This window comes from Hemitrygon akajei, chromosome 7 (assembly GCF_048418815.1).
Source record: "Hemitrygon akajei chromosome 7, sHemAka1.3, whole genome shotgun sequence".
Taxonomy (NCBI): domain Eukaryota; kingdom Metazoa; phylum Chordata; class Chondrichthyes; order Myliobatiformes; family Dasyatidae; genus Hemitrygon; species Hemitrygon akajei.
This window is the reverse complement of record NC_133130.1, coordinates 59,125,899-59,197,987: the sequence shown is the minus strand read 5'-3', so window position 1 is coordinate 59,197,987 and position 72,089 is coordinate 59,125,899. Positions and strand designations below refer to the sequence as shown.

Sequence of the window (72,089 nt, the reverse complement as noted above, 5' to 3'; positions counted from 1 at the left end):
CGGATTTCTTGCGGGCTCACAGCCTACTAGTCGACCTGCCCAGGAAGAGACTGGTTCACGCCGAGACCTTTCAGACGTTCTCCCTGGGTGCAGCCCAGTTGCCAGCCCCTCACCTCGGCTCCATCACGCTGTCCGACAACGACTTCACCAGGGTCCTGGCGGATTTCCCATCGGTTCTGGCACTGCAGTTCGCGGCAGCCATGCCCCGACACGGCGTACAGCACCACATCCTGACCCAGGGACCATCCCTCCATGCCCGCGCTCGGCGGCTTCTCCCGGACAAGCTCCGACTGGCGAAAGAGGAGTTCAAGAGGATGGAGGAATTGGGGATCATTCGGCGGTCCAACAGCCCATGGGCCTCCCCCCTGCACATGGTGCCCAAAGCAACAGGGGGCTGGAGACCGTGCGGCGACTACCGCAGGCTGAACGAGGCTACCACACCGGACCGCTACCCTGTGTCGCACATTCAGGACTTTGCAGCGAACCTGCACAGCGCACGGATCTTCTCCAAGGTAGACCTCATCCGCGGATACCATCAAATCCCGATGCATCCGGACGACGTCCCCAAAACGGCTCTCATCACCCCGTTCGGTCTTTTTGAGTTCCTCCGCATGCAGTTCGGCCTGAAGAATGCCGCACAGACATTCCAGCGGTTGATGGACGCGGTGGGACGCGACCTGGACTTCGCATTCATCTATTTGGACGACATCCTCATAGCCAGCAGCAGTCGTCAGGAGCATCTGTCCCACCTCTGACAACTCTATGCCCGGCTGAGTGACTACGGTCTAATGATCAACCTGGCCAAATGCCAGTTTGGGCTCGAAACCATTGACTTCCTGGGCCACAGGATTACCATAGACGGGGCAACCCCTCTGCCCGCTAAGGTAGATGCGGTCCGCCATTTCCCCCGACCCACCACGATCAAAGGCCTCCAGGAATTCGTAGGTATGGTCAATTTCTACCACCGCTTCCTCCCTTCAGCTGCCCGGATCATGCGCCCCTGTTCGCCTTGCTGTCCGGTCCGGGCAAGGACATTACCTAGGACGAGGTGTCCGCCGCCGCTTTCATTCAAACGAAGGATGCCTTGGCGAACGCCACGATGCTAGTGCACCCCAGAATGGACGTCCCTATCGCCCTCACAGTGGACGCATCTAATATGGCAGTCGGTGGGGTACTGGAGCAGCTCATCGCGGGCCGCTGGCAACCCCTGGCGTTTTTCAGCAAACACCAGCGGCCACCCGAGCTCAAATACAGTGCTTTCGATCGGGAGCTGTTGGCGCTATACCTGGCAATCCGGCATTTCAGGTACTTCTTAGAAGGTAGGCCCTTCAACGCGTTCACGGACCACAAACCGCTTACCTTTACATTCACAAAGGTGTCCGATCCCTGGTCGTCCCGCCAGCAGCGCCATTTGTCCTACATCTCTGAATACACGACGGACGTCCGGCACGTCTCGGGTAAGGACAATGTCGTGGCGGATGCGCTCTCTCGCCCTAACATTCACGCCCTTTCCCAAGGGGTAGACTTTGAGGCACTGGCAGATGCACAGCTGGCAGATGAGGAGATCCCATGTTACAGGACCGCAGTCTCCGGTTTGCAGCTCCAGGACCTCCCCGTAGGCCCAGGTGAGAGGACCCTACTCTGTGACGTCGCCACCGGCCAGCCCCGTCCCGTCGTCCCAGCACCTTGGTGACGACGTGCTTTCGACTCCATTCATAACTTGGCCCACCCCTCCATCCGCACTACCGTCCGGATGGTCTCCAGCAGGTTCGTTTGGCACGGACTCCGCAAGCAGGTCCGTGACTGGGCCAGAACGTGCCTGCACTGCCAGACGGCCAAGGTGCAGTGACACACCAAGGCCCCGCCGCAGCAGTTCCACCCCACCCACCGGCGTTTCGACCACATTCATGTGGATATCGTGGGCCCCCTGCCAGTGTCGCGCGGGGCGCGGCACCTCCTGACTATCGTGGACCGGTTCACAAGATGGCCAGAGGCGGTCCCACTCACCGACACCACCTCTGAATCTTGCGCCCGGGCACTGATCGCCACCTGGGTGTCCCGCTTTGGTGTACTGGCCCACATTATCTCCGACAGAGGCATCCAGTTCACCTCCAGCCTGTGGTCAGCGATGGCCAGCCTGTTGGGGACTCAGCTGCACCACACAACTGCCTACCACCCAGAACGGCCTAGTGGAGCGTTTCCACCGTCACCTGAAGTTGGCTCTCATGGCACGCCTGCGAGGAGCTAACTGGGCGGACGAGCTTCCCTGGGTCCTACTCGGCATCCGCACGGCGCCCAAAGACGATCTGCACGCTTCGTCGGCCGAGTTGGAGTACGGTGCACCCCTGGTCATTCCCGGGGAGTTCATACCAGCCCCAAGGGGGCGAGAGGAAGAACCCGCAGCAGTCCTGGGCAGACTACGCGAGAGGCTCGGTGCCCTGGCCCCCATACCCACTTCGCAGCATGGGCAGCACCCGACCTGCGTACCCAAAGACCTGCAGAACTGTAAGTTTGTGTTTGTACGTCGGGGCGGGCATCGGCCACCGCTGCAATGGCCCTACGAGGGGCCGTTTACGGTGATCAGAAACGACGGGTCTACATTCGTGCTGGACGTTGGGGGGAGAGAGGAGGTTTTCACGGTGGACCGACTCAAACCGGCCCATGTGGACTTGGCGCAACCGGTCGAGTTTCCGGCACAGCGGCGCAGAGGCCGACCTCCCAAACAGGGCCTGGCCCAGACTGTGGACATTGGGGGGTGTACCGCCGGTTCTGGGGGGGGGGGGTTATGTGGCGACCCAATTACTAGCACACTCGAACTAGCTGACAATTAGCCAGAGTGCAGGCACAAAGGAAGATAGCCTCAAGGGGTTTCAGTACGTGCCTCTCGAGGTATCGGGTGGGGGAGACAGGCTTTAAAGCAAGACTGTGAATTTGAAATAAACTTATTCTTTGGCTGCAGTTTATCAACTCTGTGTCGTTATTTCAGTGCTGCGTGTAGCACACCGCTACAATCCATTCTTTTAGGGCTCTTCTGTTTTTCGTGGATGTCTGTGAAGACTATTATTTCAGGTTATATATTGTATACCTTCTCTGATAATAAACTGAACCATTTTAACCCTTTAACCCCCCCCCCACATCTGCCCTCCCATGCACAGGCAGCAGCAAAACAACAACCCTCCTTCTCTCACACTTACTTCAGCATAGAAAGCAACGGCACCTCCACCCACCAAGCAAACAATAGCAAAGCCCCCAAGAGAGACTATGATCTGCAGGACAACGAGAACTAACTGTTCACCTGACAATTTGAAATACCACAGACTCTCTCTCCCTCTCCCTCCCTAGTAAAGGGTCAAAGAGGAGACCCCCTTTCACAGTGAGAGAGAAGACCACAAAAGACAGCCAACTCACTGATAACGATGTTAAAGTCTTGCTGCGTCGTTTTTTTCCCTGAGTTCTCAAACTCAAGAATCAGCAACAAACTCTCCCCTATCAATGAGAGAAAGAGAAAGAGCGTGTGATTCACTGAGTACAGAGTCCCCGATAGCTGATCCGTTGTTCCCAATATTCCATTTTCTCCGGAGATACTTCAGTCAGTGGCACCAGCATAGAATTGGCTCACCCCAGGGCTGCGATGCCTTGCAACCCTGAAGGCGCATCGTTTTCTGGGCTGTGTACTTGAGGTATCAAACAACGGCAGGCCATGAGCCCCTGGGAGTGGGTCCCAACACTGCAAAGAACTGAAATTTGAGTGTAACTCTAGGTCAGGGTCTTTGGCAGAACCCCATCCACCTTGAAAAGGAAAAAGAGAGATGTTAGAATTAGAAATTAAGCAGTTTCCGCAGATGAGCTCAAAGGAGTTGTTGTTGAGCTCCATTGTAGCTCTGCCCAATCTATAACCTATTGAGAGTTATAAATGTAAACTGAATTGTGACATGTCATAAGGCATCTTTTATATGGCTGATAAAATTATTTAATTTTATCTGGATTAAATAATTTATCTGAAAGTAGTTATGATGGCAACCATTCAGTACTGCAGTAGAATTCAGGATCTTTGAAAGACTGCTTAATAATCGAGGCAATTTTGTTTGGGTTTGTGCACCTGAATAGTGTTTGTGCCATGTTGGGGATACACCACTATCATCTGTGCATGTCACAGTCATGTCTTGGTATTCTTGTGATGACTGATAACCTGGGCCATTTAGGGAAACATTTTTATTAATCTTACACGTGCGACTTATGAGAGTTTATGTGTGTGTCATTGGTGGATCCTTGGCCTTTGGTGTTTTCAGCTCATGTAGAGTTATTGAATTAACAGACAGACAGACATACTTTATTGATCCCGAGGGAAATTGAGTTTTGTCAGTCGCACCAACCAAGAATAATGTAGAAATATAGCAATATAAAACCATAAATAATTAAATAATGATAAGTAAAACATTCCAAGTGGAAATAAGTCCAGGACCAGCCTATTGGCTCAGGGTGTCTGACACTCCGAGGGAGGAGTTGTAAAGTTTGATGGCCACAGGCAGGAATGACTTCCTATGATGCTCAGTGTTGCATCTCGGTGGAATGAGTCTCTGGTCGAATGTACTCCTGTGCCTAACCAGTACATTATGAAGTGGATGGGAGACATTGTCCAAGATGGCATGCAACTTGGACAGCATCCACTTTTCAGACACCACCGTCAGAGAGTCCAGTTCCACCCCCACAACATCATGGGCCTTACGAATGAGTTTATTGATTCTGTTGGTGTCTGCTACCCTCAGCCTGCTGCCCCAGCACACAACAGCAAACATGATAGCACTGGTCACCACAGACTCGTAGAACATCTGTTGAAAGAGGTACAGATGTGTGATAGTCCGGAGAGAAGGTACAAAGATTCTAGTCATGCCTTGCAGCAAGATATCGCTACAACCCAGCATCATTGACCGTTTTGGTGGTTCCTGCTGGCTTGGGTGGTGAGACTGCTTAAGTAAAGTGTTTCGGGCACTGCTTCCATATGCACAATACAGACTGGAGGTGCCAATAATGGTCGTTGGCACTTCTCACTTTGACACTGTGCCTTATAGAGAGTTGTTTCTGAACTTATTTCTTCAAGAGGCTGTTGGTGTAAGAAATGTCCCATTTTAAAGCTTCCTTCATTACGGGCGTATATTTTCCACAAATCAAAAAAAAGCAGCTGTTACAAGGAAGCCAATACAAGAGAAGTATGGCACTATGGTGCACTGCAGGCAAAGTATTGTCACCCTGACATTCCTTCCAGCTCTTAGTTTATTCTTGTTGGTGAAATTACTCTTTCCGCACTTCCCATGGTAAGCTTCTTTGATCCCACATCATGTTGCTCGGTTCATTATTTATCAAGTCATGGGCAACTATTGATATTACCTTGAATGCAGTTTTATGACTTTTCAAGATTGGCTCAATGGATAGTAAGTGCCAAATGAGTTGAATCAGATTCAAAGATAAACAATTACCAGAGGAACTCAGCAGGATGCCCTGATGCAGGGTTTTGACTCAGAAATTCGATGATTGCATTCATCCTACAGGTGCTGATTGGCCTTCAGAATTTCTACAAAGGAAGTTTTTAACATTGTGCACCATCTTTGATCTTATCGTTTAAGAAAAAAGTATTCAGTTTCGCCACATATTTCTTAGAAACAGATATAATTCATACACCTTATTTTTTAAGTGCAATCAGTGTTGTTATGCAGTGTAGAGGCACTCTTACAAATAAATAGCATGTATAAAAAGATCGAATTGCTAGAGGAATTCAGTGACAAAGCGTATCTGTGGAAAGGAGAGGACTTTCCAACATTTTGGGTCAAGAACCTGCATTGGAGGGTTCAGATCCTGTTTAAAATGTCAACAATCCCTCTTTCCCCTCCACAGTTGCTGCTGCACCTGCTTAATTTCTCCAGCCATTTGTTATTTGTTCCATATTTGAGTTTTTGCCATCTCTTCAGTATCTAATTGGTCTGTTTTTAGTGGATTTGCCTAACAGAAGAACATTGAGCATGAAAACTTTGTTTCTCAAATGCTAGCAAGCAAGCTTTGAGATTCACCTAAATAAACATGTTACTTTGATGTGTTATCCAAAGGAAAGACCACAACACAGCAGCATTGCAATGTGGATTCGCATTGGTTTGATGCCTTTCTCTGGGAGAAAAGTCCCTAGATTTTAGGAAAAGTAACCATATAACAATTACAGCACAGAAACAGGCCATCTCGGCCCTTCTAGTCCATGCCGAACGCTTACTCTAACCTAGTCCCACCTACCTGCACTCAGCCCATAACCCTCCATTCCTTTCCTGTCCATATACCTATCCAATTTTTTTAAAATTACAATATCAAACCTGCCTCTACCACTTCTACTGGAAGCTATCACTCTCTGAGTAAAGAAATTCCCCCTCGTGTTACCCCTAAAATTTTGCCCCTTAACTCTCATCTCATGTCCTTTTCTTTGAATCTCCCCTACTCTAAATGGAAAAAGCCTATCCACGTCAACTCTATCTATCCCTCTCCTAATTTTAAATACCTCTATCAAGTCCACCCTCAACCATCTATGCTCCAAAGAATAAAGACCTAACTTGTTCAACCTTTCTCTGTAACTTAGGTGCTGAAACCCTGGTAACATTCCAGTAAATCTCCTCTGTACTCTCTCTATTTTGTTGACATCTTTCCAATAATTTGGTGACCAGAACTGTACACAATACTCCAAATTTGGCCTCACCAATGCCTTGTACAATTTTAACATTACATCCCAACTCCTATACTCAATGCTCTGATTTATAAAGGCCAGCATACCAAAAGCTTTCTTCACCACCCTATCCACATGAGATTCCACCTTCAGGGAACTGTGCACCATTATTCCTAGATCACTCTGTTCTACTGCATTCCTCAATGCCCTACCATTTACCATGTATGTCCTATTTTGATTAGTCCTACCATAATGTAGCAGGTCACACTTATCAGCATTAAACTCCATCTGCCATCTTTCAGCCCACTCTTCTAACTGGCCTAAATCTCTCTGCAAGTTTTGAAAACCTACTTCATTATCCACAACGCCACTTATCTTAGTATCATCTGCATACTTACTAGTCCAATTTACCACCCCATCATTCAGATCCTTAATGTATATGACAAACAATATTGGACCCAGTACAGATCCCTGAGGCACACCACCAGTCATTGGCCTCCAACCTGACAAACAGTTATCAACCATTACTCTCTGGCATCTCCCATCCAGCCACTGTTGAATCCATTTTACTACTTCAATATTAATACCTAACGATTGAACCTTCCTAACTAACCTTCCGTGTGGAACCTTGTCAAAGGCCTTACTGAAGTCCATATAGACAACGTTCACTGCTTTACCCTCGTCAACTTTCCTAGTAACCTCTTCAAAAAATTCAATAAGATTTGTCAAACATGACCTTCCATGCACAAATCCATATTGACTGTTCCTAATCAGACCCTGTCTATCCAAATAATTATATATACCATCACTAAGAATACTTTCCATTAATTTACCCACCACTGACGTCAAACTTACAGGCCAAGTAGTGAAGGAAAAGTGCCTGGTGAAATTATGGAAGGGCTTAGAGAGCTGAGAGCCCTGAAGTCTGAAGCACAGCTGCAAACATTCAAGAGAGAGCTGTCTGGTTTGGGAGGATACATTGCGCAGTTGCAGAACTGGAGGGCAGTGAAACACCTTGAAGGAATTGAAAAACAAGTGTGCAGATTCAGGTAATTAGTTCAGTATTATTATGGAATCATATTCTCGTGGTCTTACTTTATCTTGGCCACACATGTGAACTTTCCAGGGTATTTTCACAAAACGAGAAATTTTGTTGATGCTGGGAATCCAAAGCAAAACACACAAGATGCTGGAGGAACTCAGCAGGCCAGGCAGCATCTATGTAAAAGAGGAAGCAGTTGCCATTTTGGGCTGAGACCCTTCTTCAAGACTCCTCAAGGGTCTTGGTCTGAAATATAAACTGTTGACTCTTTTCCATAAATGCTGCCTGGCCTGCTGAGTTCCTCCAGCAGTTTGAGTTTGTTCCAGGGTATTTTGATTGTTAAAAGGATATTGCAAGAATAAATATCTCTAAGTTGTATTATGAAAACCACTGCCTACCTCCAATAAGAGAAAATCTGCAAATGCTGGAAATCCGAGTGTGTCTACCTACCTCTGTCCAATTTGAGAGGTGCAGAACTGTAAATAGCCTTAGTTTTGTTCAAATAATTTACTGTTTTTGAAAGATAGGGAAATGGAACATGATGACATTTATTTCTGTTCAATCTTAACTAATTCTTTAGCTGTAAAAGCAAAAAGTTTTCCTGCAAATTGTTGGAATGTAATTAGAAATTGTTGCTCTTTTCTATTTTTTCCAGCATTATCAAGATGTACCATATGATGATTTAATATTAAGACTTCTAGCTTTTTTGCCCAGCTGTCTGAATTGGGAAAAGCTTTTATCTACAAAGTAAGTTCTTGTGCTGCATATCATCAAATATAGGAACAGAAGATAAGCCCAGAAAAAGCTTATCTAAATCAAAATAGTGAAGAAGAAATGCCCAAGATATGGTGATGACAGGACTTGTTATGCCCCTGATTAGGAATAAGAATAGTTGAGAACATGTAGAACTGATAAGGGAATTGTGATGTTTTTGATTCAAAGGGGATTACTGGCAATCTATTTCTCAACAATGCTCCCCAATCTAAGGTGTTTTAATAAAAAAAAGTCATAACTGGTACCAATATGTAGTTAGATTTGAACCATTGAGCATCTAGTCCAAGGAGATTTCAAATTTACCTAACAGGCATCAGGCACAGAGATGGCAATGTTATCAACTGAACCAAGACATTTGAGCAACAGATTATTGAAATGATTTGACAGCTGAGGAGTAGCTGAACAGATTTATCAAGCATTAAACTCTGTGTTTGTTCAATGGTGAAGACTGCCTCAGAAAATGTCATTAGAGGTAGGATGGCTGTTGCTTATGTGAAACCAAGTGTGGATCCATCCGTCTCTGAGATTTATTACTTTCTGACGGGCTATCATGCGATCGTTACATCATGCCATGTAACACTGGGGTGTATAGGGTGTCAGGGAGGGGTGGCACCTCTAATGGGGCAGGCACATCGTGCTCCCTTGGGAGTAGCTCATCCATCATTGGTCCCCACTTTTCACTCTGCTCTCATCTGTAGCTCCAAGCAGCTGTTTGCTACCTTGGTAAACTGCTTCGACAAATAGGCTAAACCAGCTGAAGGTAACCGATGGGATTTAAACCCTCAGCAAGTTTGGGCTTGCCTACCCAAGCTAGAGAAGACTGAATCCAGCAGATTGCGTGAAGGTAACCTCTAGTTTGGATCAACGGGCAGGAAGGTGGACCTAGCATGGGGCTGTGGAGTGCTTAGAGCATGATAAGGCACAAAGGACATCATGATCATCCACTGCTTCTGACTATCTCCAGCCATCTTGCCACTGATACAGTGAGTGAGGTCGATGCTGTGCAACTCTTCTTCACTTTAAACTAAGTCTTTGCGCAACTTACTCTTGTCATCCATCCTCCTCGTCTCAATCTAACCTCAGTCCTGTGGCGGCAGGCTGGCGACAAAGCGGTAGGTGAGGGTACACTGACAGCCGTAGCCCTAGATATGCACACTGTTGGCTCAGGCCACAGGATCGTTATCCACTGACATGGAGCAGCAGTTACTTTCAGCAGCCATCTGAGCAACTGGGCAATGCACTGCGCACCTTCATTGTACCTTCATGGGGAAGGGGCTAGAACAAAGGTCCTAAACATTACCTGCTTCATTTTTTTCCTGGCCAGTTTACCATGGCTGGCGGTAACTCTACCACGGTTGTTGAAATACATATAAAAAATTAAAGACTATTCCTTTCACCCTTGGTGTGTGGAATGTGCACACACTGTTGGACAGAACTGATGTTGACGGAACTCGGATGAGAACTTCTCTAGTAGAGAGAGAGAGAGCTAGCCCAATAAAATGTCAAAATCATAACCCTGAGTGAGACCCAGATTGCTGGAGAGGGTGAATTTTGTGAAAGGGGCATGGGATACACATTCTTTTGGAGTGGAAGAGGAAATCAAGACCAATGTGAGGGCTGGGGTTGGATTTGCAATGAAGACAGGAAGTGCTGGTAATGGGTGTGAATGATTTGTTCACGACCATGAAACTCTCCCGTCACACGGCAGGAACCATTGTCAGTGCTTATGCCTCAATCATGATCAACCCAGATGATGTCAAGGACAAGTTCTATGAAGAACTGCACTCAGTTATTGCCACTGTTCCCAACGTGGACAAGCTTATCATCCTTGGTGACTCCATCGCAAGAGTAGGCTCTGATGTTACCTGGGATGGGATCAATGGGAAATACAGTGTTGGCTGCTGCAACAGCAACGGTCTTCTACTACTCCAGGCATATGCCTAACATTAATTGTGGATCACCGACACCATCCTCTGCTTTCCCACCTGTAACAGATCTTCGTGGACATATTCCTGCTCCAAGCACTGGCATCTAGTTCACTATGTCATCGTCAGGGAGAGGCAGAATGTAAGGGAGATAAAATTAATGTGCGGTGCTGAATACTGGACAAACCACCATCTCATTGTTTGTAAAGTGAACATCCATATCCAGCACAAGGGACACCCACAAGGAAAGAAATCCCAAAGATGGCTGAAAGTCTCAAAGCTGAAAAGAAGCAACATAGAGCAGTCTTTTGTTGGCACTCTGGAAGACCACTTAAACTCCACCCTCTGGACAATCAGAATGCGGAAACTACTTAGTCAACTCTCTGAGAGCTGATCGAGAGCACTGCTACAGAGATTCTGGAGCCTGCTACCAGACAGCACAAGGACAGGTTTGATGAAAAATATGCCGATATCACACAGTGCTGGATGAGAAACATCGTCTTCACAAAGCTTTCCTCAGCAACCCTAAGCCCATCTTAAAGAAGAATGCCTTCAATAATATATGAAGAACTGTACAACATGAACTGTGCCTGATGCAGGATTCCTGGTTGAGCAATAAAGCTGATGAGATCCAGGCGTATGCAGATAGGTATGATTTAAAGAACTTCTATGCTGCACTAAAAGGAGTCTGTGGCTCTATATCATCAGCATCATCCCCTCTACTTAGAGATGATGGGAACACACTGATCATGAACAAAGAGAAAATTCTTCATAGGTAGGCTGAGTACTTTAACAGTGTTCTGAATCGTCTTCGACTATAAATGATGAGGCCAGTGATCATTAGCCTGAAGTACCTGTCAATGAAGCACTGGTTGTTCCACCAACCTTAGCTGAGACCCAGAAAGAGATACATCAGCTCTCTAATGGCAGAGCACCAGGATTTGATGCAAAACTGCTGAAGCTTACAAGGAAGGTGGTGCAATGCTAACAGAAAAGCTCCATCAGCTTTTCCCACTCATGCGGCAGCAAGAGACAATTCTGCAATGTTTTGTAACTCCATAATATTAAAATAATTCAAAGGAAGCAAGCGAGCTGAGAGATGCGAGTCTCAGATTGTTCTTTACTTTAAGTGAGGCGTGCACATATCAGATGGTGGTGTGATAATGTATGCAATTCACATATTTGTTCATATAACTCATCTTGAATTTATAAACAACAAAGAATATTTAATCAAACAATATATTTGCAAGATTAGAAACATGAGAAAGTCTGCAGATGCTGGAACACAAAGCAACACAAGCAAAATGCTGGAGGAACTCAGCAGGTCAGGCAGCATCCCTGGAAGTGAATAAATAGTCAATGCTTCAGGCCAACACCCTTCTTCAGGACTGAAATGGCAGTGGAAAGATGCCAGAAAAGATGCCAGGTTGGGACTAGCTAGAACGTGATAGGTGAAGCCAAGTGGGTAGGAAAAGTCAAGGGCTAGAGAAGAAAGAATCTGAAAGGAGAGAGAGTGGACCACAGAAGAAAGGGGAGGAGGAGGAGACCCAGGAGGAAATGATAGGCTGGTGAGAAGGGGTAAAAGGCCTGAGTTGGGAATAGAGGAATGCCATTAGGATGGCGGCTACCCAGATGGAATATAAGGTGTTGCTCCTCCAACCTGAGCGTGGCCTCATCTTGGTATGAGAGGAGGCCATGGACTGACACATCGCAATGGGAAATGGGAATCAGAATTACAACGTCTGGCTGACAGGAAGTCCCGCTTGTGGCGGATGTTGCTACAACTTGTGATGGGTCTCACCAATGTAGCAGAGGCCACATCAGGCACATTGGACACAAGAAATGACCCTGGCAGATTCACAGGTGAGGTGTTGCCTCACCTCAAAGGACCGGTTGGAGCCCCGAATGGAAGTATATTTTATTATGCAACTAGTATATGGTCATAGTCAGTTCTTAAATTGTCCCATTCAGCATTGACTTTACAGAGTAAAATATTGTTCCAGTAGCACATGAGACTCAAAGACACAGGTGTTTTGATGCTGCCATCACTACATTGTATGAGAATCGACAACTAACTCAAAGAGAAAGCTATACGCAGATGATCAGCATTTATAACATGCCAAACACAAGTGCATGATCAAAGTTCAAAGTACATTTATTAATAAAGTATGTATACATTATACAACCTTGAGATTTGTCTCCTTACAGGCAGCCATAAAACAAGAAATCTGAAAGAACCCATAAAAAGCCCGAGAAACACCCAATATGCAGAGAGATTTAAAAAAAAATCGTGCAAACAATAAGAGTAAGCAAATCACATTTAGAATGGAAGTGGGTCCTCAGACATGAATCCTGGAGTGATCTACAGTTTCTGCCTCAGTTCAGCATATAGCACAGTAAAAAGTTCAAAGGTTCAAAGATACAATTTAATGTCAGAGAAATGTATACAATATACATTCTGAAATGCTTTTCCTTTGCAACCATCCATGAAAACAGAGGAGTGCCCCAAAGAATGAGCAACAATTAGAACCCCAAAGTCCCCCACCAGCTTCCCCCCTCCCCCGTGCGTAAGTGCAACAAGTGCTACACCTCCTCCCTCACTACCATTCAGGGTCCTAAACAGTTCTTCCAACTCATTCACCTGTGAGTCTGTTGGGGTCATATACTGTGTTCAGTGCTCTGAGTATGGCCTCCTGTATATCAGTGTGGCCAAACGTGTATTGGGAGACCACTTCGCTGAGCACCTACGCTCCGTCTGCCAGAAAAAGTGGGTCTCCCAGTGGCCATCCATTTTAATTCCACTTCTCATTCCCAATCTGATATGTCCATCCATGACATCTTCCACTGTTGTGATGAGACCACACTTAGGTTGGAAGAACAACACCTTTTATTACATTTGGGTAGCCTCCAACCTGATGGGATGAACATCAATTTATCAAACTGCCAGCCATGCCCCTACATCTGCCGTCCTTCAGCATTTCTCATACCCTTTTCTCTCTCTCATCTTATCTCCTTGTCCACCCATCACCTCCCTCTAGTACTCCTCCCCCATTTTCTTTCTTTCATAGCCTTCTGTCTCTTTCACCAATCAGCTTTCCAGCTCTTTACTTTATCCTTCCCTTCAGGTTTCACCTATCACCTTGTGTTTCTCTCCTCTCCCCATCTTTTAAATCTACTCCTCAGCTTTTTTTCTCCAGTCATGCCAAAGGGTTTCAGCCTGAAACGTGGACTGTACTCCTCCTAGATGCTGCCTGGCCTGCTGAGTTCCTTCAGCATTTAGTGTGTGTTGCTTGGGGTTCCAGCATCTGTAGATTTTCTCTTGTTTGGCCTCTTCCTTTTTTTGCTTTAAGATCTTCATTAGAACTTCCTCACCATTCCCTGCTTCTTTTACTGAACTTGAGCCTGTGAGTTGGCCTAGGATGTATGTCATCTTGGAGATGCAGTATACTTGCCTATGAGGTGACTGTTTTTCCTGGCATAGAATGATCATGGAGAGTCAGTTTAAAATGGCACTACTGAAGGCAAGTGGCACCTTACTGGTGGTTCCCAAAGCAAGAAATATAACTAAATATTTTATTAATAAGAATTTTCCTGTAAAAAATATTATGGTAAACGATCACCATAACAATAAAGAGGAATGCAAAGGCAAGGCTGAGTCAAGGGTTGATGCAGGTAGGTGTGAGACCGAGTCAGAAAGAGGTTGCAGCATGTTCAATAAGGAGTTGGAGCAAGGTTGAGACAAGTTTAAGGTGTGTGAAGCAGAGAAAAGGAGGAAAGGCAGATTTGGTGCCCATCCACCCAAAAGGAGAATGTGGTTTTATCGATCTAAGGGTTGGGCTGATTTGGAAAGGTCCGGTACAGTCTGGAGCATGGCAGCGCGCTCCAGGCCCAGAGCATATTGATGCATCAGGGCCCGGGTCCTAGAATGAGGAATGATTGAAATGTCGGGCCAGATAAATTAAAAGGGCAGGGTGTCAGGACCAGAGACAAGAGCCAGGACGGTTTTGCTTGCTGCTTGGCAACATCTCATGAGCTGTGTGCTGCATTGAAGCTCAGGCCAATTCAGCTCTGCCCGCTCCAGGCTCCATGTTTGCAGACTTCACGACTTCAAGTAGGCAGAGCTCGGGAGGGTTAATGGCACCTAATGGTGACTCCTTTTCTTGCATCTACAGAAACAGCATGATTTCCATCCTTAATATCTCTATTTTTCCCTTTCAGAGTTCTTTTGAAGACCCTGACCTGGAGTTACACACTGACTATTGTTCTTTGTGGGAATGGAACCTGCTCTTGGGGTTACACGATCAGCCATTGTTGCTTGGCATGCCAAAGGCTTGGCCTAAGAATTTCCGGCTCAGATTTGGAAGCCTAGGATCTCAAAGCTCTGGAGACGGGAGGACTGAGGGTCAGTGTCATGACAGGAGACCCGTGTGCCATTGGGCGAGTCGGGTTATCTGCGACTGTGTGCCTGGAGATTCGGGATCTTTGCGATCTTCAGGCACCAAGCTCAAAAAAAGCGATGTGACGGACTTCTAACATTGTAAACCAGCGAGTTGTTTGCATGCCTCTTCGTTCGCTGGGAAAATGGAGACACCTCTTCCTCCCTTACCAGGGAGAGAGAGAATCTGTGGTATGTCAAATACCGGGTGAAACGCAAAGTCTTTGGGGTAACTACAAGTCTGTGTCTTTGCTATTGCTTTGCTCACGCTTGAGTGCTCGGTGGCGGGTGCCGATGGTTTTATTGTGCCAGTGAGGGGAGGGGGGATTGTTGTTCACTGCCACTTTCACACGGGGGAGGGGGGAAGCTGGTGGGGACTTTGGGGTTCTAACTGTTGCTCATTCTTTGGGGCACTCCTCTGTTTACATGGATGGTTGCAAAGGAAAAGCATTTCAGGATGTATATTGTATACATTTCTCTGACGTTAACTTGTACCTTTGAACCGTTGAACTTTTTACTGTGCTATATGCTGAACTGAGGCAGAGATATGCTAGCATTGGTGAGGGTCCAGAGCAGGTTTCCGAGAAGGATCCTGGGAATGAAAAGGTTAACATATGAGGAGCATTTGACCACTCTGGGTGTATTATCGCTGGAGTTTAGAAGAATAAGTGGGAAACTCATTGAAACATATTGTATGTTGATAGGCCTAAATAGAGTAGATGTGGAAGAGATGTATCCCATCGTGAGAGAGTCTAGGACCGAAGGGCACAGCCTCATAATACAAGGATGTCCCTTTAGGACAGAGATGAGGAGGAATTTCTTTAGCCAAAGGGTTGTGTATCTGTGGAACCTGGCCTCCACAAATGGCTGGATTTAAAGCAGCGGTTGATAAGTTCTTGACTAGACCATAAGACATAAGAGCAGAATTAGGCCATTCATCCCATCAAGTCTGCTCCACCATTCCATCATGACTTATCCCAGATACCATTCAACCTCATATATCTGCCTTCCCGCCATATTCTTTGATGCCCTGACCAATCAGAAAACTATCAACTTCCACTTTAAATATACCCACGGTCTTGGTCTCCCCCGCAGTCTGTGGTAGAGATTCGTAAGGGTGTCAAATGTTACAGGGAGAAAGGTAGGAGAATGGGGTTGAGTGGGAATCGAAGGGCTGAATAGTCTGATTCTGCTCTGATGTCTTATGGTCTTCTTGTCTTCTCCTATTAGAAGACTTGTTCTAACTGACAAGGGCTTACATCCAAATGATTTAGCTTTTTTCAAAGTAAGGGGCTTCCCTTCCTCCACCACCAACACTGCCCCCAACTGCATCTCTTCCATTTCACACACATCTGCTCTTACCCCATCCTTCCGCCACCCTACCAGAAAGAGGATTCCTCTTGTCCTCACCTACCGCCTCACCAGCCTCCGCATCCAGCACATAATTCTCCAAAACCTTTACCATCTACAAGGGGATCCCACCACCAAGTACATCCTTCATTTACCCCTCCCCCCAACTTTCTGCTTTCCCCAGGGATCAGTCCCTATGCAACTCTCTTGTCCATTCATCCCTCCCCACTGATCTCCCTCCTGACACTTACATAGAAACATAGAAAATAGGTGCAGGAGTAGGCCATTTGGCCCTTTGAGCCTGCACCGCCATTCAGTATGATCATGGCTGATCATCCAACTCAGAACCCCGTACCTGGTTTCTCTCCATACCACCCGATCCCTTTAGCCACAAGAGCCATATCTAACTTCCTCTTAAATATAGCCAATGAACCGGCCTCAACTGTTTCCTGTGGCAGAGAATTCTACAGATTCACCACTCTCTGTGTGAAGAAGTTTTTCCTCATCTCGGTCCTAAAAGGCTTCCCCTTTATCCTTAAACTGTGTCTCCTCATTCTGGAGTTCCCCAACATCAGAAACAATCTTTCTGCATCTAGCCTGTCCAATCCCTTTAGAATTTTTATACATTTCAATAAGATTCCCCCCTCAATCTTCTAAATTCCAGTGAATATAAGCCTAGTCGATCCAGTCTTCATATGAAAGTCCTGCCATCCCAGGAATCAATCTGGTGATCCTTCTCTGTATTCCCTCTATGGCAAGAATGTCTTTCCTCAGATTAGGGGACCAAAACTGCACACAATATTCTAGGTGCAGTCTCACCAAGGCCTTCTACAATTGCAGTAGAACCTCCCTGTTCCTGTACTCAAATCCTTTTGCTATGAATGCCAACATACCATTTGCCTTTTTCACCGCCTGCTGTACCTGCATACCCACCTTCAATGACTGGTGTACAATGACACCCAGGTCTTGTTGCATCTCCCCTTTTCCTAATTGGCCACCGTTCTGATAATAATCTGTTTTCCTGTTCTTGGAACCAAAGTGGATAACCTCATATTTATCCACATTAAATTGCATCTGCCATGAATTTTCCCACTCACCTAACCTATCCAAGTCACCCTGCATCCTGCACCCTGCATCCTCACAGCTAACACCGCCGCCCAGCTTCGTGTCATCCGCAAACTTGGACATGCTGCATTTAATTTCCTCGTCTAAATCATTAATATATATTGGAAACAACTGGGGTCCGAGCACTGAGCCTTGTGGTACCCCACTAGTCACTGCCTGCCATTCTGAAAAGGTCCTGTTTACTCCCACTCTTTGCTTCCTGTCTGCCAACCAATTCTCTATCCACATCAATACCATACCCCCAATACTTTCTTTCAACTCTACCCTCCCAGCTGTTTATTCTTACCTGGCCAATTCCATTCATGGCTCTTTCTCTTACTATTGACTATCTTCTCTCCCTCCCCCCAGTAACAATCAAATTCCCCATAAATTATCTACAGACCTCCCATAAGTTCAGTCATACACTCTTATGATTAACCCCATGCCTACCCCATCCATGACAGTCAGTCACATCCACCAACCACTGCCCTCCAGTTCTCACTCCAATTGTAAGCTAGTTACACTCAGTGGCCACTTTATTAGGTACACCTGCTCGTTAATGCAAATATCTAACTAGCCAATCATGCAGCAGCAACTCAAATGCATAATAAAAAAATTTAGACATGGTCAAGAGGTTCAGTTCCTATGCCTACAACATGCTGGAGGAACCCAGCAGGCTAGGCAGCATCTATGAAAAAGAGTAAACAGTTGATTTTCGGGCTGAGACTCTTCTTCCGGACTTGAAGAAGAGTCTCAGCATGAAATGTCAACTGTTTACTCATTTCCACAGATGCTGCCTGGCCTGCTGAGTTCTTCCAGTATTTTATGTGTGTTACTTTGGATTTACAGCATCTGCAGATTTTCTTGGGTTCAAGAGGTTCAGTTGATGTTCAGACCAAATATCAGAATGAGGAAGAAAAGTGATGTAAATGACTCTGTGGGTGTAATGATTGTTGATGCCAGATGCCATAGTCTGAATATTTCAGAAACTGCTTATCTCCTGGGATTTTCATGCACAGCAGTCTCTAGAACTTATGGAGAGTGGTGCGAGAAACAAAAAAAACATTCAGTGAGTGATGGTTCTGTGATTAAAAACACCTTGTTAATGAGAGAGTTCAGAAGAGAGAGGCCAGACTGGTTCAATCTGACAGGAAGGTGACAGTAAATCAAGCAACCACGCTTTACAACAGTGGTGTTCAGAAGAGCACCTCTGAAAGCACAACGCATTGAACCTTGAAATGGATGGGCTACAGCAGCAGAAGACGACAAACATCCACTCAGTAGCCACTTTACCAGGTGCAGGAGGTAATCAATAAAGTGCCCGCTGAGTGTGCAATAGCAAACGAAATATGGAAAGAGCAGTCCAATTGGCAACGAATATTCTGAAGCACATTTAGCACAAGCACCAAAATACAAATTAATCCTTCAATATGCATTACATTATAAAACAGCAATCCTGAAATAAAAAACATAATTTTGTAATTAACTTTATTGAACTACTTGCCTATTACAATGGTTATAAAATTACTATAAAAACTTTATCACAGACAGGTTCATGGCATCTTATGGTGACTACAATATTACATACAGTATTTCAAAAATTCTTCATAATACTCATTTGGAGTTTATTAGCTGAGCCAGAAAGAACAATGAGATAATTATAGGGAGCCAATTATAGAGTTTTCCCATGGCTTTTGGTGCTGATTTAATTGAGCAATTGATATCCTCCTTATAAAACAGGACTGCCTATTTTCAGCACTCACCTTCCAATGCCACAGTAGTTATTTAACACAGCCAACAATAAATGTAATATGGCAGCTCCTGATATAATATTGTTTAATTCTTCAAACAGCATCTTTACTTCTACAAATTAAAAATTCAATTAAGTGGATACATAATTATATCATAAATTTATTTTGCTGAAGTTTCTCCTCAGCACTTGTGTTAATGTGGTTAGATGAACACCAAAGGAAAATTAATGCATGCTGCAACAATCCAGGGAGGTGGAACATACTAAAGAGCTGTCACCTTTGATAAGAATATTTTGCCTACAGAGACTTCTGGGTCAAATTTGCACTATTTCTTTTACTCTGAACTATCTTCAGACAGCTCAGAGGCTTTTATCTTCTTTCCAATCAAATTCTCTCATAACCCAACAAAGCATTTGTTTAATAATAGGAATAAATGTAATGCTCTCTGGTGAAGGAGATTGAAATAATGTCACCTTGTTGTCGCTGTTACTAAATAAAATGAGGTAGATTCAGTTTCATTCTGAAACACTTTTTTCTTTCAATATAGAGATTTGTAAATGTCTCTGTCATACACTATTTTTCACTTAAGCTTCTTTCATACAAAAGATATGCATTTTGACAAAACCCCAGGAGGTGAGGGGCCCTTTGAAATACTTTGAACATGACAGCAGATGCAAGGGAACTTTCAAAATCTTGTATCTTTTATACTTTATTTGTATTCTAGTTATTTAATCTACTGGTAATTCATTTTAACTTAAAAGAACAGTGTTGTATAAAGGTAAGAACAATATTTCATGCCGCTTCCAAAAGCAGTAGTTGCATTAGCAGAAGCTTCTTTATAATCTATTCATGTTCGGGATTCACAGCGATCTGAGTTCAATTCTGTTGCTCTCTGTAAGGCGGCGGTATAGCATGTTCTTCTTGTGACCACGTGGATTTCATCTGGGTGAAGTAAGACCATAAGACCTAAGCACAGAATTGGGTCTTTTAGCCCATTGAGTCTGTTCCACCAATCCATCATGGCCGATTTACTTTTAACCATTTTCTCCTGCCTTTGCAGGAGACTAATCAAGAACCTTTCAAATTCCACTTTGAATCTACCCAATGACTTGGCCTCCACAACAGTCAAATGAATTCCACAGATTCACCACCTCCTGACTCAAGGAATTCCTCCTCAGCTCTGTTCCAAATGGATGTCCCTCTATTCTGAGGCTGTGCCCTCTGGTCCTAGCCTCCCACTATAGGAAACATCCTCCCCACGTTCACTCAATCTAAGCTTTTTCAATATTCAATAGATTTCATTGAGATCCCCCTCATTCTTCTGAACTCCAGTAAGTACAGGCCCAGAGCTAACAAATACTGTTCATGTGTTAACCCTTTCATTCCCAAATCATTCTTGTGAGCCTCCTCTGCAGCCTCTCCAATGCCAGCACATATTTTCTGGATAATAGGCCCCAAACTGCTCACCATACTTGAAGTGCACTCTGACCTATATGTTATAAAGCCACAACATTACATCATTGCTCCTATAATCTAGTCTTCTCAAAGTCAATGCTACTATTGCATTTACCTTCTTTACCACTGACTCAACCTGCAAGTTAACCTTTGGGGAATTCTACACAAGGACTCCCAAGTCCCTTTGTACTTCTGATTTTTGAATTTTTTGCTGTTTATAAAATAGTCTACACCTCTTATTCCTTCTACCAATGTGCATGACCATACACTATGCCAGTACTTTTGCACATTGGTTGTGTGTCGGTCTTGCTGGGTTTGGTTTTCCATTGATTCTATCGTATTTCTTGGAATTAATGTGTATTCTGAAAGAAAGTGAAACTCAGGGTTGTATAGGTGAACATATATGTACTTTGATAATAAATTTACTTTGAACTTACTAGGTTAACTGTTCACATGGGTGTAATTGGTCCAGGAGGGCCTCTTATGGTGCTGTTTTCGAAAAAAAGTAAAAATAAATGAATAACTTTAATGGCTCCACCTCCAAATTGTGTTTGTTCAAAGGTTTGTTCTTGTAATATTAAATTTTATAACTTATATTGCCATTTTCAAAAGTCTAACGATGAAATAGTAAAATAGTATTAGATTCTTCAACAAATCACATTCAGTTAAGAATCATAAAATAAATTACTTCAGACTCCTCAGTGCTTTCTATCTTTCATCGCTCATTTCTGAATTTTATACGCATTCTTTATTTTCACCACAGGTATAATTAAGTATTAATTTTATTAATTTTTATTTTTTGAGATACAGCATGGTAACAGACCCTTTGGCCCAATAGCCCTGCCACCTAACTACACCAATTAACCTACTAACTCATCTGACTTTAAAATGTGTGAGGAAACCGGAGCACCGGAGGAAACTCATGTGATCACGGGGGAAAACACAAACTCCACATAGGCAGTGGTTGAATTGAACCTGGGTTGCTGGCACTGCAACAGTGTTACCCTAGCCACCACGCTACCATGCCACACGTTTGATTATTAATTGATAAGTATTTTCTTCAAATGAGCTTCAGAAAATTAAGGATATATTGGTTAGCTCCCAAAAGAAGGCCTTGGATTCAAAATTTGCGATTAACTATTTGCCTATTCAACGGAACACAAACAGCATGCCAGCTTTCTGTTGTCTGCTCAATGGCTGGAACTCACCAGCAGGTGGCAATTTCTTGGATTGCTACCACTAGGTAAAGGAGCCTGCATTTCTAAAGGACGGGTTAGTGTGCTCTGTGGTTGGAGAATATGTTGACAGACATCTTTCAGCTGAAGATATTCTTGAGAAATGTGAAGAATGGTACAACAACATGGAATGGGCACAAGCATTTGCCACAGGTGCTTTTGAAATATTGGCAGAAAAGTAGCAAAGTAGGACGATGTCCTGAGCCTGTGTGTGTGGAGGGGTGGGAGCAGTGTCCACAAAACCCTTCAGTATGCAGACAGACAGCCCGTAAGACCATAAGACATATGAGCAGAACTAGGCCATTTGGCCCATTGAGTCTGATCCACCATTCAATCATGGGCTAATCCAATTCCACCAGTCATCCCCACTCCCCTGCCTTCGATGCACTGGCTAATCAAAAATCTATTTATCTCTGCCTTAAATGCCCCCAATGACTTGGCCTCCACAGCCATTTGTGGCAACAAATTCCCAGATTTACCACCCTCTGACTAAAGTAATTTCTTGGCATCTCTGTTCTAAATGGATGTCCTTCAATCCTGAAGTCATGCCCTCTTGTCCTAGACTTCCCTACTATGGGAAATAACTTTGCCATATCTAATCTGTTTGGGCCTTTGAACATTTGGAATGTTTCTATGAGATCCCCCCTCATTCTCCTGAACTCCAGGGAATACAGTCCAAGAGCTGCCAGACATTCCTCATACAGTAACCCTTTCATTCCTGGAATCATTCTCGTGAATCTTCTCTGAACCCTCTCTAATGTCAGTATATCCTTTCTAAAATATGAAGCCTAAAACTGCACACAATACTCTAAGTGTGGTCTCACGAGTGCCTTATAGAGCCTCAACATCACATCCCTACTCTAATATTCTATACCTCTAGAAATGAATACCAACATTGCATTAGCCTTCTTCAATTGCAACTTCTTTGCCTTTTCCCCTAAACTATCACATCCCTCTGCCATCTCTGCATCTCTCATTACAATATCTCCAGTGTCATTTTCTATTGGTCCTATATATAATCTCAATTCTCTTTTACCCTTTATATACTTAAAAAAGCTTTTAGAATCTACTTTGATATTAGTCGCCAGCTTCCTTTCATAGGTTCCTTCTGCAAGTTTTTAAAAGCTTCCCAATCCTCTATTTTTCCACTAGCTTTGGCTTCCTTGTATGCCCTCTCTTTTGCTTTTACTTTGGTTCTGACTTCACTTGTCAGCCACAGTCATATCCTTCTTCTATTTGAAAATTTCTTCATATTTGAAATATCTGTCTTGCACATCCCTCATTTTTTGCAGAAACTCCAGCCATTGCTGCTCTGCTGTCCTTCCTATCAACCTTAGCCAGTTCCCCTCTCATGCCATTGTAATTTCCTTTATTCCACTGAAATACCGACATATTGGAATTTAGTTTCTCCTTCTCAAATTTCAAAGTGAACTCTATCATAATGTGATCACTGTTCCCTAAGGGTTCCTTAACCTTAAGATCTCTTATCACGCTCTTGGATCATTGAACAACACCCAATCCAGCACAGGTGATCCCCTAGTGAGCTTAACAGCAAGCTGTTCTAAAAATCCATCCCCTAGACATTTTACAAATTCTCTCTCTTGAGTTCCAGTTTCCTGGTTTTCCCAATCTATTTTCAAGTTAAAATCCCCAACGATTATCATGACATTGCCCTTCTGACACGCCTTTTCTCTCTCCTGCTGTAATCTGTAATCCACATCCTGGCTGCTGTTTGGGGGCCTACGGCCCTTTTGCCCTTGCTATTTCTTAACTCAACTCATGGAGTCACTTACCTGAAGACAGTAGCAGTGGTCAGCACTGGGTGGGAGTGGGAATGACATTAGTATGCAGTGCTGGGAGAAATTCAATGATCTTTCATGGGAGCTATGGGTCAATGACGCTATCTCCAATGCTTGTCTTGCTAGCTGCACTGTATATACAGTTCAGCATACAATAGCTCCATCATTAACAGCTTCTATCTATCAGGAGACATAGCTAATATTCACATACCCCGTCACACTTCTACATGTTTATTTTCTGTAGGTCTCATTTCCCCATTTCATAATTTGCACAGAGAATCAGCAATTCAAGCCTAGTTGCCACACAACCAAACACATTAAATGACACTCATCAGCACACTCCCATCAAAGGACTAGATGGTAACTATCTGAAGCACAAGCTGATTTTAGTGTTGTAGCATGTGGCAGATTTGTGCAGAATATTCACTTGGAATTATACACTTCATCCCTGCAAGTATTCAAATCGATCCACTGATGAAGCAATAGCCTCTGCCTTCCACTCTGTCCTGTCCCACCTGGAAAGTGGTGTCTCCTATACCAGGTGGCTGGTTATAGACTTCAGTTCGGCATTTAACGCCATCATAAGCCCTGAAGCTGGTGGGGAAACTCTCCTTGCTGGGTCTCAACACTTTTCTCTGTAAATAGATCCTGGATGTCTTAAGAGAAAGGCCACACTCAGTCTGTGTGGGCAGCAATGTCTCTAGTCCCATTACACTGAGCACTGGTGCTCCCCAAGGTTGTGTGCTCAGCCCACTGCTGTTCACACTGCTGACACGTGACTGTGTGGCAGGATCCAGCTCAAACTGTGTCATCAAATGATGACACAACAGTGGATGGCCTCATCACAATGATAATAAGTCCGAGTACGGAGAGGAAGTGCAGTGGTTGGTGGTCTGGTATGAGAACAACAATCTAAGTCTGAAGGTGCAGAAGACCAAGGAAATTATTGTGAACTTCAGGAAGGTGCAGATGAACAATCCCCCTCTGTGAATACATGGTTCCTCTATACTTCACATCAGGGATGACCTCATATGGTCCCTCCCTCAACATCACTTCCTTGAACAAGAAAGCACAGCAAAGCCTCCACTTCCTAAGAAGATTGAGGCAAGTGAGGTTCCCCGTGCGCCCCAATCTTAACTGAATTCCACAGGAGCCATCCTGACAAGCTGGATTTCCATCCAGTATGGAAGCAGCCAAACATCAGACCGGGGCTCCCTACAAAGGACTCTGAGTACGGTGGACACAATCATAGGGATCTCTCTACCATCCAATTGGGGACATTTACCAGGAGTGCTGTGTACGCAGGGCCCTTATTATTATCATGGATCCTACCCATCCATCCGGCATCATCTTTGACTTTCTACCATCAGGCAAGGGACTCTGATGCGTAAAAACATGAACGGTCAGGATGGAAAACGGTTTCTTCCCTCAGGCCATTTGGCTTCTGAGCTCCCGGCTACATTGCATTCGAAGTGTCACTAGTTAATCCACTCTGTACTAGATGATATTTAATTTATGTACTTTACTTTGTTTAGTTATGCACTATTATTCCGTAGATCTCATCCTTACTTTCCTAAGTTATTGTGTGTTATATGTGTGTTATGTGTACTACTGTGCTTTGCACCCTGGTTTGGAGAAACATCTCATTTGACAGTGTACATGTATATAGTAAAATGATAATAAATTGACTTCATTTGACTTGAAGTTATTGAATTACTGTCTAAATACTCAGGGTGACATTTCCCATCTCCTGTGAGCCCTTCTCTATGCCTCCTCGCTCTATTAGTAATTGGTGTTGCTCTGCATTCCCTCTGCCTGTTCGCCCACTCTTGCTGCACTCCAAGGGAAAGACTCACATAATGGCATCACTTACTGTAGCATATGCAAACATCGAGCAAACAGCATTCACTAAGGATGTGATTTCTCTGTGTGAAGTCATTATAGTTTGCATTATCATCTAACCACTGGAGAGGGTTGAACCTCAGAGTCACAATGAATCTCACAAATATCAGTTACAGCCTTTGAGAGCGATCATCAGAATATTCCAGCACTTTCCCTTTAATCTGAACAAAAGCATACACAAAATCCAATCAAAAGCATAATACCAGAACAATCCATAAAACTATTATTTCCTTGTTTACAAATTTCGTCCTTTATGTGGTGGTCTTCCAGCTGAAATTGTGCAATTACCCAGTGAAGTCTCTCTATAATGTATATGGAAGTTACAATGGCACATAGGAAAATTATTTTCTGTTTCAAATTATGTTATCTTCTGTGGTTTTGATGATACTTCAGTATACTCTAGATGAATACAAATTAAATCAGCCATATCAATCAATCTTCGTTACCAGCTTCTTGTGTGATACCTCTGACAAATACAGGATCAGCACCTTCAGGAAGGTAATCACAACTTCAACAATCATTCCTTCAGCTTGTCTCTGGCTTCATAAAATCCACCAATGGTTTAACATGTCTGACCATCAAGAACTGATCCAGTAATTTTGTGTGGTGTAATGAAGTTAGAAACTTGAAAATTCTTCTGATGTTCTCTTTCCTTCATTAAATCCTGACCTACCAAACGGTTCAGCAGAGCTCTGATGTGTCATCAGTTCTTGCAACCAATCTAATTCACAGCCCTTTTTACGTAATTAATTTATAAAATCTACCTTACTCTTCTTCTCGACTGGGTCCACATTGGCAGCACAGATAATATATTTAAAAAGGCATTTACTGTAGGATACTGTCTTTCATTAGTTGGGCCAATGAGAAAAGCAGCAGGGAGATAGGTCAGGCCTTAGCTGGAGTATTGCGTTTGTATTGGAAAGGTGGAAGAATCATGAAACTTAACTTGATCTCAGTTAACCACTCAAGTTCACAGCTCCAAATAAAAAAACCCCAAATATTAGAAAGGGCAAGTAGCCTTTAATCATCAATTATCACCACAGCGCTTAATGTCATTTTACTATTGCAATATGATCTAAGGGCAGGAGGGAGTTAAACAGTAAAATCAGAGTATTTATTTAGAATCTCTTAAATTCACCTTCAGGGTGTTATAACCCCATGTATAATATGTCCTGATGCAGGGTTTAGACCGGAAACATCAACAATTACTCCCACCCACCCCCCTTCACACTCCCATATGCTGCTCAACCCACTATTCCCACAGCAGATTGTTTGTTGCTTTAAATTCTAGCATTTGCAGTCTCTTCTATCTTTAATATTAATCCACTATGCCTTAAAATTGCTTTTCTCTGAGCAAGTAAGCATACAGCGTGCCATCTTCTTGGATCTTCTATGATATAAGCATAACAGTGTGAAGTTACTCATGTCCTAATCTCACCTCTTGCATTGTGAGGGGCCATTCCTTGAGTAGTAAATGTCTTCCATGGCCTAGCTAGTTACGGAAACTCATCACGTGGTCAAGAAAGGAGGGTCAAAACGTCTGTCGTTTAATGACTTAACACCTCATTGTACAATGGTGATGAATACATCATTTTACACTGGAGACCTTATGGATAATTCTGAAATAAGTCCAGAAAATGCTGGAGTACTCAACAGAACACACGTTACCTTTGGAGAGTCAGAAGTGGACAACATCTCAGGCTGATGATTAACTTACTTATGACAGAGATATAGGCCATTTGTCTAATGGGGTCCATGCCTGTTCCCGGCAGAGCAATGCTTTCATCCCTTTCCTCTCTTATTTCCTTGCAGTCCTGGGAATCATTCTTCCTCATATAGGTATTAACTCAGCTTTGATTATTTTACTGCTTACCTACATGATGATCTTTACTCAGAATTAGTAAAAATTAGGAAGTGAACATTTATAGATTGCAGAGAAAGGGAATGGAAGACTCTCCTTACAATCTTGGATTTATTCAACCTTAGCCAAGGGATCAGTTGGAATCAGTACAATGTCATCAGCAGAATCTTCACAAATTAGTGAATTGTGTTTCATGCTGACTTCAGGACAACTACATGATACAGTTAGTTAGTCCTATTCTCAGAACTTTAAGGATGATTCTTATTCTGAACTGTACAGTTTCCAAAATCCTCAGTGTACAAACTGTTGGTTCAGCTACAATGCATCCTGCTTGTCAATGTGGAGTTTGAAGAAAATTGTTGAAAGACATGACTTGTGAAGAAGTTTAGACATCTGAGCTCTATTCAGGGAGAATTCTGGCATTTGAAAGGCTCCTATGACTCAAACAGCTGTGTGAAAAGTATGCAGGCAAATGCATTAATTTTCCAAGACTTCAGAGAATTTACAATGAGTTACATGACATCTCCCATATAGTTAAATATGTAGCATGTCATCCAATAATGTCAGTGTCCAACATTTTCAAACTTCTAGGAGAAGAAAATGTTAGATACCCCAAAAATACTTGAAATATGTGCATTATTTTCCTAAAAACTGCACTAAAAGACATAAAACTAGAAAAATATGTAATTAAACTAGAGAAAGGAATGTCCAAATTATAAGCAAATTACTGGTTTACTGATGAATTATTTTGCTTGTGTGCTGTAGTGTCTCAGTTATCTTGAAAGTTTCTCCAACCCTGGTAAAGAATACATCAAAGAAAATAATAAACAATAATGCTATTTTAAATTCACCTATGTTATATTGAAAATGTTAGAAGACACTTGCCATGAATTGAAAGAAATTAATAGAGTAGATTAGAGATTATATGTTATTTGTAACTATCCCTTTTCCTATTGAAATTCTTTGTTTTTAACTCTCTTTGGTCTCAGTCAACTTTAAATTCATGCCTTGCTTTTTGTTCATTCTTGTTTTTAGTTGCTTGTCCTGTTTTGCAACCTTAATTTAGTGTTATTGTGACCTTATTTATTGATGATGGCTGAAACTTGTGACTTTGGATATTTGATGACAGGAAATGAAACAATAATTCAGGAGACTAATAAGATTAAGCTACAATATTAAAATTATGATTTAGGAATATGCATTATATATTGCACCTAACTGAAATTATCAGTGAAATGAGATGGCTTTTTACAGTTGAACCACCTCTCACAATTTAGTTCCATTTACATCAGTGGGACTAGAAGTTGTGAAGGCTCAGTAAAGTCCTTTGTTCACTCCAAAGTGTTGGAGACCAGGTGGTGAGGATCACAATAGCCATTTCAAAACTTCTATGCCAGCAGTATAGTAGATAGATTTAAACTTCAAGAGGTTCCCTAGTGGTAAGTTTCAGATTTGACCAGAAGGATGCTTGTTTTTTGTAATTTTATCCTCAAATAGACTGCCAAGTCCCTTTTTTGTTTTAGGTTAGTTTAGTGGGGTTCTTTTCTTCTCAATAATAGAAAATTTCCAGACTTTTTTTTTGTATGAATTGTCAAGAGGCGTTGTGGTTCTCTGTTTATAGATACTAGCTTAATATTATATTATACATGATTTTGACAGTGTGTATCTTTTTTTGTTTGTACATTTATTATATTATGTATTTGATATAACTTCTCCTCTGATTTGTATCTATTCATATAATTTTTTTAAATCAATAAAAGAAGATTGAAAATGAAGAATTCTGGCCAGTTTTGAGACTAAGCTGGCCAATAGATAATCCTAGGAGTCGGGTAGAAGAGTGAAGGTGAGAGAGTAGGGCCAAGCACTGGAAATGGTTCTCACTTTTCCACAAATTCATTTCCTATGAAAAGTTTTTGGAAATTTTTGGAGCATCCGACAACTAATCCTTTAAGAATTATGGTATGGACTGATAATTAGTACACAGGGAGAACAGGGTGGTACAGTACCCTGTACATAGATAGTTAGATAGATAAGATACTTTATTGATCCCAAAGGAAATTTCAGTGTCACAATAGCATTACAAGTGCACAGATATACAAATATTAGAAGAGAAGTAAGAAAGAATAAAAAATAATTTACCTCAAACAGTCTAACAGTAGGGGTTCATCACTTCCCTGACTATGGTTTACCTAACAATAGAGCCTAAAGGCTGAGGGTAAAAATGAGCGCATATAGCGCTCTTTGGAGCAGTGCAGTTGTCTTAGTCTATTACTAAAAGTGCTCATCTGTTCAACCAAAGTGGCATGCAGAGGATGAGAAACATTGTCCAGAATTGCCAGGATTTTCCGTAGGGTCCTTTGTTCTACCACAATCTCCAGTGAGTTTGATTTCTATAACAGAGCCAGCCTTTCTAAGCAGTTTATTGAGCCTGTCGGCATCACCCGTGTTGATGCCATTGCCCCAGCACACCACTGCATACAAAATTGTACTGGTGACAACAGGCTGGTAGAACTTGTGAAGGAGAGGCCTGCATAATCCAAAACTTCAGTTTCCTCAAGAAATAGAGGGGACCTTGGCTCTTCTTGTACACAGCCTTTGTGTTGGTGCTCCACTCTAGACTGTCATTCAGTTGCACCCCCAGCTACTTGAAGGTCCTCACCACATCCATGCCCATCACCATCAATAGTACTAATGCAGTCCCTGTGCTGTGTGTGCTGCCATATGCACTACCATCGCGAGTCTCCAGACTCAACACCCCAATGCGCTCATTGCAGTATCGAGAGATTTCAATTATGTTTCTCTCTCAACAACTCTACCCACCTTCTATAGCGGAACACTTTGTATCTAGTGACCATAATGCCATCTGTTTCAAGATACTTATGGAAGAGGATAATTCTGGTCTGCAGGTTGAGATTCTAACTTGGAGAAAGGTCAATTCTATCAGCAAGATATCAGCAAGTGTGGATTGGGACATTTTGTTGTCTGGTAAAGGTGTACCTGGAAAATGGGAGGCCTTCATAAGTGAAAGCTTGAGAGTAATGTGTTTGTATGATCCTGTTAGAATATAAGGCAAGGATAACAAAACCTTGGTTATCAAGAGACATTGAAGCCCTGGTTAAGAAAAAGAAGGAGTTGCATAGCAGGAATGGGCAGGCAGGAACTTGTGGTTCTTGAGGAGTATAAGAAATGAAAGAGAATGCTTAAGAAAGAAATGAGGAGGACTAAAATAAGTCATGAGGTTACTCTAGCAGACAAGGTGAAGGAGACTCCTAAGGCCTTCTACAGATATCTTAAAAGCAAAAAAATAGCAAGAACAAAATTGGTCCTTTGGAAGGTCAGAATGGTAATCTAAGCGTAGAGCTGAAGGAAATGATGGAGAACTTAAATGGATGTTTGGCATTTGTATTTTCTCAGGGAACAGACACAGAGTTGATAACTGTGAGAAAATGCAGAGGCAAGGTTGTGGACCCTGCTACAGATTTCAGAGAAGGAGATGTTTGCTATCGTGAGGTAAATTAGGGTGGATAATCCCTGACAAGGTGTTCCCTTGGACCTTATGGGAGGCTAGTCCTGGAACTGCAGGGACTGTAGCAGAGGTATTTAAAACACCCTTAGCTATGGTGACGTGCTGGAGGATTGGACAACAGCTAAAGTTGTTCTGTTGTTTAAGAAAGGCTCTAAGAATAAGACAGAAAATTATGGGACTGTGAGCCTGACATCAGTCCTGGGGAAGTTATTAGAAGGTGTTCTAAGGGACTGGATTTACAAGTATTTGGAAGGACAGGGACTGATTAGGTATCGTCAACATAGCTTTGTGTGTGATAGGTCATGTGCGACCGATCTTATAGAGTTTTTCGAGGAAGTTACCAGAAAAGTTGATAAAGGCAACTTGGTGGATGTTGCTTACATGGACTTCAGCAAGAGCGTTGTCCAGGTCCTGCATGGGAAATTGGTAAAGAAGGTTCAGTTGCTTGGCATTCAAGATGAAGTAGTAAATTGGATTGGACATTGGCTTCAATACAGCTTGACAACAGCAGCATTGCAGAAGTTGCCGGTCAGTGTTAAACTCTGGGCCTTAGGGAATCCAGTTCCGGATTTCTCCTTGGGGTTTACTCCTGAAGCTTTTCCCATGAGCCGCAAGCCAGCGGAGGTTTGAAACCAGATTTTCCATCTTCTAGAAAAGCTATCAACCATGGCTGATGAGCCCCATCTGCTGACAGTAGAAATGGTTCCACTGGGTTTAGTAGCTAAAGCACTGATGCACCATCAATAACTCTCGGAGACGTGAGGCGAGAGATAGGCTTTTATTAGCTGGAAGAAAGCACTGTCAGCAGCAAGAGACCATCACACAACATCCTGGAGACTGAGGGAGGAGCAGTGCCTCCAATCACTTTTATACAGGGGTCTGTGGGAGGAGCCACAGGAGCAGTCAGCAGAGGGGCGTGTCCAGACAGGTATATGTAGTTCACCACAAGCACACATGAAGGCCAGGTGCTGGACTTGTTCATCAGAGTCTATCTGAGACACAAGCCATTGGGAGCATTAAATAGGTAGTGTGAGCTTATCGCCATTACCACCCCCAGCCATTAGCAACCTTAAGGAACCTTAATATAATAGCTGCTGGGAATATTGGATTTATTGGCCTCATTTCTATTACCACCAATGTGAACAGTGCTAACTTTGCCTCAAATGGTATTTATTAATTGTGAGAAAATGATTACTCCTGCTCTGTTGTTTGATTGCTCTTTGATTCATAATCCAACTCAGGTTAGTTCTCATTATTTGCATTGGGGCGTAAGCTGTGTAGGTTGATTGATGATACACTCATCCCATCCCTCAAGGAGATTGTCCTTCACCAGCAAGCTTCTGCATGGAGGTCCATGTACTGAGAAAAAGCAGAAGTAACAGATAAGGTATCAAGAGGATGTAAGATTGTAAGATGGTTGACAGTGTGGAGCCAACAGTCATAATGCTTTGAGAATATTAACTGAAGGGTTATAAGTAACAAGTAGAAACATTGCCAAGAAAAGAAAAACTTTATAGACAACTCAGGGAACAGTTCGGCAAAGATTGTCATTGGCAAGGTGGAGAAACTGCAGAAGCTCAAGGCCTTGGCCAAGCACTTGATTCATTGCACACATCGACACTCATACAAGTTAAAGTAGTGAATACATAAATAACACAAAACTGAAACAATATAGATACTGGAAATCTGAAATTAAAATGTGTTGGAACTGTTTGCTCAGAGGTAGAATCAGCAGAGCAAGAATCAGAATTAACATTTCAACCCAATGACCCTCCCTCCCAACAAACAATTCAAGTGATTAATTAAATCTGTTTGCATAAAATAAACAACATCAATTATTATCAGCCCAGACATACTATTACTAAAAATACAAAATAAGTGTGTGAGTATTTTATAATGCTGTAGTTGTTTCGGTCACCACCAATACTCCCCATTGACACCATATCTGAATTTAGCTTGTCTGAATCCTAGTAAGAAACTTCTTCAAACCTCAGCTGAGAGGCAGTGCTGACATTTTTAGCATTTTGGTTGGGGTCGCGGGACGAGAACCACCCCAATATCACTTAAAAAAGTCTTAGACAAACATTTATGCCCTCTCTTCAAGGTTAACAGTCCCTCAAAATTTCCAAAATATCCTGAATGGCTCTAATATTCAGAATTGTATATAAACTATTACATATGAATCAAAATATCTTTTTCAATTTCAAACATTTAAAATATTAAGATATTACCAGACTTAACTTTAAAATCTGAATTATTTGTGATCTATTAGCCATTAACAACATGACTAAAACTGTATTTAAATGATATTTAAATGGAATATACCAACATTAAAAGACCTATTTTATATGAAGATAATATTAGTTATGCATTGATAATAAATTAATGTTTGGTAACAAATAATAAAATAATATTCAAATATCTAGTGCTCATATTAATTCTCGAGATGAATTGCCATCAAAAGGTTTATACAAATCCTCAGGTGTTCCTACTCTCTCTCTCTCCGTCTTGTTTTACGGCGGTTGGCACCCAGCTTAATGGTGCATTACCGCCACCTTCTGCTCCGGAGTGTGTGATAGACTCACATTCTAAATCCCTTCACCCAATCGCACACACACACATACCCTAACCTACACTTTATCCTCCCATCTTTGGCCATCCTAGTACCCTATTCCTGTTTATCCATCATACCTATAAAAACCCCTGTACCCCTTAAGAAAGCTAAAAATACCCTAACCTGTGTTCTCTCACCCATGCCCAGCAACCCTTGAGGTGTTCCTACTATTCCAAGTGATAAATAACAATTAACAATAAATTAACCAATAAGGGCTGGAGTTAATATTGATGACTATTGGCTTCATATCCTTGCTCAAAGTGGAATTAGCCAAAAAGAGCTTGCAAAGTTTGAAACTGGAAAAACTGTTCTTGGGAGGAGCAGCATTTCCCCGCAAAGTCAAAATATTGTTGGAGTGGCCCCATCTTCATGCAAAAAAGGGAAGGTGCATTGACAAGATACCACAAATGAGGCTGCTTAACAAGAAAAGAGCGCATGGTATTACAGGAAAGATAATAGCATGGATAGAAGATTGGCTGACTGGTAACAGGCAAAGAGTGGGAATAAAGGGTGCCTTTCCTGCTTGGCTGCTGGTGACTATTGGGTACTACAGGGGTTGGTGTTGGGTCTCCTTCTTTTCACGTTATATATCAATGATTTGAATGACAAAATTGATGGCCAAGTCTTGTGGCCAAGTTTGTGAATAATACAAAGATAGGTGCAGAGGCAGGTAGTGTTAAGACAAAGCATGGAGTCTGCAGAAGGACTTGGATAGATTGGGAGAATGGCCAAAGAAGTGGCAGATGGAATAGAGTGCAGGGGAGTGTATGGTCATGTGCTTTGGTAGAAGGAATGAAGGCATAGACGATTTTTTAAATGGGGACAAAATTCAAAAATCAAAGGTGTAAAGGGACTTGGGAGTCCTTGTGCAGGATTTCCTAAAGGTTAACTTTCAGGGTTGAGTCATTGGTAAGGAAGGCAATGTGACGATCATTTCAAGAGGGCAAGAATATAAAAGCAAAAATGTGGTGCAAGAATGTGTTTAGACTACACTTAAGAGTATTGTGAACAGCTTTGAGTCCCTTATCTAAGAAAAGATGTGCTGGGATTGGAGAGGGTCCAGAGGAGGTTCACGAGAATGTTTCTGCAAATGAAAGGAGCGTTTGATGGCTCTGTACCTGCACTCACTGGAGTTTAGAAGAACGAGGGGCATCTCATTGAAATCTATCGAATACTGGAAGGCCCATATACAGTGGATGTGCAGCAGATGTTTCCTTTAGTGGGTGTCTAGGACCAGAGAGCACAGTGTCAGAATAGAGGCTCATTCATTTAGAGCAGAGATGAGGAGGAATTTCTTTAGCTGGAGGGTGATGAATCTGTGGAAATCATTGCCAGAGGTGGCTGTGGAGGTCAAGTAATTGAGTATATTTAAAGCAGAATTTGATAGGTTATGGGGAGAAGGCAGGAGAAGGGGTTGAGAGGGATAGTAAATTGACAATGAATGAATTGTGGAGCAGATTTGATGGGCCAAAAAACCTAATTCTGCTCCTTTGCCTTACATAAACTATTGGGGAGCTGTTAAATTTCTGTCTTCCCTGCCTGATGGGAACAATGTATGCCCAGGATTTGATTGATTGCTGTTCCACTCCTCTTTTATAGGTGCTCTTTATTAGATTTCAATTAAGTAATCCAAGCCTTGTACTGAGGCTGAGGTGCACTCTCTCTGTGACTCTGTGAATCAAGGAAGGAGATTATTCTGTACTTATACTTCTGATCACATCATCTGTAATGAATAGGCCCCTTGGACCTGTGCCGGTTTAAGCTGACACATTCACCAGGCAGATTTCTATTCTAAGACTCTAGAATTCACTAGTGGGGTGCAGTTACCCAGGAATCGGTAATCAGCTTTGCAGGATTAGCGATTTTTACCAGCACCTGCAAGAAGTTTTGTCATGTTGATGGTGTAGTGCTGTGCTGAAACTGACTCAATGTGGTCCCTTCTCAAGTAAAATTTGTATTCTTTGTGAGTCTTTACAAATAGTTTTTGGATGCTGTTTTAATACCATTAAAATTTAATAAAGCAATAACTGAGTCCCATTCTCCTGTCACCCAGCTACTCTCCAAGCTCAATAAGCTAACTGGTTCTCAAATCGTTGATGGAAAAATGTAAAATTATAATTTTCATATAAATTCATATTGTTGTTCATAACTCAATCTGGAAAACAGACTGGCTATCAATAAATTAAAATACCTAATTCTACAACTACCATCTATTCTCTAATTATTCTTACCTGCATTTCTTCATTTGCTATCCATAAACTCAGAAGTTTCTTCTAATGAACAGCATGTTACCTGTTATATACAATACATTCTACCTATTTTCTATTTTGAATGAGTTTATTTGCTTCATTCATCATTCCAGATTCACAGAAATCCTTCTTATGTTCCTCTTTACTTGAATGGCCTTATTTTTCTGTGACCGAAATGGAGCATTGCTAATGCAGGTTTTAATTAATCGGTGCCTACCTGTGGCAGTTGTAGAGTGATGCTGCTTTCATCGTGCTGTGGAAACTATTCTTTGTTGTGGTGAAATTGCCTAATCTCTCATTTTGGTCTCCAGTCGAAAGATTGAGTACCTGCTAATCTGAAATAAAACAAACCTGTAAATCCACAACGTGCTTGCAATGCAGAGGAGTTGAGAGGAAACATTTTCTTTTTCTCTGCAGCACATTCAAAGCAATACTATGGATTGCTTATCAAACATGTTACTGGGTGCATTAAGGAGGTGTTGCCATAGAAACATCAACTAATGATACTTGGATTTGCCACTTGTAATGGCTGGCACAATACCAAGAACAGTAATCTAATTGTTTGCAGTAATGGGCTTTTCCTAAATAACATCACACTTCACTACAGTGACAGGAATACAACTTAAGGGTTTTTTGTGGAGTGTGGTTTTAAAAGAAAAAGTGAATAAATCCTATAACAAAATACATAATGAGCTGCATCAGTTTGCTCATCCTTGGTAAATCAAGGAGATTTGGTTTACATAATAAATGATTATACTAGAACAGATTTTTACAAAACTCTGGAAGAATTATAATTTAGTCCTATCTCCAATACTCTCAGTGCAGCCCTGATAACATTGCACACTGTGATGTGAACCACAGATGTGCTATATTGGCTTAATCTCCGCCAGTGGGGAAGTTAGGCTTCTGGGGACAAATTTATCCTTGGTCACTTGGATCAGACAGACAATATTACAGAGATGGTGATTGTACAGTATTCTTGCAATTCCATTCCATTAACTTCAAAGAAACCAATTGGAGCCTCTTTTATTGCACATTTAGCACAAGCCACCAAGGACGTATTCCTACACTGACACGTAATTACATCCAATAATGAGATACAACAAAGAGATACTTAAGGCTGGCCTTTGACTTTCTGAGTTTATGCCAAATGACAAAGCCAGATAGAACAAAAGATTCTTTTGAGGAAAAAAATCAAACCAACCTTTTGGAAAGAATTTAATTTACAGCTATATGCCTAAAGCAAGTTCTCTATGTTGCAGTGAGTTACCAACTCAAATCACAAAACAAAAGCAGTACCATTTATTTATCTAAACCGTCATCGAATCAGTTCAGTGGCATCAAATGTTGATGGGCATTTGTATTGTAACAAGTAATCTTCATGCGGTAAAAGGATGAAAATCTCTTGACCTATAATGAACTGACAATTTATTCTATCTGTTCTTTGATTAACTTTTTCTCTCCAATAATTTTGACTTCTTTTTATATTGCTCCCAGCAAAATGTGCCTTGGTTGCTATTTGACTGATGGCAATATAATTTCACAAGTGGGTGGTCCTTACCTTTTTACCACTAATGACAAAATCATGTTCCAAAGTGTAAACTGTACAAGTTGGTGCCGATAGAAAATAACTTTAATTTGCATGGCACTTTCACTAGATATGTTCATGCTTTATCATGTTCACCATCAAAATAACTCAGCAAAATGAACAAAAGGGAGGAGTGGTTGACAACACTCTTTACTATTACGCAAAGAGCCGTGTATTTTATATCTGTTTGTAACTAAGTGTCACCACAGTGCAATAAAAGAATTTTGCAAGATAAACTCATTGGGGCACTCTTTTCCTGACAGGTTTAGAAGCAACCCAATTACTCAGAGATGCAAATCTTCCATTTATCAGATCAGCTGTAGATCAACCGTTGCTCTGAAGAGGTGTCCCCCTAATGGGGTTAAATGGATGCTCATTAATTACAACTTGAACAGCCCATTATCTTATGCTGCTTGTGTATCTGCTGTCTTCAGGTCTTGCAGTTGTTTGAGTTTGTCTACATGCCTATCTGAACTATCCATAGTAAAGTGTTCTATCTCCAAAGCTGTGAGTTCTGGGAAAATGGAAGGGAAGATTAGAACTGAATCAATAATGTAGTTGATAATTTAAATTTTTATTTAATGTTAGCAGTACAGTGGGGAGCAGGCCCTTTTGGCTCTTTGACCCACATCACCCCCGACAACCCTGATTAACTATAACCTAATCATAGGTCAATTTACAATGACCAATTAAGCTACTCGGGATGTCCTTAGACTGCGGTAAGAAATTGGACCTCCTGGGGAAAATCCATTCATTCCATGGAGAAGATGTACAGTGACTCCTTACAGAACTATGCAGGCATTGATCTCTTAATTCTGGAACACCCTGAGCTGTAAGAGCATCTCACTAATTGCTACGCTGCCGAGGCACCAGTCCTTTCTGTTAGACAGAGTTGGAATTAAGTTATTTTAAAAATTAGATTTTGATCCTCAATTTGGCATTGGGCTTAATATTTATAGTGAAGGTACCATCCACAATGGTGGAGTTGCATGTTGGTGATAAAGACAGCAGTGATGATGATTAGAAATGGTATGGTTTTTTAGTTTGTAAGAATTGCATGAGGTTTGGAACTCCTTTGTAGAATTATAATCTCTGTTAGTTTATTCCTCCAAATAAGTGTGTTTAATTTTCTTCATTAACTAGATGTATCTCTTCCTTGGTTGGGAAGGGGACCTTCACTGCTTGAAATAGAGATTATTGACAGCTAAACCCCTTCAGAAAAGAGACTAAGGTGGTTCAGTAAATTAGTTTTTGAGTTACAGGTTGATGTGGTATAACCTCCTTGAAGTGAGGATACTTACAGAGGTCTATAACTGCAAGTCTTAAGGTTTTGGGCTGAGTCTAGGATTGTAGAGCTGATACACTTAATATCATCTCATGTCATACAGCACAGAAACAGGCAGTATTACCCTGCTGGTCTGTGCCAGCCCAGATGTTAGTCCCATTTTCTAGCATTTGGTCCATAATCCTTTAAACCTTTCCTATCCATGTACATGTCCAGCTGCCTTTTTAAGGTTATTAATATACCAGCATCAACCATTTCATCTGACAATACACTTTACATACAGGCAAGCTTTGTGCAAGACAAAATAAAGTTTCCCCTCAGGTCCCAATTAAATCTTTCCCATCTTATCTTAAACCTATTCCCGTTAGTTGTTGGTTCCCAATCCTGAAGAAAGGATGAATGTATTTTTCCCTATCTGTACCCACATGACATTATACACCTCTATAAGATCACTTCTCAATCAACTTCCAAAAACTGTCATGCCTTAAGCGCACTGATTGTGTGTGACCACCAGCAAAGAAACCTCATGGTCAAGATCACACATTGTGGAAACCAGCATGATGTATTCATTCAGAAATTGTTTTCATGACCAATGTGCTTTTTCTGCTGAGCCAGATGGGAAGATAACACCAAGGAACAAAGAGCTTTTGTCCTTGACTCCTCATTTCATGAGGGCTAGAACATAAAAGCAAGAACGTAATGCTGAGGATTTATATGCCATTGATTTGATTGCTTTTGGGGTATTGTCAGCAATCTGGGCCCCATATCTAAGAGGGAATATGCTGGCATTGGAGAGGGTCCAGAGGAGGTTTACAGGAATGATCCTGAAAATGAAAGGATTAATGTATGAGGAGCATTTGATAGCTCTGTATCTGTAGAAGAATGGAGGGGGCAGTGGATTCCATCAAAACCTATCGAATATTGAAAGCCTTTGATATAGTGGAACTGCAGAGGATGTTTCCAATAGTGGAAGAGTGTAGGAACAGAAGGGTCAATCTCCTGATAGAAGGATGTCACTTGAGAGGAGAGATAAGGAGGGATTTCTTTAGCTAGGAGGTGGTGAATCTGTGGAATTCATTGCCACAAATGGCTGTGCAGACCAAGTCTTTGGGTATATTTAAAGCAGGTTTATAGGTACTTGATTAACAATAGCAGCAAAGGTTCTGGAGACAAGACAAGATAAAGGTGTTGAGAGGGAGAACAGATCAGTCATGTTTCAATGGTGGAGTATACTCGATGAGCAGAATGACCTAATTCTGCTCTTATATCTCATGGTCTTATGTTCTTCCTGGTCATGCTAGAGAGCACAATTACAAACACGGCAATCCAGAGGCAGCAGTGTAATGGAAAGTGACATCAAGGTTTTCAAGATGCAGCTTAGCAGCCTGACTAGCCCAGGAGCACCTGCAGTGTCCTCCAGTGGAATTGTGTTCTTCATGAACAGGCCACTGCGTTTCACTGTAATGACAGCACCCCCATACCTACTGGCCAACGGCGGCAAACTGAGCTCCAGGCTCTGAGCAAGGTTGGGGTTGGAACCCCCTATGCTCATAAATGTTAGCCCTGTCAGCCTTTCCTTTTGGATACATCATCTTCATTCATAATCTCCAACATAGTTATGGAACTGGTGAGAAGCCTTTGTTTTCTGAAAAAAGTGTGACTCAATCTGTCTTTTCCCCTGGATATTTTTCATTCATTCATAAAATGTGGATCACAGTGATGCATTCTCAATTATCATCCACACATTGAGTGTCTGATTGGGTTATTTTTTAAAGGCAGTTAAATCATTTACTTTGCTACTGTTTTGAAATTACATATGGCTCAGCAATGAAGGAAGAGTAGATTTCCTTCCCTCAAAGGCATATCTTGTGAGGTAGCTGTACTTGATCATTGACTGTAGTTGCACTAATATAGGATATGGCATTTGGAATATGACCCAGTGTGTCCTCTTCTATTCTGTACATTAATTTCTTTATCTGAGGTAGCCCAGAAGCAAATTCATTATTGAAAAGAAGCTAATAAATTAAGTTTTTGTTAACAAATGAGTTTTTAACTTTAGTAACACTAATAAACAAAGCCTTATAAAGAGTGCAATTAAAATACATTCTAAAAATATAGTAGAATATACACAAGTGTTTCAAGTGTTGGTCTGCCCACAGAGCTATTCAAACAAGTGCACAAATAAAGAAACATTGAGTCATGCAGCAGAGAAGCAGGCCAAAGTGGCAAAAGGTAGACAAATAAAGCTCTGTTATCTTGTATTCATCTACATACTTCAGTACCAAAATGAATATAGAACAAAACTTAAAAGATTGCTGACTTGCAGGAAGAAATGAATGGAGGTCTTTTGCAATTCTGAGTTCATCTCTTCACTGGGCATTGGTATTAAAGTGAATGATCAAAATAGTACAAAATACGAACTGTGCAATACTGTTTTCTGAATTCGTTGGAATGTCATTGTATACACAAAACTTTACAGGTTTTCCCATGTTTTTATTATAGATATAATTGTAATGAGGTCATTAGTGTTGCAATAATTAACCATGGATTTAAACTGTCTGTACAAAATCTCAATTTAATAATTTGATACAATACTTCAGATATTAAAGGTATTTCCATTATCTAAAACATGAGTTTAATTAAGCTTAAAGTTCTTCTCTTTCCATTAGATTATTTCTCATACAGTTTGATGCTTTCTTTTTGTTGACATCAATTAGAGAGCTGGTAGGAATGGTTCAAAATGCAGGCTTCTCCTTTGATGCTACTATTACTATTTATTTGCATAATATGCATGCTCTTTCGTAGGAAAACCCTTTAAATAACAGGCTTAAATGGTCAACGGTGTCTCAACTTTTTGCAATATTCAGAGAGATTTGTAGAAGTCCTTGAAACCAACTTGTGATTGTTGGTTGGAGAATATTTATCAATTCTTTTAGAAATCTTCAATGTGAATATTTTTTGTTATAATCGATTAAATTGAAATGTTATGGGTTAATTGAAGCTTTAATGAAATAAATGAATGAATCATAATTAATTGATCTGTATTCGGAAGTATTGGTAACATCAAGATAAGCCCCAAGAAGAATTATAGGTGTCATCTTTTTTCTGAAGGTAAGATGGGAGCTTTCAATACAACAATGTTTATGACAAATACATAAGTAGACAAGAATAGCTAGAACAAACATTACTGGATTGATAAACAACTGAAGTCAGGCATGCGAGAGGTAACATGTTCCTCTGATGAGAGAGTTAACATAAAGCTCATTGTGGTTTTTATGTGCAGAGTACATTTATATATGAAGTGACATCCAATTAAAAGAAGCCCTCCACCGAAAGACCTAAATCTTGTCGATGAAGTGGTTTTGTATCAAGAGTACTACTAATCACACTGCAGCTAGCCCATTCTAGCATGAATGCATTGCAGATTACTGTGCCTTATTATGTACAATAGGAGACAGTCTACTTCAAAAGATTACTTCAATGAGAATATGTAATATTCATGACTGCAGGCTGCCTTTCTTCTGTCATTCATGTAGCAATGCAACAGAGAAACTGATTTCGGAATTATCAAGCAACATTCAACATAAATCCAAATGCAATTTTAATCTTGTTGTTAGAGCCTTCATCACATTCTTTGCATTTTAGCTCTCATATTAGTGTGCCATCATGGACCTTTAATCTGGTAAAAATAACCTAGCCTGCAAATTCAATATCAGTCAGTTTTGTTTATCAATGGTAGGCAAGGATGTCTTTCCATTGAAAGCAACCAGCTGTTAAGAAGCTCCAATGGAAACAAGGCATGTGAGAGAATGCCTTGTAAAATGGCAGCTGAAAATATTTAAATAGGGCCCAATAAATTTGGAGAACATCCCTATTCCCTTCTCTTGAGTGAAGAGGAGTAAATTCAAGGATTTACTAACATTGAAGGCCACCATAGAGTACATAGATGCCAACATATTTCCATTACTAGTTCAAAAATGAGCAAGGAATCTGTTCTTTCAAAGTACAATGGGAATGCAACCACATGCAACAAATTAGACATACTTGTGACAGGTTTCCTAACACAGTCATGGTCCATTTATCTTTAAGTGGTCCTCTGTGCTGCCTTTATAGCAACTAGGTCAAAAGATCTCGAGTATCAGGTTTGTTTCATGACTAGGCTCAGCTATTGTCCCATCCCACCACTAAAAGCATCCTCAGCCACAATGTTCATTTATATAGTGCCTTCAACAAAGCAAAATTTAAAGTAAAACTTCCCAACAAATAGACAACATTGGGACTGAGTCAAAAGCTTCAATAACGAAGTGGTAAATGGAAAGGCAGAGATACTTAAGGATAGGATTCCAGATCTTAGGGATTATAAAGTGGACTCAACTGCAGTAAAGTAATCAGGAGAGGGGGATGTAGTGTATAGGGGGTCAGAGATGGGAAATGTTTTTGAAGGATTGCAAGTTTGGAAGGAGCAAGAAGCTTTCTTCCAGCTGATACATTGATAACCTACAAGTAATTGTTGATTGCTTTAAAATCACAGTTGTGAAGCTTGTCCCAGTACTTAAGAATCATTTTCTTTTGTATAGAGCATGCTGCATGTTAATTACAGAATCAGAATCAGAATCAGGTTTATTATCACTGGCATGTGACGTGAAATTTGTTAACTTAGCAGCAGCAGTTCAATGCAATACGTAATCTAACAGAGAAAAAAAATAACAAATAAAAAATAATAAATAAACAAGTAAATCAATTACATATATTGAATAGATTAAAAAATGTGCAAAAACAGAAATACAGTACATTAAAAAAAGTGAGGTGGTGTCCGAAAATTCAATGTTCATTTAGGAATTGGATGGCAGAGGGGAAGGAGCTGTTCCTGAATCGCTGAATGTGTGCCTTCAGGCTTTTGTATCTCCTACCTGATGGTAACAGTGAGAAAAGGGCATGCCCTGGGTGCTGGAGGTCCTTAATAATGGACGCTGCCTTTCTGAGACACCGCTCCCTAAAGATGTTCCGGGTACTTTGTAGGCTCATAGCCAAGACGGAGCTGACTAGATTTACAACCTTCTTTTGGTCCTGTGCAGTAGCCCCTCCATACCAGACAGTGATACAGCCTGTCAGAATGCTCTCCACGGTACTACTATAGAAGTTTCTGAGTGTATTTGTTGACTTGCCAAATCTCATCAAACTCCTAATAAAGTATAGCTGCTGTCCTGCCTTTTTTATAACTACATCAATATGTTGGGACCAGGTTAGATCCTCAGAGATTTTGACACCCAGGTACTTGAAGCTACTCACTTTTTCCACTTCTATTCTATGAATTTAATGTTGCAGAACAACTGTCAATTGGGCTTTGAAAATGGATTGAACTTACATTTCTACTCAACGTGCTTTCTGCATTGGCGTGACACATGCGTAGAAGTAGCAACAAAGGTGGCACGTTACAGTAGTGGTTAGCATAATGCTATTAAAGCACCAGTGATCTGGGTTCGATTCCACAGTAGTCTATGTAAGGAGTTTGTATGTTCTCCCTGTGACTGCATGGATTTCTTCCGGATGCTCTGGTTTCCTCCCTCATTCCAAAGATGTATGGGCAGTAGGTTCATTGGTCATATAGGTGTAATTTGGCGGCATGAGTTTGAAGGGTAGGTGGGCCTGTTACAATTCTTTATCTCTAAATAAGCTAAAATAAATAAAAAGTGTTCATTCAAGTACGGGTGCCTTGAAATAAAAATCACAAATTTACATTAAGCCACCATGCAGTAGATTCAAGCATCTAGTGCATTGAAAACTTATATTGTCCAACTGTGTTTGTAAGCTCATCTGTTTCTGTGGTATCCTGGTGTAAAGTGAAATAATATTGATTTTGCTAGTTTAATACTTATCAAAAAGGGAGAAATAGAATGCCTTACAAGGCTGTGTGCCTGGGAAACGTGGAAGAGGAAGGCAAAGAAGAAAATATATGGACACTATGAAAGAACTAACAAATCTAAATGTGCAAGATATCATTAATGCTGCGAGGGATCGTTCAATGTGGAGAGCCATGATCGCCCAAGCGTGTAACGCGCAAGGCACATGGAAGAAGAAAAAGAATACTTATTAAAGATTTTTGAATTTATAAAAAATTGATCTCAGATATGAGTGTGATTCCACACTTTAAACCATGTTTTTCTATGTCACCCTTGCCAATTCCAACCTGTTTAAATTTAACTAGCTCATCAATCTCTGTTTACTCAGACTCTTTGAGGAGCTGGAGCATTAATGAATGAGTTGCTGCTGTATAATTAAAGGCATTAAATGGAAGCATTCAGTGGAATGCAAACCTCCCATGGGACTCAATTTGTGTTGGAGGGCTTGTCCTTGCAACAGACAGTGTAATGGAAATGAGCTCGGCATATAGCAGTCCAGTGAAGTTTTACTTCAATGCTTGCTTAACAACTCCAATTAAATTGCTTGAATCCAGGGACGATTTACAAATTTTACCCATGGACATAATTAAATAATTTAACAATCTGTATCTGAAATTGTCTCATGAGAATCTTTAATTCATATCTGTGAAACAAGTTGCATTGCTTGCATTTTGATAATGATATATGTCATTATTGTATGGGTGTACTTGAGGAAAACATTGTCAGAGAACTTGTTATGCTATTGTGCTAATATTGAACAGGTTGCTGTCAAATTCTTTTTTAATATTCTTTTAGTGGGAGACTTGACATACAGTATGTATATTGGATGGAGTGAACATGCACGTTTAGAGTTTCTATGATAAGGTCACTCACCGTGTTCCTTATGTCCAATTCAAAAACTCCCACTGCACTAAGGTGTTTCATTCCTGAGTCTTGACAATATTAAAGTTAATGAATGTATGTTTAAATTAAACATCACATCTTCCTGCATGTGATATATATCATTTAATTATTCACTTGTCAATTTAAATGCCCCTGAAATGTCAATATAGTATCTGCTTCGACCACTTACTCTACCAGTGCAGTCCAGACACTTCCCTGTCTTTCTGTAAAAATAAAACGTCCTATAAATCTCCTTTAAATTTTTCTCTTAAGGCTATACCCTTGAGTGTTTGATATTTCAGCCCTAGGTAATATTCTATCTACCCTGACTGTGCCTCTTATAATTTTCTATCTTTCTATCAGATCTATCCTCAGCCTCAGATGTACAGGAAGAAATAATCCAAGCTAATCAGCTCCAGGCAACATCAAGGTGAACCTCTTAGTTATATAGAGTCAAAGGACATTGCAGCACAGAAACAACGCTCTTTGGCCCATCTAGTCTGTGCTGAATTATTCATCTTCCTAGTCCCATCGACCTGCACTTGAGCATAGCCATCCATACCCCTCCCTTCCATGTACATAACCAAATTTCCTTAAATATTGAAACAGAACCCACACCTACCACTTCCAGCTCATTCCGTACTCTCACCATCCTCTGAGGGGAGAAATCCACCCTCATGTTCCCCTTAAACATTTCACCTTTTACCCTTAACCTATGTCCTCCAGTTACAGTCTCACCCAACATCAGTGGAAAAAGCCTGTTTGCAATCGCACTATCTATACCCCTCATAATTTTGTATTCCCCTATCAAATCCCCCCTCATTCCTCTATGCTCTAAGAATAAAGTCTTAACCTATTCACCCTTTCCCTATACCTAAAGTCCTCAAGTCCTGCCAACATCCTTGTAAATTTTCTCTATACTCATTGATATAGATGACAAATAACAATGGATCCACCATCTATTGCTGTGGCACTCCACTAGTCACAGGACTTCAGTCAGAGAAGCATTCATTTTCTACCATTCTCTGGCTTCTCCCACAAAGCCAATGTCTGCGCAATTTACTACCTGATCTTGAATGCCAAGCAACTGAAAATTCTTGACCAAATTCCCATGTGGGATCTTGTCAAAGGTTTTGCTAAGGTCCATGTAGACAACATCCACTGTCTTGCCTTTATCAGCTTTCCTGGTAACTTCCTCAAAGAACTCTATAAGATTAGTCACACATGACTTACCACACATAAAGCTATGTTGACTGTCCCTAATTGGTCCCTGTCTATCCAAATACTTGTATATCTGATCCCTTAGAATACTTTCCAATAACTTTCACACCACTGCTGTCAGACTCATAGGCCTATTATTTTCTGTCTTATTCTTAGACAATGGAAGGACATTGTCTATCCTCTAAACCTCTGGCACCACACCCGTGGCTAAGGATTTTTAAAATATCTCTACTAGGGCTCCTGCAATTTCTGCACTTGCCTCCCACATGGTCCAAGGGATCACCTTGTCAGGCCCTGGGGATTTATACACCCTAATTTACCTCAAGATAGCAAACATCTCCTCTATAATCTGTACAGGGTCCATGACCTTGCTGCTGTTCTTGTACACTTAGGCCCTACTTTATGCCGAGAATGTGTTCCTGGGAGGTGGACCACTATGTAAATGATCATTCTAACGTTATGTAAATGAACATGTATGCCTGATAAAAGAAATTGAACCTGAGATATATGATACATTATTTTATATATACACAGTAATTCATGGAATAACAAACACGCAAACAGGCCTGACCTATACATCGAAAGGAACAGCAACACATTGCAGCAGCAGTGGAGGGAACCAGGCGTTTGTTACATCTTAGCGGTGGGACCCGGTTGTGGTTATTTGCAGTTTCATATCCATACTAATACTTTCCCTAGCCATCTGAAATGTACAACCCTTACTGGAAGTTGCAGGCCGATCTCCAGACATTATGGGTGAAAAAAAAAATTGGAATAAATTGGCGAGGAAGCAAGAACGCTTACGCACATGGAGGGGGAGGTGAGGAGGCAGGGAACAGCGTGAACTAATACATGATTGGCTGTGAGTTGTTCAGAGTGTATATAGAGTGCTCTCATTGGCTGATTGAATGTTTACTATATTGGCAGCTGCTCTTCAGAAGTTTTAAGTGTTGTTGAGAATCAAAGTTTGTCATTTTAAAAAAATTTCAGTAAAGAATTGAATAGCTGTGTTGTAGTGAAACAGCACTATTTGAGGTAGTGTTATGCAGGGTCTGAGTGTACTCCTCAAATACCTCATTTGCTCCTTCCTGCCTATACCTGCTATTTTTCTTAACTTGGGCCTCAAAATTTCTCAAAAACTTAGGTTCCTTTAACATGTTATCCTTGCCTTTTATTCTGACAGGAACATACTCAATCTGTACACTCAAAATGCCACTTTTGAAGGTCTCCCGCTTACCAAGTTCACCTTTGCCAGAAAACAACGTGTCCCAATCTACACTTGCCAGATCCTTTCTGATGCCATCAAAACAGGCCTTTCCCCAATTTACAATGTCAACCCAAGGACCAGACTTATCCTTCTCCATAATTATCTTGAAACTAGTGGCATTATGATCTCCTACACAAACCTGTGTCACATGCTCTGTTTCATTCCCTAATAGGAGATTTAGTCTTGCACTCTCTGTAGTTGCAACCTCTATGTACTCATTAAATAAACTTACCTGAACACATTTGACAAACCCTATCCCATCCAGCCCTTTTACAGTATGGGAGACTCAGTCAATCTGTGGGAAGTTAAAATCACCTTATGTTTCTTAAAACAGTCTACAATGTCTCTAGAAATTTGCTCCTCTAAAACCCATGGAATGTTAGGTGGTCAAAAATATAACCCCATAAACGAGGTTTTCCCTTTCTTATTCCTCAGTTCCGCCCATATACCCTCAGAAGATGAATTCTCCAGCCTGTCCCATCAGAGCACTGCTGTGACATTTCACTGGAATCATAATGCCACCCCTCCCACTGTAATCCCTCCTGCTCTATCACATCTAAAACAACAGAACCCTGGAACACTGAGCTGCCAGCCCTGCCCCTTCTGCAACTTAATCTCACTAACGTCTATAAGGTCATAATTCCATGTGCTGATCCATGCTCTAAGCTAATTCGCCTTTTCTACAACACTCCTTGCACTGAAATATACACAACTCAGGACGTCAGTCAAGCCATGCTCAACGTTTCAATTCCTAACTTTGTATGTAGGCTTAACAACATCCTTCCCCACAACCACTCCACTTCTGCTCTGGCACTCCTCTGTGGCCTTTTGAAAGCCTTCACAACCTTCCTGTAATGCAGTGACCAAAACTGCTTGCAATACTTCAAACACTGGCCTAACCACAGTTTTATGTAGCTGCAACATGACATTGCAGCTGTTATACATACTTAGTACCCTGACCATTGAAGGCAAGAATGCTCTTTTCCTTCTTTACCACCCTATCTGCTGTATAAAGAGCAATGATAATCTAAAAGAATATCTAAAGTACTTCATTACTGAATATTTCAACAATTGCAGAATAACAGCTGGAACTTCATTCACAACAAATGAGTACAATGAACTGTGGGAGCTAAGCAAGTGTTATAATACTCAGTTTATTCAAGTATAACAAATGGCAGACTGTATTTCTATGTAATACATTGTGCAAGTACCGGGGCTCTGCTTTGTTGGTTCAAGTGCGAAGGAGTTATTTGTGTAGCTGGAGTGAGCTGAAGCCAATACTTTTGAATCTACAAACAAGTTGCAAGTCAACATTTGATCAGCTGGAAGCTCTATATTTATTATTAATCTATTCCTGACATTAAATGAATATAATTCCATAACCAAAAGTTACATAAAAGAGAAATATTTCCAAGATATATTAAAAAGAGTTTAACTTGTTGAAATGGCTGTCATATTTTATGATTCACGCTTAATTATGCAAACATTCTGAATATATTTTATAGCAATTTGTACAAGTCTGTGAGTGAGCTCTCTTTATCTTAATGCCACCAAAGACTTACTAGATGAACTTCTTCTGCCAAACATGTCTTATGTAGATGAAATCTTGCGAGATTTACTATTCACCGTCGAGGAAATGATTAATTTAGTGTAGTCAGTTAAAATGCTAAGGCTACATAATGTCTTGGGATACGTTATGAAGTCTTCCTTCCAAAAGATAGCCTTGATAACCAAGGTAATGAATCATGTTAATGGGCATACTGCTTTTCCTGTGATGTTTGGTGGTCTTCAATTTGATGATCTGCCTGCAGGATTAAAGTTTTCTGAACTGCCTCCACAGATACAAGGAAATGATTTAATGGATTAATGCAGGATTCTTCCTTAAATTTAAGTAACCTGTACAACCACAAGTCACACTGTATTTTAGATATATGGAGTAATTTTGTAGGAAGGTACTCAAGAAAAGCACTTTTTCCTTTGGGAGTGAATTTCAGAAATTCAGACATATGCTTCCCATAATATGCAAACTATTTAATTCTAAGTTCTCGATGTATGCTCTCAGCAGGTGAGGCTCTACATCAGGAGTGAGAATTTAGAAACTTTCATCTTATAATGCACAAATTACATGACTGGCTATTCTCCTTGGGAAAGTAGAGTGGTTTTCAATGGATTTAATGGAAATGTTTCTTTACTGCCCAATATTTCACTCACTCAAAGGGTTTAAACTTTCATGCCTGGCAAGCACATTCCAGATGGAAATGCACTACCTATTTTAACAAGTTGCTGCAGGTATAATACAGAATTATCAAAAATATTGTTCATTTCTGAAGCCGCTTAATCATAGGTAAATGTTAATATCAAGTTTATTTTATGGAATTATGAAGTTATTCTGGGATGAAATTTGATTCATTCCACTGTTAGGGCATATTCTGGAGTTAAGTTATATACCAAAATATTAACTACAGCAACTAACTTCAGCAACCAATCTTTAGACCTGAACATGAACTGCAGATTAAATTTAAGATGCAGCTCTGGACAATAGGCCCCTAGAGCCATGGACGGCAAATAACTGAAAAACCAGACAACGTTCATTAACATTGTCTGCAGTGTGGCTGCGAAGAAGGAGGCATGAAAGTTGTACGTAGTTCAAAGGGAGCAATGTAGATGCATTGTAGGTATAGATTTGTTCTTTGATCTTAAGCATATAAGATGTCAAGTAACGTTGCGTCAGACAGGCCTCTTCCTCTGAAAAGGTTTCAATATGATGCCTGCTGCTTGTTTTTGTTAAAAAAAAAACACTTATGTATCCACTAGCTTCAGTCTCTCTCTCTCTCCTCTGTGACTTTGTTCACCCTACAATACCGGTTTTCAAGTGATCCAGTTCCAAAGTGGAAAGTTCAGAAATCAGCATGGATCGAATTTCATCGCTTGCAATAGGACATAGTAACTTCATAATTTGATATAACCTCTTCACCTGACCAACAAGGATGAACATCTAAATTCTATTGGTTCAGGGACCAATGGTCTAAAAAGATCCTTCAGGCCTTTGAATATGTTTATTAAGTGTCTAGCCAATTCCAGTCCCCTTAGGATTGTTCCTCTTTTTTAGATTCCTCCCTCCAGATTGTTCTGGTATCTCTCATAACTGTTACACCATCATGATCTGGTAGAATGATCATTTTCATTTCTTCTGCAACTCACCTAACTACCACAACCAACCCCCCTACCCCAGCCCGACTACCAATAAGCGAAACTCGCCAACATTCAAATTATTACATGCGATTGGGAGTTAGATAGTGAAAGCCCATGCTGTACAAACCATTAGCTTGGCCCAGATATGAAGACAAATATAGTAAAGTGTAAATTAATTAACCTTTGATGAAATTTTAAAGCATCAGTATTACAAATAGTTGCAAACATGTGGAATTAAGTTTTTGTTGATGTTTAATGTACCAGAAAATCAAAACTGCACAAGCTGAAATCATTTTCTACTATCTGTAATGCATAATTAGGCACTACTAGTGGGTGGAAGATTGGTGGAATGAGCTCCACAGTGGCTGTTGAATATCTGCTGCAACGGTGTAGGCAGTCTTTTTATAATAAGACAATCTGGAGTTGTTGGAAAAAATGCTACTTTATGGATTGCATTAACTGTTGGTATTTTTTACTACTTCATTTTGATTAGTTCATATAAAAGGACTGAATGCCCCTTTGCTTTAGTCAGCTTCTTTCAGCGGGCACTTTCATAGAATAAGACTTCTGATTGTGTTAGGTTTCCGGTGGCATTGCCTGCTAGTCATCTGAGAATCTCTCCCCAGTCTTCTACAAATATTTTCTATGAGGTTCTTTTAACATAAGAAAGATCCTGCTGCAGAGATGTGGAACACTCTCAAATTCAGTTTGGCAAATGAATCAATCAGACGCTGTGGGCATACATGTCAAGTTCAGACTCAAGGATCTGAGGTGGGGCACAAGTCTTTCTTGAAAGGAGTCATTTAGTCCCAATTTGCAGATAATCATTAAAGCACTTTTTCGCTGTTTATTTAAGTTTTTTTAATGTCCTTCTCATCTTACATCTTAAGCATTTTATTTTCATCACCCTTATACGATCAACCCCAACTCTTGTGGTTAAATTCCCTTAACCAGATCTGGAATGGTTTAAGTGTTCTGTTCTATACTCGTATTAGTGTGAAAAGGGATAAGCGCCTTGACATTTTACTTTCTAAATGCAAATTGATCTACTGTGCAGCTTTATCATTCTATGTTTTTGGTTCTAGTTTATTACTACTAATTTATTTTTACTAGTTAATTACCAGGAGCAGCAAATAGATGTTCAAAGCAGGCAATTTTGTCAAATCAAAAAAAAACTCCACATTAGAATATTTGGGGTATCTGACTTTCATAAAAACATTGCATTGTTTATATTTTTTAGATTTCTGGAAAAATAATTTTCTGCATGCAACTTACATTTCTCATTAGAGAGATTAGCAGATGTGAAATTGTTTTCAACAAAGAGCAGAAAATAAAAATAAATTGATCTCTGAGGCTTCAGGTATGCTTCTAGGGAATTTCGGAGCTCTTGTGCCTCAGGAATAACAGTAATATCAGGCAACTAGTCAGGGGTGAATTATGTTGGTTGCAATATTTGAATTATATCCCTGAGGCACAATAGATTGCTGTATGATTCAGGGAGAAATTCCAGTTAGTTTTATCTTGGAAGTTTTACATATACTGATTCAACTCACTTACAGATTAATTGAAATAGGTAGTGTCCATTGCAAAATTAAGTGTTCCTATGTCGGAAGATTTAAGAATATGTAGGAAGTTATGGCTGTTGAACATCCCTCATATCACAAACACAAGAAAAGCTGCAGATGCTGGAAATCCAAAGCAAAACCCATAAAATGCTAGAAGAACTCAGCAGGCCAGCCAGCATCTATGGAAGATTAACTAGTCGATATTTCGGGTCAAGACCCTTCATCAGGACTGGAAAGAAAGAGGAGAAGTCATCTTAACAAGGTGGAAGGAGGGTAGGAAGAAGTACAATTTGGCAGCTGATGGGTGAAATTGGGAAGGGAGGGGGAGGGGCGAAATAAAGAGCTGGGAAGTCAACTGATGAAAGAAATAAAGGGCTGGAGAAGGAGGTATCTGATAGGAGAGGATAGAAGACCATTAAAGAAAAATAAGGAGGAGGAGCACTAGAAGGAGGTGATAGGCACGTAAGGAGATAAGGTGAGAGAGGTTAACATGCCATGGACTGACATGTTGGAATGGGAATGGAAAGTTGAATTGAAAAGGGTGGCTACTGGGAGATCCCAGTTTTTCTGGTGGATGGTGCTCAGTGAGGTGGCCTCCCAATCTGCATCGGGTCTCATTGATACACAGAAGGCCACACTGGGAACACCGTATACAGTATATGGCCCAACGGACTCGCAGGTGAATTGTCGCCTCACCTGGAAGGACTGTTTGGGGCCCTGAATAGTGGTGAGAGAGGTTGTGTAGGGGCAGGTCAGGCACTTGTTCTGCTTGCAAGGATAAGTACAGGAAGGAGATCGGTGGGGAGGGATGAATGGACAAGGGAGTCGTGTAGGGAGTAACCCTGTGAAAAGTGGAAAGTGAGAGTGAGGGAAAGGTGCTTGGTGGTGGGACCCCATTAGAGGTGGTGAAAGTTATGGATAACTATGTGCTGGACATGGAGGCCGGTGGGGTGATAGGGGAGGAGATGAGGAACCCCATCCCTGCCGGAGGATGGGCTGAGTGCAGATGTGCGCAAAATGGAAGAGATGGAGGTGACGGTAGGGTTGATGGTGGAGGAAGGGAAGCCCCTTTCTTTGAGGAAGGAGGACATCTCCTTCTAAGAACAAAGAAGAAAGAGAAAACATGACGAGCCAATGTTACACTACAGATAACAGGCATTCCATTCAAATTTGTAGATATGAATTAACCAATCAGATAGCCTCTATTCACACTACCAAAGAAGCTCCAGAATAATACAAAGAACTGTAACCACGAGTGGATACACTGTACAGTTGCTAACAATACCCTGACCACTAGGAAAAACACCCAACAATTAACACATACATTGGTAGATAATTATATAAAATATAAGCAAGCATGAGAAAGTTAAACAGAAAAGCAAAAAACAAAAACACAGACTAATGTAACAAAGATGCTTCTGCGCTCCAGTGAATAAAGTCATAACTTATTTAACCTATTTCTGTAACTCAGGATCTCAAGTCCCAGCAACATCCTGGTAAATGCTTTCTGCGCCTTTTCAATCTTATTGATAGCTGTCTTGCACACAATATCGTAAAATCAACCTCATCAATATCCTGTACAACCTCGACGTAACATCCCAACTTCAGTACTCTGTGCCTTGATTATGAAGGCTAGTGTGCTAAAAGTTCTCTCTATGACCCTATCTACCTGTGATGCTTTCCTCAATAAGTTATGGACCTGTATTCCCAGGTCCCTTTGTTCTAATGCACTCCTCAATGCCCTACCATTCACCATGTGAGTCCTATCTTGGTTGGTCCTCCCAAAATACAACATCCCACGCTTGTTTGCATTAAAATCCATCTGCCATATTTCCAGCTGATCAAGATCCCGCTGCAAGCTTTGATAGTTTCCTCCCTGTCCAACTTACCAACCTCGCCCCCAACCCAATCATTGAGTCATGCACAAATTTGTTGATCTAGTTTATCACATCATTGTTTCCTACTGCTCACTTAAGTTGTACCACATAATGCACATTCATACTGTCTGAGCTGAGAATCATGGCTCACAAACTGAATATCACTGAATGCTTATCTCCAGATCAAAAGTTACTTTTGCACCTACCAAATGCCTGCTGTTGTAAACCCATGCTTTTAAGCTTCAATTCCTTCAGGATTTCTGCTGCTGTCATCTCATCCACTGCTATTTACAAAAAGCAGAATCAAAATGTAACCCTTCATACTCTCAGATTCAATTGCTCTTTGGCCTATACACACTGCACTGGAATATAAATCTTCTACCCCTTGCCCTGTAGGCTTAACTCCTCTCCCATGCACTTCTATATTTGGTCCAACTATGAATCTCCAGTTGCTCAAGCCCTTAGTAACTTCAGCTCTGAAACCTTGAAACTTGATCCTTTAACTTCTTAAGCTTCTCGTTCATCTCCCCAGTGTCCAAAACAAAGTGAAGATGGGCCATGTGGACCATGTATGGGAAGGAAAACATTTAGGGAGCAGTGATAATCAGATTGTAAACCTTGGATTAATAATAGAGATGAATTTTAAGTAGAACTTCCATGTAATGAGAAGGATCTGGCCAGTATAAGTTGCAAGCCTATATGAGCTGGTGCAATTGCAATTAGAACACTGAATAAGCTTTAAAGATGAGATGGTTCAAGACCACGTTGAGGCAAACCCACAAAAAAAAAGTAAAAATAAGTTGGAATGGCAGAAAAGAAAGGTGGAAGACATCTGGTGGCCAAGTAACGCCAGTAAAAATACGGCTGAAAATAATAAGCTGTGAGATGTAAAAAGCAACAAAGAGAAGAGAATGACAGATAACATAAACAGCATCTGAATGTCTTCAGAAGGTAGGTAGATAAAAAATTGATCATAAGAAGGTGAGTAGGGCTTATTAGAGATAAAGAATGCGATCTGTCCCTTGAAGCAGAAGGCATAGTTGGAATCCTAATTGAATATTTTGTATCATTCTCTCTCAAGGAAGAGGTTGCTGCCAAAATATTATTAAATAGGGAGTATTATAGATAAAAGTTCAAAGTTCAAAGTTAAAATTGGTATCAGAGTACATACATGTCACCACATATTATCCTGAGATTCTTTTTCCTGTGGGCATACTCAGCAAATCTATGGAACAGTAACTGTAAACAGGAACAATGAACAACAAACTATGCAAGTTCAAATATAAATAAATAGCAACAGATAACGAGAGCATGAAACAACAAGATAAAGAGTCCGTAAAGTGAGATCATTGGTTGTAGGAACACCAGTAATAGAATGAGTGTAGTCATCCTTATTTGTTCAAGAGCCTGATGGTTGAGGGGTAGTAACTGTTCTTGATCCTGGTGATGTGTGTCCTGAGGCTCTTTTACCTTTTATCTGATGGCAGCAGCGAGAAAAGAGCATGGTCTGGATGGTGAGGATCTTTGATAATGGATGCTGCTTTTCTACAACAGTGTTTCATGTAGATGTGCTCGATGGTTGGGTGGGCTTTACCTGAGATGTACTGGGCCGAATCCACAACCTTTTGTAGGAATTTCCGCTCAAAGGCATTGGTGTTCCCACACCAGCCTGTGATACAGCCAGTCAATACACTTTCCACTGGACATCCATAAAATTTTTTCAAGGTTTTTGATGATATGCCAAATCTCCACAGGCTCCTAAGGAAGTAGTGGCGCCGTTGTGTTTTCTTTACAATTACATTTATATGATGGTCAGAGGCAGGACCTCTTGAGATAGTGACTTACAAGAATTTAAATTCACTGATCCTCTCCACCTCTGCTTCTCTAAGGACTACTGGCTCATGGACCTCCGGTTTCCCTCTCTTGACGTCTACAATCAGTTCCTTAGTCTTGCTGACATTGAATGAGAGGTTATGACACCACCCAACCAAATTTTCAATCTCCCTCTTGTATGCTGATTAATCACCACCTTTGATATGACTCACAATAGTAATGCCATTAGAAAACTTAAATATGACATTGGAGCTGTACTTAGCCACACAGTCATAGGTGTAAAGTGAGTAGAGCAGGGGGCTAAGCACACAGCCCTGTGGTTCACCTGTGCTGATGGAGATTGTGGAGTCCTGATGAAGGGTCTCAGCCCAAAACATTGACTCTATTCCATAGATGCTGCCCGGCCTGCTGAGTTACTCCAGCATTTTGTGTGTGTGTTGCTTGGATTTCCAGCATCTGCGGATTTTCTCTTGTTTGGAGAACAAGGAGGAAATGTTTTTGCCAATCTGAACTGACTGGGGTCTGCAAATGAGGAAATCCAGGATCCATTTGCACAAGGGGATACTGAGGCCCAGGTGATGGAGCTTACTGATTAGTTTTGAGAGGATAATAGTATTAAATGTTGAGCTGAATTGAGAAAGTGCATCTTGATGGATGCACCTTTGCTGTCCGGATGTTCCAGGGTTATGTGAAGAGCCAACGAGTGGATGGAAGACACCACTCAGACAGGAGCTGATATGCTTTAACATCAGCCTGTTGTATAGATTAAAGTAGGTATGAAGGAAATATTAGAAAAATTAGCTCAAATAAGCAAGTTAACAGGTCTGGATCTGGAGGGATGCTTCGTTGATTGCTGAGGGACATGGAATCGGAGATTGCAGAAGGATTTACCATAATTTTACAGGTGCCATTGGACTAGAAAATGCCAAATGCAATGTCCTTGTTTAAAAAAGGTGGAACTGCATGTCAATAGCTCTTAGAAGTGATAATCAGCTGGTTTGGGAATTGCAATGCATCAGAGTGCAAGACCCTGCGGCAGATAGTGAGGACTGTCAAAAACATCATGGGGATCTTCCCCACTCCCATTCAGAACACATATCAGAGGCAGTGCTTTCAGCATTATCAAAGACCCCACCCATCCTTCCCATACCCCTGCTGTCCGACAAAAGGCACCAGAACTGTCAGGCTGGGAAATACTGTAGTTTATTCCTCCAGGCTGTTAGAATTCTTAACACCCTGCTGCCAGCCAGCACATATGTACACCTTGTCTGAATGCCCAGCCGCCTTCCTCCCCCACTCCCTAACTCAACTCTCAATCTGTGCTGGTTTTCATCTTTGATTGCTGCTATTTCATATATTTATACTACTGCTTGTTTTATTATAATAGCACCAGTGTTATTATACTGTCTTACAGAAACATGCACCTCACACTTCATGTCAACCTGTCAAACTTCAGGCCATGCCACTCAGGGATTTGTGTCAATATTATTTTGTGATTTTATGCGCTGGTTGTAACTGTATGTGCTGTGTGTGACTACGTGTACTGTGATTTGCACCTTGGTTCCAGAGGAACAATGTTTCATTTAGCTATATACATTGAATGACAATAAACTTGAACTTGAAAAATAGTCAATAAGCATTTGGAGATATTTGAATTAATGAAAGAGAGATTTGTAAAAAAGCAAGTCATATTTGTCTTTAAAAAATTGCTATACAAACAGGAGAGGTTGATAAAAGAAATACAGAAGGTGTTACTTGGATGGGTTGTTGGATGGTAGTTGAGAGAGCACATATGGAAACCTCTTTAGCAAAATTAAGACCTGTGGAATAAAAAGGTTAGTGGCAAGGCAACTGGCTATTAAAATTAGCATGCAGATAATAATGATCTTCAGGATTGCAGACACTTGTAATCTCCAGGGACAGGATTGTTGCCAATGGTCAGATCTGGTTTAGGCAGGGTAAACAGAGGAAGTGATTCAGTTGAAAGAAAAGAGATGGAAAAATTAGGATATAAGGGGGATATATGGAAATGTTTCTTCAGGAATATTAAAGTCTTGAACTCAGCAGTAAGAGTGGTGGAATCAGAATTGAATGAATGCCATTAAAGCAGAATTGTACATGCACTTAATGATGAGTAATTTGCAGGTGAACGGAGAAAAGTGGGAAAATGGGATTCATGGGTTTGCTATATTAAAAGTAATCGTAAGTAAGATGAGCTATTCTATTCAATAGTAGTTTAGTAGTCCTATGATTCAATGAAAACCTGGTTTTCTAACATTTTTCTTGCCCTTAGTTGTCTACTTTCAAAACAATACTGGATTAGGGTTGTTGATGAGGGCAAAATCTGATTGGTCTTGATCCTGCTTTTTAAAAAAAAATCAACAGGTATTTCCAAAGCTGGAACATGAATAATGTCCATTTGTAAAAGATTCTGGAGGGGCAATTGCCCTCCCACCCCAAAGCAGTTACATTTTTAGAGGATGAATGGCAAAAATTAAAAATGTAAGAGTTAGCTCATCGAATGAGACACATAAATTGTCTATGATTTAGGAGCTCTCGAAGTTTGTCTGCAGGCTTTACATACCTTAAACCTCTAGCTTGACAGAACTGAACAGTCTTGCTCTCAAAAGTTGGCTGTCATGTTTTATTGAGTAATTCATCCAAATCTCACGTCAGTTTCCACCTGCCAGGAATAATGCATTAATCTGCAAAAAGGTGTTCTCTGTATTTTCAATAACTAGTATCTTTCCTGTCTTTTCAGTAAGTCTTTTGTCAAGCATTGAGCAGCATTATTTATTTCATTGTAATGTGGAAGGCCTGCATTTACCTGAGAGATCTGTTTTCCTCTTTGCAAGGTTCTGGAGGGAAAGTTTATTTTAGCTAGAGGCTAATCTATAATTAGGCCTCATGACAAACTCAAATACAAGTATAATTTGCAAACATATCTTGTGCAACAGATGAAAGAACATAATTATATACGCATTACTTTTCTTCAGAGGGTAATTATAAATCAAACACATGGCTATAGAACTGGAGTCTGAACCAGATTTCCTTCCCTAAAGTTATATTAGTAAGCTAATGGAGTATTTACAATAACCAGTTGCTTAATGGCCACTGCTACCTAGACCAGGGGTTTAAAAAATTGCTTATGTTTTAAACTGAATTTGGTGTTCCAAGCAGGATTTGTATCCATGAAATTACTCATATGATCAAGAGATTATTGCATTCCACATCTTACTTCTGTAGGTGAAAACAATCTGTTTCCATACATTGTTTAATTTCAAAGCAGAAAGCATTTTCATGCTGTAGCTAATAGGTCAACCTAAGGATGATGTGTCCCTGATGAAAATGGCACAGTTTGTTATCAAGCATCAGTTAAGAGCGACACCTGTACATGATTAGAAACCCAAGAAGAGTTTATTTGCCTATTAAGCTTTATTTGAGGCCAATCATTTTGATTTTTTTCCCCTCAGGTAAATAATGTGATAGCTGCATCTGATGGGCTTATGAAAAACTACTGCACCCTGGAAAGTTTAGAGCCTGAGAGCTGTTGTGATTTAAAAGGGACAGTAAGTGTAGTTGAACAATAAGTGTGGTTGAACAACATGAGCTTGAATTCTTTAACGTAAAGTAGGCATCTGTAGCATTTAACAGAAATCCACTTGAACTAATGGATGTGGAACCAAAAACAATATTAAGAAACTAACTGAAAGCTAACTCAATCTTTGTTTCATAGGAAGAATTTGAAATGAAGGGAAGGCATTAACCTCAACACTTGGCTGCATAGTTCTTTTATTTTTGGGTGCTGCAAATTACTAATTGATTACAAAATGTTTCTGCATGCACGAACATCTATTTGTTTAGTGAGTCACATTAGTCAACAGTGTCTATGGGCAACAAAGGATAGCCCTTGAATAACTGGCTTCTGACTTCTATACACATCCCGTGGATAGTGTGTTGGTGCCAAAAGAAATGCCACAAACTAAATGATTGAGATGATTCTATACACTCTGGAAAAGTTCTGCAATGTGTGTCCATAGATCCCTGCTGACTTTTTCTAGACTGCAACCTCACCCTGAGCACTGGATGGAAGGGGTCATGGAGTAGAGCAGGAGGGGGAGGAAGTGGAAATGCAGGAGTCATAAAGACATTCCATTTTTATCCAGGATCACAGTAACAATGATTGTACCAGCATATTTCACACACAGGTTGATTACTCTCTTTTAGAGGCTGGTCACAACCCAAGAATACACGTAGACAACAGTCTATGTGTGATACCATGCAGATACCTACTCTTCAGCACGATACATTCCCTTTCTGCTTGCAGTCCCTGCGCCTTTGTCATCCCTTCACCTGAGGTGGTGACTCCAAATATTTTTGAAGGGAATATCTGAGCCAGCTTCTGACCTCACCTCCGTCTTGAGAGGAGCCATCTGGTCTGCTTGTGTAACAGACATTAGCAAGGGAACCTCTAATATGGCAGCCATCATCTCTAATGCCAGAGTGAGATAAGAGAGTAGAATTGTGCTCCACTGAATCACTGCCACACTCTCAAAGAGGTAACTTAACCATTCTGAACAGTCAGTATACCCCTCTGAATCTCTACATTCATAGCTATTGTACCTGGAGACCAAGTACCCCTGTTGCTTTGTTCTCCTTTTGCAATGCAAACTGAGGCACTGGCCACCTTCCACTGCAATATAGCTGACTCTGAGAAAAGAGATTAATGAAATTGGCCATCACTATGGAGGATGGCTCCAAGCACTGCTCAAAATCCTAAGCAAATATTATCTTTAAAATTCAATGTTCATAATGTCAGTGAATGAAATATTATTACTGTGAATACAATCTTCAGGTTCATTACTTGTAATGGGCATTTTTACAAAGAAATTAATCCATTTTTTAACATTTTAGCATGAATTGTTATTCTTGGGCCCTATGTAAATATGCCAAAATATGAAAATAATGCAGATAGAAAGATCTCCCTTGACACAAAGTTCTACACAGCTCAACACAGATGGCAAGTCATTAGCATAGTTCACAAAAGGTACAAAGCCAAGAATTTTAACCATGAAGTATACAACTGCAGCAATTGAGTATAATTTTGCTTGACAAAAATGACATATTTTCATCCATAAAGTTTAATTTGAACATGATTTGAATAATTACATAGTAAGACAGTGATTTTTTTTAAACAATTGCTATGTTATTCAGAAATGTGTTGGGTTGGAGAGTAGGGCAAGGGAGTGTGTGGGCTGTCCTGGTATTGTGTAAAAACTGCCAGAAGGTTAGCTTGCCTTCCAAGAGCAGAAACCTATTAAATGAGACTGCGGTGCAGCTGATTGGTATAGCACGAGATAATTTCTGGTGGAAAAGGATGAAAAATATGAAATGCAGAATAAGTTCTATTTATTTTGAAAATCAAATGGATCCTGTTTTGTAGCTAGTAGAAACACTGCTTCACGGCCCTTGGGCCCAGATTCAATCCTGAACTCCAGTTCCATCTGTATGGAGTTTGCATATTCTCACAATGATCATTTGGGTTTCCATGGGGTACTTCACTTTCTAGAGATATCCCAAGGATGTGTGGGTTGACAGATTTATTATCCACTGGAAGCTATGCCCTGTTGTCTAGGTGAGTGGTGGCATGTGGGTGAATTTGATGGAGGTAGAAAGAATAAAATGGGATTAATGTGTTTGGGTAGTTGACGGATAGGGACAATGTTCCCTCTAACTCGTAATAACCAGTGTGTGCAAAAATCTTGTGCTGTGCAATTGTTTTGCCAAATGCCAATAACATGTATCCACTGGATTTTATATATAGAGGTATTCATTTTAACAGATAGCAAAACCCTGTTAAGAAGAACTGTGATGTCCTCGGGGTTTGATTGATTTTGCTCTCATTCATCTGCATGTAGCAAGCCTGTAGCAATAATGAATGATTTTCTTGCCAGAGCTTTTGCACACTGTCCATGTGTGATTTGCTTGCTAAGTGATGCTTTAAAAAGTCAAGTTTCCAACTATCTCTCCACTTCTTTCCACTTGCAAATTCTTCAGCAACTTTTGCATTGTGACTACACATGCAGGTTACAGCAGTTTCTGTATTGAACATAAATATTTCTCGTAGCTGCACGTTGCTGACCTCATGAGCTCCCGGTGTAGCAGTTTCTACTGATTCATTAAGCCATTACACTTTAAATAAACTAGCAGTTCTTTTGCGCTCCATGCCCTTTACTTCTTTGGTATTTGACATAGTGAATCAATAATTTCTTCAGTAAAACAGTATAAATCAACTAGCTCTAAAATCTGCAGACAAGTCATCGCAAACTCCATGTTGTCAACACTGTCCACATCAGAAACTGGAAAAGGAAATGTGATTGTGTACAATCGTGAAATATACCTAACATGCCAGTGATGTAGAAGGTGACAACCTTTTGTGAGCAGTTTGAACTCCTTTGTGTGCTGGTAGCAAAAGATGTATGCGCATTCACACGCACAAACCTTAGAGGAACCATTGGTTAGTGAGACTGTTTCTGTGTTGTATGGTTCTATGGCTCACAAAATTTATTTTGAGCTAATTCAGCAGAATGACTAAATTAGAACTTTGGTTGCAATAGACAATCATCCTCTCAAGATGAGTGCAGCATTGAATTGACATCTAAACTTTCTTGGTTATCTATCTAATTCTTTAAACATTGCCGAGTTTAAGTTCAGATGCTTCTGCCCCTGGCAGTCCAGTGATGATATATACATTTCGATCAGAAGTAAAGCTGATCTACTTCTGATCAAAGCTGATCAGAGGAGACATTTTTCCACTTCCAATCCCATGTTCTCACACAGACAGAAGGAACCAGCATTAGAAGGAATGGAATTCAAAGCAGCTGCCTAATACTGATACACAAGAGATTACGGCTGCTGAAAATCTGGTTCAAAGAACGCAAAATGCTGGTGGAACTCAGTGAGTCAGGCAGCATCTATGGAGGAAAACTGCCTCTTCAAATTTCTCACTTGCCCACAGAAGGCAAAGAGTGGATGTAGATGGGTCACCAATGGAGTGCCTCAGGGATCTGTTCTGGGACCCTTACTCTTCGCCCTCCTGTTCCTCTTGCAGTTTTAAATCTCTCCTTCTAGCATTCACTGTTTAACCAAATAGTTAAATTCAATGAGATAGTCTGGATAGGAAACATGCAACAGAACACTAGTTAACTATTATAGATCCAGCCAATTTTGTTTCACCTTCTCTTCCAGCCTATTTTCTATTCACAAGACCAAAAGAGAATTGTTCCACTACTCCCTACAAGTCTCGATATAGTACATCAGTGACAATCAGTGTCTACTTTTTTCTGAGAGTCGTTGCAGGCCCACATCCAGTCAGCTTTAAAAAGACCAAAGTGAATCTACAAAATTGAGCCACTGAAATTTTAATGAAGCTTAACATATGGGTTGGAGATGCTCTTCCTTCATCAATGTGTTTAGTCACATCCTCAAAAAATTCAATCAGGCTCGTAAGGCACGAACCTGCCCTTGGCATAGCCATGCTGACTATTCCTAGTCATATTATATCTCTCCAAATGTTCATAAATCCTGCCTCTCAGGATCTTCTACATCGACTTACCAACCACTGAGGTAAGACTGACTGGTCTATAATTTCCTGGGCTATCTCTACTCCCTTTCTTGAATAAAGGAACAACATCCGCAACCCTCCAATCCTCAGAATCCTCTCCTGTCCCATTGATGATGCAAAGATCATCGCCAGAGACTCAGCAATCTCCTCCCTCACCTCTTACAGTTGCCTGGGGTAGTTCTCATCTGGTCCTGGTGACTTATCCAACTTGATGCTTTCCAAAAGCTCCAGCACATCCTCTTTCTTAATATTTACATGCTCAAGCTTTTCAGTCTGCTGAAAGTCATCACTATTATTACCAAGATCCTTTTCCATAGTGAATACTGAAGCAAAGTATTCATTAAGTACCTCTGCTATTTCCTCTGGTTCCATACACACTTTCCCACTGTAACACTTGATAGGTCCTATTCTTTCACGTCTTATCCTATTGCTCTTCACATACATGTAGAATGCCTTGGGGTTTTCCTTAATCCTGTCCACCTAAGCCTTCTCATGGCCCCTTCTGGCTCTCCTAATTTCATTCTTAAGCTCCTTCCTGTTAGCCTTATAATCTTCTAGATCTCTAACATTACCTAGCTCTCTGAACCTTTTGTAAGCTTTTCTTTTCTTCTTGACTATATTTATTACAGTCTTTGTACACCATGGTTCCTGTACCCTACCATAACTTCCCTGTCTTATTGGAGCATACCTATGCAGAACTCCATACGAATATACCCTGCACATTTCTTCCATACTTTTCTCTGAGAACATTTGTTTCCAATTTAATCTTCCAGTTTCCTGCCTGATAGCCTCATAATTCTCCTTACTCCAATTAAACGCTTTTCTAACTTGTCTAATTGCGGGAAATGCAAAAGTAGGTAATTAAACAGAAGCAGAAAAGAACTGGGGCCATATTTTCATTTGATGTGTTTGGGTTTGGGAAATTCCCTGCATAGGATACATGGAGGCACATCAGTAGCAAAGATCACTTGGATTTCGGAGCTTGTCCAATTTCCTGTCATTTTCAATCAGTGAATCCAGTTCCATCTGAACATTTATATACGTGCTCAGAACCTTGTGCCTGTGCTCAGATAAGTGGGAAAAGTGAGCAAAATGAAACATTATCAGCCAAAAACAATTCATCTATAATGATGTATGCACACAGCAAAGGGTTTGTGTTTCTACCTCAGATAATCAGCTGGAAGTAATAATAGGAGAAACTATTATTACTGCAATTGGAAAAAATGGCTGCAAAGTGTAACTGTTCTAATTATGACTGATATTGGTACATTTATACAAAGGGCTAGTGCTGGAGAGGCAACAAATAAGATCAGTCCTTTAAGCAGAGGCTGAGAAGGTGAATATAAAGCTTAAATGGACTTCATTTATAAGTAACATGTCTTCATGGCAGTGTTTGTGTGTGCTGCAAATCCTGCGTGGTTGGTACAGAATGTGAAGCTGTATGCCTTCAACCCAACTGTAAAAATGCACAAGAGGTGTGATGGCATCCTGTTCATCTGAAGGGGAACCTCAGCAGAATGGTGTAGAATACCTAGACAAGTAACCCCCATGAATCTATAACTAGAAAGACAGGGGTTGTAGCTTCGATATACCAAAGCCTATTACTGCCAGATTTAACAAGTTGGGGGATTTACATCCAACGAACTAAAGCAGTTCATTTCACACTTCTTTCTTCTATCCCATCATATACTTTAACCTGATGTAAGGCCACACAGCACCTGGCATACATTCGAAAACCACAAATCAGAAGAACTTTTGTAGTTGGGCCTTCTTTCAAACTAGTGGCATAATGCTTCTTCTTTACCTCCTCTTTTCCAATGTGCAAGAGGAGACCAAACAAAATGGTAGCAGGAATGCATAACAGCTGAACAACAACCTGTCCACCCCATCAAGTACTCTGGCCACCTGTTTCAGAGAAAAGGAGGACCCACTTTCACCCCATCAGTTACTTCAGAACCGATAGACCTGCAGTGGAATCAAGCCCGTGATTGGCTCAAATAAAGATTAAGTGTTACAGAAGGGTGAGATAAGCACTACTCAATAATCATCAATCAGAATAACGTTAAACCATCTGCTAGAAGTTGTGTACAGCAACTGCGTCCAACTGAACAGAGATTGGATAGGGCTGCTCCTTCTAAAAGACTCTCCACGACCGTCACTACCACTGCCATCTGCTCTTTCTCACTTGTAAACTTTGAGTCACCGGTGGAAAAAGAACAATTATCACATAAAGAGTAAGTATCGGAGCTGAAGAACATCCTGCATGAGTTATATGCCTCACAACCTGAGAAAGACTCAGCTCCACTGAGAAAATATTATAGCTAGTTCCCCAAATTTGCTTTGCAAACCGATAGTTCTATTAGAGATAAAAGTCATGAATAAGTCATGACATAATGTACCGGTATTTAATTGTTCAAAAATTGTCATAGTCACTTATTGATGAAGCCAATAGTCGTTTTTTTTCATGTCTTATATTAATGTTTCTATGTCTGCAATTAAACTCCTTGGTTTTCACAGGCCAAGGTGTTCGGACTTGCGATGTGTGGCAAAGTTGCCATTACTGGAGACAGTCTAATGAATTCTATGGCAAATATAGTGGATTCCAGTTAACTGAGACACATTGGGACCAGGACATTTTGGCCCAGCCAAGCAGCTGCCCAAATTAGCTGAAGTTTCATGGAAATAGTTAAAAAGGTATAAAAAGGACAAACCAAGTAACAAATTATGTATTTAAATGAAATACAGAACAAATTAGAAGACCACCAATAGAACTACAGTACTATAAAACTGTGTATTACATCCGAATAGTTATCGACAGAGGAATTCATCCAGTGTAAGCAATGAACAAAATCAGCGCAGACACTTAGTTCAGATACTGGATTGTCTTCACACAATGCTACTGACAATTGTGATTCAAAATTTCATTTTCATTGTAATATTCAAGATAATTGCCAATACCTTCAAATTCCTTGTAGTTCCTACCTTGATGAAGCAGTGAAATCATTTCAGCTTCACTTCCGGCTGTTTCTGAACTTGAAACACAGTAAGCAGAGCAGTTCTGAATTGACTTACTGCTTATGTCTCTCTAACTATCTGTGGTAAAAATCATTGCTTTTTGAACACAAACACTGGCAATTGATGATACTTAAAGTCAAGTCAAGTCAAGTCAAGTTGAGTTTATTGTCATTTCGACCATAAATTGCTGGTACAGTACACAGTGAAAATGAAACAACGTTCCTCCAGGGCCATGATGCTACATGAAACAACACAAATCTACACTAGACTAGGTAAAACAACATAAAAACTGCACTAGACTACAGACCTGCACAGGACTACATAAAGTGCACAAAACAGTGCAGGGCAGTACAAGAATAAATAAACAAGACAACAGGCACAGTAAAGGACAAATTACAATATAATAATAAATGATGTAGATGTCAGTCTAGACTCTGATGGCTTGTGGGAAGAATCTGTTGTACAGTCTGGTCGTGAGAGCCCGAATGCTTCGGTATCTTTTGCCAGATGGCAGGAGGCAGAAGAGTTTGTGTGAGGGGTGCGTGGGGTCCTTCACAATACTGTTAGCTTTGTGGATGCAGCGTGTGGTGTAAATGTCTGTAATAGCCGGAACAGAGACCCCGATGATCTTTTCAGCTGACCTTACTATCCGCTGCAGGGTCTTGTGATCCGAGATGGTGCAATTTCTGAACCAGGCAGTGATGCAGCTGCTCAGGATACTCTCAATACAACCCCTGTAGAATGTGATGAGGATGGGGTGGTAGGAGATGGACTTTCTCAGCCTTCGCAGAAAGTAGAGACGCTGCTGGGCTTTCTTGGCTATGGAGCTGGTGTTGAGGGACCATATGAGATTCTCTGCCAGGTGAACACCAAAAAATTTGGTGCTGTTAACGATCTCAACGGAGGAGCCATCAATGTTCAGCGGGGAGTGGTCACTCCATGCTCTCCTGAAGTCAACAACCATCTCTTTTGTTTTGTTCACATTCAGAGACAGGTTGTTGGCTCTGCACCAGTCCGTTAGCTGCTGCACCTCCTCTCTGTAAGCTGACTTGTCATTCTTGCTGATGAGACCCACCACAGTCGTGTCATTGGTGAACTTGATGATATGGTTCGAGCTGTGTGTTGCAGCACAGTCGTGGGTCAGCAGAGTGAACAGCAATGGACTGAGCACGCAACCCTGGGGGGCCCCCATGCTCAGTGTGATGGTGTTGGAGATGCTGCTCCCGATCCGGACTGACTGAGATCTCCCAGTCAGGAAGGCTAGTATCCAGTTGCGGAGGGAGGTGGTCAGGCCCAGCAGTTTCAGCTTTCCAATCAGGTGATGAGGGATGATTGTGTTGAATGCTGAACTGAAGTCTATGAACAGCATTCGAACGTATGTGTCTTTTTTGTCCAGGTGGAGGGTGATGGCGATGGCATCGTCTGTTGAGCAATTGGGAGGATGCGCGAACTGCAGGGGATCCAGTGAGGGGGGCAGCAGGGTCTTGATATGCCTCATGACGAGCCTCTTGAAACGCTTCATGATGATGGATGTAAGTGCAATGGGACGGTAGTCATTGAGGCAGGACGCTGAAGACTTCGTTGGCACGGGGACGATGGTGGCGGCCTTGAAGCACGTTGGAACGGTGGCGCTGCTCAGGGAGATGTTGAAGATGTCAGTGAGAAAATCTGCTAGCTGGTCTGCACATCCTCTGAGCACTCTACCAGGAATATTGTCTGGTCCAGCAGCCTTCTGTGGGTTGATTCTGCACAGGGTTCTCCTCACATCGGCCACAGTGAGACACAGCACCTGGTCATTGGGAGGAGGAGTGGTCTTTCTTGGCACCATGTCACTTTCCGCCTTGAAATGAGCATAGAAGTTGTTGAACACATCTGGGAGGGAGGCATCACCAGCACAAGCAGGTGATGTTGTTTTGTAGTTGATGCCCTGAATGCCCTTCTACATGCGCTGCGTGTCGCCGCTGTCCTGGAAGTGGCTGTGGATTCACTGGGCGCGTGCACACTGTTAAAAACTGTTTGCTCTAAGCATGCTGTCGCATCTAACAGCTACTCAAGTGTGCAACACTGATGCGAGTTAGAACCTGTTTGGCAACAGTCACCTGTCCCAATTAAGCAGCATGGTGTCCCAAATAAACAAAGGGTATCCCGATTAGTTTTTGTTCTTTAAGATTTGTCCCAAATAAGCAGCTGTTCCGATTAACTAATGGCCCAATTACTGTAACTGGAAACTACTGTATATTCATTTTAGATAAAGAGGCCTGAAGCTACACCATACTCCAGCTTTTATCATGGCTGCAAGTAATTTCAGTAGGAATCCTCACCCCTGGATTTAAAACCTCTCTTGACAAAGGCCAACATATCATTTGCCTTCCATATTGTTGGCTGCAGCTGTATGTCAGTTTTCACGGACTTATGGACAATGATGCCTCAGTGCTTTTGAACAATTCAACATTTCTCCACATTCAATAGCTAATAAATACCGTGCTTTTTCTGTTTACTGCACAAAATTGGATGACCTTGCACTTTTAAAACAGAGCTGTAAATGTGTGCATTCAATGGACAGAATGCATTTGATAAGGACAGCAATGAGGGAGAACCATCAAATAGTTTAATGAAGAGACTGAGTGGTTTCAACAACAGTGATGTATGACGCTCCTTTGGTACTAGCATAGCTAAGGAGATAAGAATACATTGTCAGAGCACAGTTGAGAGCTGTGATATGTTGGTGTAACCCATCATATGACACTCATTGGAAAAACATTGAGGAGCGGGTACTTCCCATCCCCATACAAGCAATTTTGGCTGATAATAACCTGCAAAGGTACATAAATACTATTGATAACCCATGGGTGAAATTGACTCTTAAAATATGGAAAACTACTATAAAAGAATGTAATCTAGAGGGAGATATTGCAATTCTTAAATGGTGTGCATATGACTCGGATTTTACACCAAATAAATTAGATGCTAGATTTAAGGACTGGACAGCTAAAGGAATAACAGTTCTTTGCAACATAATGAAAGAAGGAACACTGTTCAGTTTTGAAATGCTTAAAGAGAAACACTGATTAGAAAAACAAGATTTTTATCGGTATTTACAGATGCGACAATATGTTAATTAGATGCTTAAAAATGTAACCAAGGCAAGTACATGCTTGATAGAGCTCTTTAGAAAAGCATATAATTCAGATAATGGTAGTAGAATCATTTCAAGCATGTATAAGGGGTTGTCAAATCTTAAAACACATTCGACTTCATACATTAAAACAAAATGGGAGAAGGAAGGAGGGATAATTATATCTGAGGAAGAATGGAAAACAATATAGAGATATCAATGGAAGTGTACCAGTTCACAGAAATGGAGGAAGTTTGGATGGAAAAACTTGGTAAGATATTTTATTACACCCTCTCAGAAATCCCATTATGATAGTAACCTCCCTGTTTGCTGGAGAAATTGTGGAAATCAAAATGCAAATCATTATCATATTTTTTGGGACTGCCCTGTTATCAAAAAATATTGGAGGGGGATACACAATGCCCTACAAAACATCTTTAAATGTGAAATACCCTTAGAGAGTAAGACCATATATTTTGGATATATACCTCAAGAATGGTTGAAAAGAGATAAATATTTAATGAATATACTGTTGGTGGCTGGTAAAAAGACTCTTACTAGGAAATGGTTATCACAGGAGAGCTCAACTTTAAATACATGGATGGAAATTACAATGGACATTTACAAAATGGAGAAGATAACAGCATCTGTTAACCATAAACTGGAACAATTTGATTCATACTGGGAAAAATGGTTTAACTACATAATGCCTCCTAGGCCTGATTTTATTCTCACAAATCAATGAATCTGTTGTAAAAAAAGATCACTCCCTACCTGTACATAGTTCTTTCCTTTTGCTTGTTTTTTCTTTCCACTCTTTTCTATAAGTGTATACCTCAGATAAATACTTTGTGGAGATTTGTGATATATATGATTATATGATATATATGTACAATGTCTGAAATACATCTTATGGAAATGTTTGTTTGATGATGAACTTCAATAAAAAAATAAATTACAAAAAAAGAATACATTGTCAGAAGGCGATAGATGCACTTGGGATTAAAAGGGTATGAGGAGTGATGTGCTGAAGCTTGGTAAGGTGAAAGTGCAGTTCTAAGTAATGATCATTGGTTTAAAACTTCACTTCAGTTTTTCTCTTCCTATATGCTGCCTTACTTGCTGAGTATTTCTAACATTCCCTGTTTCTGTTCCAGATTTACAGCATCTGCAGTAATCATATTTATTTTGAAGTATCTTTATCATTTTGTAGAAGGTCAAATAGATGCAGGGCAGTGTATCTGTTATAGTGGAGATTAAATATTGTGAAGTTGTTCAAGTCCTTGTTTTGTTGGATCACAAATGAGAAATAGATTTACACAGATTAGTTTGTACAATGATTAATTAGAATTGATTTAATTTTAATCATTAGAAAGTGTGAAGTTCACAGATGAGTGGTAAATTGTCAAAACATACTGACGAATTGTTGAGCTGAACGTAGCATTTGGATGGAAACAGTATGAAAATATTGAATATAAATGAAGGCTGGCACTTACATCACAGTAATGCAACTGAAATTTTGCAGCATAAATGCGATGTATTTAGCATTCTATTAACATCTATTAACATAACCAGTAAATGATGATATCATTGCCCAGGGACTGAAATTGCCAATGGGTTTTACACTGCATGAGATTTTCTTTGCTCTTTAAATTAAGTGGACTGCCAGTTCCTTGTGTTTTTTTTACACAAATGATGAAGAGCAAACTTATGCCACCCCCTGATGCCCATTCAGTAGACGTTCTGAAAACTTTCCAGCAGCAACCCACCCATGATAGGCTGTTCTCAGATGAACTACTGTAGCTCAGTCTAGAAACTGACTAATGTTATAACAGATAAATGGGAGCAGCTTTGCAGCCTGTTAAGCAATTTAATCCATTTCACCTTGACTGCTTCCCCATTTCAGTTGTGAGCAGATTTTTGTTGAATGATCTTATTTGGTCTTGAACATTTTATCACAATGCACCATAAAACGGTTTAAAGGGAATTGAACACAAACAGCTGAC

At 40.9% G+C, this 72,089-nt stretch overlaps 1 long non-coding RNA gene across 1 annotated transcript; it reads right to left on the bottom strand.

Moving 5' to 3' along the window:
* Positions 1 to 31,635: 31,635 nt before the first annotated feature.
* Positions 31,636 to 54,823, bottom strand: LOC140729998 (uncharacterized). The gene is made up of 3 exons (XR_012099467.1): positions 54,703 to 54,823; positions 35,937 to 36,054; positions 31,636 to 32,215 (listed from the first exon to the last, which is right to left on the bottom strand). It is a non-coding gene; the product is annotated as an uncharacterized lncRNA (long non-coding RNA).
* Positions 54,824 to 72,089: the final 17,266 nt, after the last annotated feature.